We start from the raw sequence: 59,315 nt of genomic DNA, 5'->3' as shown, positions 1-59,315 counted from the left end.
AGGATTATGTGATTAGAAAAGTATACAAATTATTAAATATTAACATAACCATTCACAGAATGTCAAAAAAAATGGTGTTTATTATGAATAGTATATTGATGTAAAAACATTGTTAGATCTATATGAAATATAACCAAGGGTAGAAATTTAAAAAAACATATCGATAAATGCTTTTGAATATCAACCCGAATGTACGAAATGAGTTTGTTGTTAAATTTTAAAAATTGACTTCATACTAAGTTGTTGTCGACTCATAATCCTAAAGTGGTGAGGAGAGTTTTTTTTTTCTAAATGAAAATAAAAAATTTCTATGTTTCTGTGAGAATAGGGAATAAACATGAAAGTTAGGAATTCATCCGCTTTAATCTCAAAAAGGCTGACCTAGAAATCTTCTTGGAAACAGAATTGGTTTTATTCCAATTATATATCGATTGTTAATATACCACTTACACTCGGAAATTTAAATATTTGGTATAAAAGTGTCATATTATTTTAACAAAATTTTAATACCAAAATAATTAAAAAAGATTCCCTGTAAATCCCTTTTCCCCAGCATTCAAAAAACACTTATCTATTCATTGTCATCAGTAACTGAGTTATATTGGATATCCATTACAAAACAAGGCTCATTGATCACTATCATTAATTTACTAGGAACTTTATATTATAAGAATCTACCTCTCCCTTCACCATTAATTTTGAAAAACACTTAAAAATGGATTACCAATTGAGGCCCAATTATCCTTCAATTTAGATGTTTTTAAAGAAAATGCACTATAATACTTGTTCTCTTCCGGAAAGTCAGAAGACTAGACCCCAGTTCCTACAATAGATATATTGAGTAGCTCTTAACAAATAAATACGCATTATGGTTGCAAATACATAATTAACCTTAGCCCATATCTTCCAATCATTTAAAAGCACAAATAAAGAAAGTATATATTAAACTAAACGTGAAGTCTACTTTTGATAGATAACCTACTCCAGCACACAAATCCGCACTCCTAAAATGCCTACCTAAGAAACTATGCACTACCAATTAAATTTGACAACACAACATCGAATCATGAGCGCATAAAGGACCGTTGCAGCAATCTGCAAATACACAAAAAACGGCACATCATAATTCCACAACCTCCTTTCTTATAATTCATACGCGAATCCAATTCAAAGGCAAAGCATTGCGCATAGCTTTCTCAAAACCCTTTCAAAGATATTCCTTATTGACATGTATGAACACATCCATCCTAACCATTGCATATGGAGAAATGGAAATAATTAGCATATACTATGTCCAAGTCGATATATTGGAAAAAATAAATCTCTATTGAATGATAACATTTGAGAGAGGAAAGACAAATAATTCCTGGCTGCACAAATTTAATAATAAAGTTCCATACAAATATGACCACCCATGATCACAAAGAGATTCCGCACTCCTCAACCTCTATGTTCACCACTAAGATGTACACGCAGTTAAATGGGAGAAATATAGTAGGTCTATTCTCATCAAACCCAACAGCTATACTAGACTTATAGGAAAACATTGGAAATGACAAACAATAAATAATAGAATATCTAAGATCTCGGTCCAACGTAAGTCTCCAGTGAATCCGGGAGTTAAAAACGTGAAATACCTTCAAATCATGCTCCTTGTTTTCCAATTAATATCAACAACACTGCTAAGAGTTCGTAGTTAGTTGAGATAGCATAGATAGCGAGTAAGTTTTACCATGATCGAGGTATACCGATTTAGCACAACCAATGAAGCGCCTCTTTGAAAACTTGAGCATTGGCATCTCTTATCAACTAGAAATCACACCACATTCAGCCAACGAATAACGATAGTTTGGACGAAATATTTAGAGAGATTTACTTTAATTTCTGTATGATATAATCTATAATAATCTTGATAAAATTCTTAAGTATATAGAGCATTGCAAACATTAAGTTCCACTGAGTTAGCCAGTGTGTCTGAAATTTATGGAGAATCGTGAAACTAATAACATAGAACCCCTAAATACCCCATACCGCAAATTAACCACATAAAAAAAATACTTTTAACCATTAACTCTATGGAGATGTTAAGATGAAATCCGAGAGTACCATCCGCAATTCATAACTGTGACCTCCGATCACCATCCAACTAATTAATTATAACATTGAAATAGTTATGTCCAAGTATTTCATGCTAAGAATTATATACACTAAAATATCAATCTAGTTATGAACTGATTGAGTTACAGAGTCATCTTATATAAGTATAGGAAAGAGTATTAGACACAAGATTGGAAACAATGAGGAGATAATGCTCGAGTTGGTTCACATTGTCCTCTCTGCCAATAAGACAATCAATCGTCAGTAACATGATATCCAAAAAATATGACTTGACAGATGGACACAATCCACTTTAAAAAACCAACCTTCTCTTCCTACTAAAGCGAATAACTTACATATAGCATTGAAATCTTCACTCTATCTCTAGAACCTGATATTACGATCATTCTTTAGAATAACTTCCTTTTATAGAAACTGTTTGGAACTACAACACCAATCTAGTTGACAATAAATATATAATACAAAAAGTATGTACTCAATACCATGTAAGAAGCCCTAAAAAACGAGTCACCAACTATTAGAAGATCGATCATATAGCGAATATAAATTTAAGATTATATCTATTATTCAATTTTATGAGTCTTCTATAATTTTGTTAGTAAATGATCCAACTATAGCTAAAACCCTACTAGAGCAAAACAAACTTATCAGGCATTGAGCGAACACTGCAATCAGTAAATCAAACCTCCATAGAAGCAACTCAATCACTATACTTGGTAGAAAAAATCAAATAACTTTCCAAAAACTTATACACGTACAAAATCATCAGAAGAACATGAAATGATAAAGAAAACGAACTACACTACATCAGTAAAGTAAGGACATAAAATTTAGTGGAAAAAAGCACAAAGCATGTTAATGAAAAAAAAAAAAAGGATCAATACCTTTATCAATAACAACATCAAAAGAACTAGATTCAATTGGACTCATATACCTAGTGATGCTTTTGCATATGTTGGAGCTCTCCGGTTGTTTTTCGTTTGGCCGGGCAATGATGTGGCTGGGGCTCGCTTGCCCTTCGGCTGGTTCGTGGCAACCTTAATTTGATGATGGCTTGGGTTGGCTGGTGCGTCTCTTCATCAAATTGGATGGTCAGAGCTTGGCTTAAGGGAAGCCGGAAGTCTCGGCCTTTAATTGAGCCCTCTTTCTTTGTATTTTTATTCGCTCTCTTCTCATGTTGTTTCTTTGAATGCTATATCTTGTATTGTTTTTTCTCTTTGTTTGGAATAAAATTTCTATATATATATACACCTAGTAGCACTGGTTTGCTCTGTAAAAAGAAAGAAATAAGATTAATGTATATATGAGTTTATTACTACCTCTGTTTCATTCAAAAGTAATTTCAAGCAAAATGCATGTTAATGACAAAAAACTGCATTATACTAGAATTAAAATTGTTTATGTTAGAGGTTTGCATAAATTGCAACCTAAAACTCATGTTTTTGGTAGCGGAATATGGTCCAAACTTTGTAATCTATTATTTTCAACTCGTAGGAAAAGCAAGCATTTTTAACTTCAAAAATGTAGTGGATTGTTTCGACTAAAACATATTTTTTATATAAAAGCTTAGGCATCTCCTCCATTCTTCTTTTTTATCTATACATGTGCCAGATCTTCATACAAAATTAAGGAAAAAAATCTCATTCCATTACCTCAAATTTTTTATCATGAAACAAAAAAAAAAAAAAAATTAATGTGTCATTAATAGAAAATCCATCTCAATATAAATTCAATAGTTTTTCTTCTATTTTAATAATCATTTTGATGAGGATATTGACGCAGGAGCTAACGTATGACGCAGGAGCTAACGGCTACCTCTGCTCTTTTTAAAATTTTCATTTCCTGTAGCTATATTAGGCTACAGTGCTTAGTCTCTTTCTTTGATGTATAAATAAGTCTTGTTCTCTGGAAATAAGGAGGTGATCATTTGGTATTATCCCAAAACAGATTGTTCTGTTTTCTTGTTTTTCCTCTGTTCTTTTTCCCGCCCACAGGTTGCTTCGAATTCTAATGTGTCGGCCATCTTCAACGTATCTGATCTAACTCCCCACTATGACTTGGAAGGTTGTCTTGCCACCCCGGGTGAATGACGCAGGAGCTAACGTATGACGCAGGAGCTAACGGCTACCTCTGCTCTTTTTAAAATTTTCATTTCATGTAGCTATATTAGGCTACAGTGCTTAGTCTCTTTCTTTGATGTATAAATAAGTCTTGTTCTCTGGAAATAAAGGGGTGATCATTTGGTATTATCCCAAAACAGATTGTTCTGTTTTTTTGTTTTTCCTCTGTTCTTTTTCCCGCCCGCAGGTTGCTTCGAATTCTCAAGCTACCAGGCGAAGGAGAAGCAGAGATCCGGGGACATCCAACTCAGAGTCACCAGCAGTCACCCTTCGAGGAGTCGGAGCCGGTGTCAGATATGCTAAGTATTTTTTTTTTTAATCTTTTCAGTCTTAGATGATTTGGTCACATAAAACGACGGACTCGCTAAAACTGTCTTAACATATATAAAAAAAAAATCACATTCTGTACAAACTATAAATTGCGACTTCTCCACCATGAAAGGCAAATATTTCAAACTATGAGAGCAACATCAAGTACGCACGACCTCCTTTTTTTTATCTGAAAAGTTTAAATGTCAAAGTATACCATCCATTAAATTTTTAATTCAATAATATTTATACTTTATAGTACACAAGACTTTAAAGTTAACTCATAAATTTAGTTAAATACTCTAGAAAAGTACGCTGCTTCTATGACTCTATGTGCTTGAGAGCCTTCAATTTCCCTATCAAATGTGTTCTAATTGTCTGTCTCGCTCAATGTGCGGTCACTGAATTGTCCCGGAGGTAAATCAGAGTACATCACATCACTCGGAATACAACACCACTACACAACAAAAAAGTGAGGTGACACACTCTGATTTGCCTACAGACACCGTCCAATGACCGCACCAAATAATATTCGTGAAATACAGTGCTATGATGCTATGCCTTCTATCTTAAAGGATTCCACAAAACTGTTATATTGTGTTGACAATTTTTTTTTTTACCCGGAGACTTCCCCTCTTTAATCCTTAAGCAGGGGAGCACAGTCTCCCACCTACGAGCTCCTCATTAGGCTGACTGGCGAAATCGAGGTCCGGGCAACCCGTACGAACTGATTGATCAACACAACCAGACTCCACAAAGAACTCACATAATTTTCACTCATAAATTAAAAATAATTATGAAAAATGAAATTAAGAGAAAATGAGAATAAATATAAAGTCAAACTATATTCTATTATTCCAAATAAATAAAGCTTATAAACAACTGGTCTCCAACGGCTTTCAAGTGATGGTAATGTGAATTCTTCGGAGTTACTTGGAAGCAACCGACGAATTAAAACTGGCAAAGTATTGAAGTTATCGCTATCAATGAACGGTAGTTGGCTAAGCATTGAAGCCACTAAACAAACTTCCTTATTAATGAAATATTTGACTATACAAATGCTATATTTCTAACAATATTAAATTTTAACAATGTATATAAGCATTTTTATCAAGGCTTAATTAATCTTAATTATTTGTGGTGCTTTTGAGTATAAATATTTAAAGAAAAAATATATTATAATTTCAAAATAAATTAAGTCAGATATTTGAGTTAAATTGCAAATTTGAATTGTTCCATATGTAATTATTTTTTATAATCAATGAAATTATAAAGTGTAATTAAGATATTTTTTTAATAATATTAATTAAGGTACTTAATTTGATGCTAATAGCTTCTCATTAATAATTAAAGATATAATTACCATATTATTTAATTTATCTAATTAAAATTTCGCACTTAATATGAACCCAAATAGTTGGTATAAGGACAATGAAATTAGCTAAAAGTCGTAGGCTGACGAAGTTATACAATGCTGCTTTCTCATTTCCTAACTCGCTAAATTGTAGCCTATATTTGCGCTAAAATATTAAATGTTTTTGACATTAGAATTGCATTTGACTCAAGAATTAAAATATTATTTTAAGAGTCATAAAACAGCTTTTTAGTAAAAAATTAAGGCTTAGTTTGGGACCATTTTTTATTGCTTCTTAAATCATTTTTTTATACAAAAATTAAAATTTTTATACTAAAAGTAGCTTTAAGAAGTAATAAAAAAGCCGCTTTTTTACTTGTTTGAGAGTCTTGCTGCTTCTTAAAGAGGATTTTTAGTAAAAAATTAAAATATTAATACTAAAAAAATGATTTAAGAAGCACTAAGAAAGTCGTTCCAAACAAAGCCTAAATTTTTTTACTAAAAAATTATTTTGAAAAACAGTATGAAAGTCCTCCCAAATTCAAATATAAAATTACAGTCATTTTTTATCTTTATTATTATTAAAATTAGTGGTATGCATGATTTAATTAATAACATTAAAATTATTGATAATTAATTTGATCCATTAATAAAATATTCTTAAAGGATATGTTTAAAGGCTTCAATTGAGACACCTTTTTATTATTTTCTAATAGTAAATTTTTAGCTCAATTTTTTTTTACTAAAAGTGAAAAAAAAAACATAAAGAAAACTGTCCCAAACAAAACTTATGTCTATGATAAGTGGTTAAGGCTCTATATGAGATGACTTTCTTAGTGCTTCTTAAATCAACTTTTAATTTTTATACTAAAAACTGTTTTAAAAAATAATAAGAAAGTCATCCCAAAAGAAGCCTAAATCTTCATAAAATTTGATAAAACTCAATCAATATGCAAACTTATATTGTGAATCATGATTAATAGTGTGTTTTTTATCTTTAAGACTACTTAAAGTGATAGATACACAAAAATAAGAGGAGAAAAGTTGGTATATTCTTTCGCCCTTCATATAAATATTTGAATTTCTAAATTTTTAAGTTGGTAAAGCTTAACTTTTACTTACTTTTAATAACTTTTAACTTATTTAAATATTAGTAACTCAAATTTTCTTATGAAGAGCATATGATGTGCAAGAATTCTATAAAATGTGGGGTATAAGAAGTGCTATCATTAAAAAAATGGTAATAACACAATGCTCTATCTCCTAAATTATATGAATTTATGTGTGTATTTATCAATATTTTATTTATGTTTTTATGAAGTTTTTTGTGCTTGTATATTATAGTGCAAAATTATATGAAAATTTTAAAAAAATATATAGAAATTGTTGTTTTCTTAAACAAAATTTAAATAAAAAATAATAAGTAAAATTTATCTCAAATTTATGTGATAATATCATCCTCCTACACTCCTAAGTCAACAATGAAATCATCCATTAAAATTTTAAGAAAATATGACAAATTAGATTTATTTTGGGATGACTATAATGTATATATAATCAATTAAAAAATTATTAAATTTAATAATTATACAATAAAATTTAATTAGATTTGAATGAGAATATACACATTTAAGCTTATGATGAAATTATGCTAAATAGTTTAGATAAGAATGAAATAAATAATATGTTCTAGACCTAAGAAATTTATTTCTTTTCTAGAAATTGTAGAAATTAAGGACAATTACAAAGGATGACTTTGTATCCATCCCACTTGTTCAAAAGTGAAATATTGTCAAGTAGCCAACTGCAAGATGCATTGCCTTCTACGTTAGTTTAATGGCCATTTAATTATAGCAAGCCAAGTCAATTTGTAGATTGATCCTTCTAATAGTCAATACTTAAGACTATTGACTATTTTCATGAGACTTGAAAATTTAAACTGTTTGTGTAATATCTTCTAAGGGCATCTCCAGCCGAATTCAAACGCTTGAATGACGTGGCTTGCGAGATTCAGCCAAACGGTAAAACTTTCGCTATTTGGTTGCGGATGAATAGTGGGATGCCAATATTGACGTTGCTCTGTTCATCTTCGTCATTTTTTTGTCTCTACCGAACTTGCCGAAGAAACGTACGAAAGAAGAGAACAATCATTACCTTCGCAAAAGGGGGCAAAATGGAGTTCCATTGGAGATGAATCACGACATTTTTTAGTTTCATGACATTTTGCAATGAAAAATGAGATTTTCGCTTGGATGCCCGAAGTTAATCCTCCAATACTTAGGCTTCGTTTGAGACAACTTTACTATTGCTTTATGTGATTGTGTTAGATAGTCAAACTAATGAGCAATGCACAATGATAGGGAAGAATGCTAACACTCTTATCTTCATAACATCATGTCATCATAACACTTATATGTATTGCATGATTGTATGTGTGCATGATTTACATGTAATTCATGGTGTTCACCGCTTAAATTTGAGAAAGTTATATGTAGCTATATATAATATGAAAATTTATTCTTAAATTCTCTATCAATTATGTAGGGGTGTCAATATTTGACACGACCTGAAAATTTGTCCTGAGTACTCGATCTAAAAATTTCGGGTTCAGGTCAACCCGAACCGGCTCGTGTTCGGGTTAGGGATTTCGCCCCGTTTCTAAAACCGGGTTGAGTTCAGGTTGACATGAAAACCCAAAATCAACTCGGTTTAACACATTTTTAATTAATTTAGGAGGTTTTTAAAAGATTGTTATGAAATAAGCCAATTTTATTTCTAAAAAATAATAATCCATGTTGCCCCAACTGAATTAAGCTTGGTCGTCTATTTTAAATTGATTAAATTAAATCTTATCTTTATTTGATTTGGGTTTAAATAAATTGAATTAAATAAAAAAAAATAGTAAAACATATCTGAAGCGGGTCGGGTTTGGGACCGAAAAATCGAACCGTTTGCAAAAATGGATCGGGTTGAACAGTGCCGGGTCAGTTTTGGGTTGGACCCGAACTCAACCCGTGACCCGATTTTGACAGCCCTACAATTATGCATATTATTAGGGGTGTCAATTTCAGGTCACGGGTCGGGTTTGGGTTGAACCCGAAATTGATCCGGCACTATTCGGGTCAACCCGAACCCGACCCATTTTTACAAACGGGTCATATTTTCGGACCTAAACGAGACCCGCTTTGGGTCCGAATAAATCCGACTCGATCTGAATGACCCGTCTCGGACAAAAACTGCTAGTTTTTTGGTCCAAAAACAGACCCAACTCTACATTTCTGGTAAAAAAACGGGTCAAAACCGGGTTAATCTCAGGTTGCCAGGTAAAAAAATGGGTCATTTTAGGTCAACAGGTCAATTTCGGGTCAACGGGTCAACCCGACCTGATTTTTGAAACGGGTTGAATTGTTGAACCCAAACACGACCCGTTTTGGGTTCGGGTCAACCCAAACCCAAAATTTCGCGCCGGGTTTTCGGGTAGGGTCCAATATTGACACCCCTGGCCTACATATTATAGAGTTTTTGCCTCCTTTGGTCCTATCTTATATAAAATCTTAATGTTCCACAATTGACCTAATATTACAAGAACCTACCCTATCTTTACAATCTCATTAAAAAAACACACTAATTTGCTATTCAAATTTATCAAACAATTAAATGTTAAGTACCAGAGCTCAAAATAGTAGTTTAAAGCCTAAACATCACAAAAAATAAGTAGGCATGAGATATTTCCTACATAGCACTTCGCATTCCTCGTATAGGTTATGGCAAAGTTTCAGCCATCTATTTAATTGAAAGGTCGATAAACAGCAAGAAACAAGAGTGACAAGTCACCAAAAAAACACCTTGATTAGGCACGAATTTCAATGCATAATTAAATTGGAAACTTTTAAAATTAAAATTGGGACCAATCAAACTTCAATCCCATCAAATTTATAGTCAAACTGAATGTCTCGACAATACGAACCCATCGACACCAAAATCGTTCTAATCTGAGTCCAAATGAGCTCAAATCAAGGGCTTAAAATATATTTTGAAGATTCATAGCATTAATTGAATGATTAAATAATTTCCAATCAGACATGCTTACAGTCAAATTGAGTGGTTTGACTAGATGAATCCAATGAGCTCAAGATCACTCAACTATGACATCATTACGACACTTATGCTTTATGAATGCTCTATGATCAAGAAAATCAATATGGACCACCTGATGGAGCTCTCAAAATTTGCTCTAGATCTCCAAATTTACGAAGCATGTCTCTCCCAAAAACTTTTAAATAGAGCATTATTCTTCGCATAAAAAACTCAATGGAGCCATTATGATCAAATTCAAGCTAATTTGAGAATTTTGGAGAAAACTTTTCTAATAATATTTGCTCCAATCAATGCATTGACTTTATGCATGTAACATTGTAATTTAAATTAAGGTGATTTTATTTGATTTGTGGCCCCAAAAATAAGTTCATTATGATGTCCAGGGAGTGATCAATTCGTGTAACTATGATTTTGTGTCACAACAATTTTCAAAGGCTTGTAATATATTTTCATACTTTGTAGGCTTCAATGTCAAAAAAAAAATTTTTTTGGGAGGGGATCATAAAAAATCATCTTGATTAGGCACGAATCTCAAGGCATAAATTGAATTGGAAATTTCCAAAATTAAATTTGGGATCATCAAAACTTTAATCAAAGCAAAGTTATAGTCAAACTGAACATCTTGGAAAGACGAACCCAACAACACTTAAATCGTTCAAATCTGGGTCCAAATGAGCTCAAATCAAATGCTTAAAATATATTGGAAAACATTAGAATATTAATTGGATGATCAAACGGTCTTCAAATCAAACATTCTTATAGTCGAATCGAGTGGTTCGATAAGACGAACCCAACGAGCCTAAGATAACTCAATTCTGACATCATTAAGACACTAAAATGTTTGATGAACACTCAATGATTTATGGAGTTAATATGGACTGTCTGATGGAGCACTCTGAAATTGCTCTAGATATCCCCCATATTTACGGTGCATGCCACTCCAAAAAATTATAAATAGAGAATCATTCTTGACATGAAAAGATGAGAAATGAGATAGAAATAGAAAGATCTCTTTTGCATTCTCCAACCATCGCCGTTGACGATCACTACCAGCTATTACTATCGACAACTACCATCACTACTAAGGATGAGCATAAAAAATCTCTATCATCCTCAGAATATTAACAAGATTTAATTTTAGTATTGGGTATAATAGTCCATATGGGGATATCTACTTTTTATAATCCCTATTGAAAAAATCAATCTCTGTTGTTGGGAATTAAATGTCATATACTATTTCTGTACTCTCCCTCTTCTTCAACTGTAAAGAAAGAGTGATCTTTTTATCACGTACAATCTAGTTTATTTTACAACTGGATTAGGTCGTGTGATTTTTTTCTTATCCGGGTTTTTCACGTAAAATTTCTTCTAGCATTACTACTTTCATTTGTACGTGCTAAATTTTTGCATAACTCTGATATCTAAAATATACACTCTACCGACTCAAATTTTCTAATACACAACAAGTAGCAAGAAGTAGTTTCTCCAATTATTTGTTTGAGGGTTGCTAGAGTTGATTCTAGGGAAATTGACCTCGAATAATGAGGTCAACAGTAGTTTCTCCAATTATTTGTTTGAGGGATAAAAAACCCAATTCTTCTTGCATGAACATGATTGAAATTTTCATTAGTTCATCCAATCAACTAAATAAATGTCTAACTATTTACTTCTAACATGAACTTACTATAAGAAGTCAGACATGCTGAAAAAATAATATCTTCTTATATATCACAAATTAACTGTTACTATTTAGTAGTAAAGAATAATGGATCAAAAAAAGGCATAGTCAAAGCTGCAACTCTCAAATAAATGTTTACTAAGGCTTCATTTATGATGATTTTTTTCTGTTTCTTAAAATAGTTTTTTAGTACAAAAATTTTAATTTTTGTAGTAAAAAATTGTTTTAAGAAGCGGTAAGAAGGTCATCCCAAATGAAGCTTAAATATAGCTAATAATAATAAATGCAATAAAATTCTTCAATATTGATAAAAATGGAGAGTAATTTGTTTTAGTACCATGTGTACTTCACATTATGTTATTTAAAGATGTCAATAATTTGATTCACTGCATCTTCAAATGAATTTATGCAAAGGATAATCATAATTTTTTTTATTAAATTTTGAAGTTGACTAAGGTTTCATTTGGGATAATTTTTTTAATGCTTTATAAATCTATTTTCAGTACACTTTTTTTTTAAAGCAGAGAAAAAATAATGGACTAAAACTATCCCGGTCCAAAAGAAGCCTAACATCAATCAGATTATTTTATTTTATTATATAGTATTTGACATCTCAGTATAATAACATTTAAGCTTCGTTTGAGACGGCTTTCTTACTTCTTCTTAAAACAGCTTTTTAATATAAAAATTTAAATTTTTATATTAAAAAGCTATTTTAAGAAGCAGTAAGAAAACCGTCTCAAACGAAGCCTTAAATCAAATATATAGCATTAAACCAAACAACTCATAGAATAACATACATAAATAACATTGGCTGTGCATTTGCCTTCCTTCAAGCAAAATGTAGGTATGTAGAACAAGCAAGTTGATCTGTTCAAGAACAAGCAAGTTGATACTAAAACAAATAATGACTTCTTGAAATGAATCAAACTCCAATGAATATTTAAAAAGAGCAAATAACAATATCAAGGCTAAGCAAAGCATTGTTTTAGCCTGAATACGAATTAGAGTGCTTTTTTTAGTAAGGGTACGAATAAAATTCTTCTACTTGTAATCCTAATAAAAATTTGGGATTTTTACATACATAACACTCAAAACAATTCAAATTACATATCTAACACCTAAACTATTATATTTACATACATACCACTTAAAACCCTCTTTTACATCATTTCTAACACTCCGGTAATAAGCATTATCTTCCGTCTCCCGTCCGTGTGCGAGCTTCCCTTTCGTTCTTCTCTCTCGTTAATTCGTGTGCGAGGTTTCCTTTCGTCCCTTTCGTCCTTTCATCCTTTCGTCTCCTATTTGTTTGGGCGAGGATCGTCTTCCCCATCCGAAGGAAAAGCCTTCTCCATCAAAGGTAAGCTCGCAACTTTCTTTACCTTCTTTCTTTAGGGTCGTAGTCTCAATCCAAAGCTCTCAACTTTCTTTACCTTCTTTCTTTCCTTCTCTTTCTTTGTATATAAAAGCTTGCTCTGCGAAGCCATGTTAAGTTCTTCCTGCTCAAGGTATTAATCTCATTTTCTTCTTCTTCTTATCTTCGGCTGGCATTTTCACTTGAAGTTCTCATTTCATAGAAATTGCCATTTTTTTAAGATCTTTATGATTTCGTATAAGGCAATTTTCTGTATTGCCTAATTAAATATTCAAAAATCTGTTGGATTGGTTGTAGTCTCATTAGATCAGAGATTGTATGTAACTTGGTGACGCAGGAGCTAATGTCGAAGGTGATTGCCAGGAGATGAGATAGTTCAGTTGTTCGTCTTTCTTATAGGTTTTTCTGTAAATAAATCTGTTTTAGTAAATTTGTGAATTTCCCTATATTTCGAGTCTGCGCCTATATAAAGGCCTGATTGTATTGTTTAGGCAGTTTTTGCCTTTAGAGAAATAAAATCGGTGTGAAATCCGTCTGAGTTCAAGAACTCTGTCTGTTCTGTATCCGGTAGATTATCTCCGGTGGTGGTTGTTCCTTGTCCAGCTCGCCGACGTGTTACGTTTCTGGTATCACTTGGTATAAATTTAAGTCTTAATCAGCTATTTAGTAATCTGGAATGTTTTTGTGATTGTATGTAGATTTGAGATTCACCCTTAGTGGAACACGATTTGCGCGCGAACGACTGGGAGACTCCCGCCGCCGTCGCAGGGAGACGGAAGATGTGATTTTCTAACACTATATTAACGGAGTGTTAGAAATGATGTAAAAGAGGGTTTTAAGTGGCATGTATGTAAATATAATAGTTTAGGTGTTAGATATGTAATTTGAATTATTTTGAGTGTTATGTATGTAAAAATCCCAACAAATAATGACTTCTTGAAATGAATCAAACTCCAATGAATATTTAAAAAGAGCAAATAACAATATCAAGGCTAAGCAAAGCATATTCTCACTCTCTTTCTTAACTTTCAAAAGAAAACCGTTAGTGAAAGGAAGTATTGATGACCATTAGCACTTAATTCCAAAGCCAAAATGCCATTTGAGCTCCCAAAATATTCTCCAAAATGAAATTCTCAATTTCGTTAATGCTCATTGTTAAAACTTTTTTTTTATATACGGGGATCTACCTGCTGCCATTCCAAAGGGACCGCTTGACGGCGTAACTAATCCCTCAGCGGAACCTAGCATGGCCACCCACTGGTATCGAGCCCATACTTGCTTTGCCCTACTGAAGAGGCGAGGCCGTAGTAGAGGGGATTCGAACTCGAAATGAGGGGTTCCCAACCGTCCTCGCCCACCGACCACCCTAAGCCTCGGTGGGTCTCATTGTTTAAACTTTGATTAAATATTTGCACTGCATCCTAATGGCTTCTACAAGGCCATGGATACTGTGATCATAAAACCTGGGGGTTCGGTTTCATCTTTACTGCCCCCTACAAGTGTGATTGCTTTGGTTATTAGAGGTGTCAAACTTTGCCCTGTAATGATAGCGCAGCTCGAAAGGTGAAACCTTTCTCTGTAACCCCCAAGTTTCTAGCGATTGTGTCTCTGTTTTCTTCAATTGATGTGCGCACCAAGCCCTTGATTTCGCTTGCAGTTTGCTGCAGCTCACTTAGTCAGTTTTTTTTCGCAGAAGAAAGCTCGAATTCTGGTGACTGACTCGTTGGTATCTCATCCATTTTTCGGTTTATTATGCAAAGTTGGGTTTTTTTTTTTCTCTGTTTTTTGACCCCTCTGTGCTTCCTTGTTGGTATCTCATTTAGTTTTGACATTGGTGCGTAACAAAAAATTGACTTTATCAAGCATGAATCTTGTTACATATTTGAATTGGAAACTTCCAAATTTAAATATGAGATCATCAAAATTTTGATTTTAACAAACTTATAGTTAAATTGAATGTCTCTCCCTGTTTCTTAGGCGGTGGTGCCGGAGGTGGTTTCTGGTGCGAGTAATGTGGTGAATTCGGATGACTCGCCAGTTTGGGGTGTTGTGAATGCAGAGGGTGGTTCAGTTGGTTTTTCACCTGTTGCGGTAAGGCCGGTTGAAATTGAGAAGGAGGTTACGTCTATGGGTAGAGAGGAAGTTATTTCGAATAACAATGATTTAGTTGTGGTCCCTGTTAGTGAGGTTGATACCCAAGTGATGGCTAACTGTGTTGGTAATTCATCTGGTTTGGATATTAGAAACCAGAGTAATTGGTTGGTTCATTCGTCGGATACTGATTCGGATTCGGAGTTTCTTGAGTCTGACCATGATTTTGCTCCTGTGCGTACTGCAAAAGTTGGCTCTCGCGGAAAATTTTGGGGAAAAGGTCGACGCAGAAGATGATTTTTCCTTTCGTTATGTTGTGTCGTCTTGCTATTGCTGCTTGGGTTTTGTCGGATTTTCTGTTCGATTTGTTGCTACGTGAGGCAGTGAGCAATGATGTGGTCAGGGCTCGTGTCAAGGTCGTTTTTGCTGGTGGCAACCGTAGGTGTGGATTGATCGTTGGGAAGCTATCTTCGACTTACTGGAGGGCCCAAGCGGGACGGCCTGGATGCTGGAAGCCTTGATCAATTCCTGAGCTCTGTTTTAGATTCTAACTCTCTATGGTGTTCAGTTTTTATTTTCTGCTTGCTTTTTATTTTTATGCTGTTGTAACCTTGGTTTTAATTTAGTAATATATATCTATTTTTTGTTTAAAAAAAAATAGTTAAATTGAATGTCTCAATGAGATGAACCTAGTAACGCCAAAATCCGTCCAATTCAAGCCCAAATGGGCACAAATCAAGAGTCAGAAGCATATTTGAAAGTTTCAAAGTACCAATTGGATGATCAAATTATCTTCAAATGTGACATGCTTATGGTCAAATCGAGCGGCTCAACGAGGCGAATCCAATGAGGCTAAGATTACTTAATTATGATATCATTAAGGTACTTAAATGTTGCATGAACGCTATATGATTGAAGGTATTAATAAGAGGTGTTCGATGCAGCACTTCATATTTGCTCCATATCTTTTTTATATTTAGAGGACATGCCACTTTCAAAATATATAAATAGACTACATCTTTCTACATGAAGGGGATTTTGGGGGGGAGAAGTCTTGGAGCCTAGTCTAAAGACCCAAGAAAACTGAGAGGCTTAAAGAATCTCAGAGCTCCACCTCAACACTACTTACGACAAACCTTCATTGCACGGTTGGGGTGGCAATTCGAGTCAACGGGTTGGGTTCAGGTCGAACTTGAGTTGATCTGGATGTAAATGGGTCAACCTAAATCTGACCCGTTTGCAGAAACGGGTCGGATCGATATTTCAACCTAAACCCGACTCGCGCGGATTGCTGGGTTGACACAACCGACCCATATTTAGGAGATTTGGTTGAAGATGCGCGAGATGAGCTCCTGTCACTACTTACAGTTACTATTCAAAGCTGGTGACGAAGCAGCGACAGCAGGCGGAAGGCGGTCGGCGAGTGCGGGCAAAGTCCATGACCGCGAGTGTAGGCAGCGTGCGAAGTCAAGTGCTGGCAGTGGTAGCAACGATGAAAGGCGGTTGGTGACTCGCGAGTGCGGGCAGCAGGCAGAGTCCACGACTGCTGGCAAAAATACGGAATGGACTTCAACTTTTGGGTCATTGTCGGGTTGATTTCGGGTTTCCAGGCAGAGTCCGCAACTGCTGGCAAACAATTGTTGCTCGCACTTCAAACGAAGTTGAATATTTGGCTTTGGCTACGAGGGCCATCAATGTCATTTGGATTTGACGTCTCTTAAAAGATTTATACTTTTCCACATATAAGTCATTGCTTTTGCGCATAATCACATCTTTCATGCTTGCACCAAGCATAGAGGTGGATTACCATTTTATCAAAGATTATATTAAACAGCAAACAATCACAATTCTTCACATAAACTCCCATGATCAGATTTCCAATATATTCATTTTTTTTTTCTATTTACCTCCATATTTTTATTCTTACAAATAATATATCATATGAATACATACAAAATGCCCACACCTGCTCCCATTTTACTTTTAGCAAGAAATCCAGCAGAGTTTGCCGGTCGGAATAAATGTGCAGACTGCAGAGCGTCAAACCTAGGAGTCAAGTCATGGTCAAGTCTTCGACGCGTTAAACTCGATTGACTAGCTTGTTAAAAAAATTAAGCTTTACTTGTGAAAGAAATAAAAAAAAATTAAAACTCAAAGTGTATATTATAATAACTTTTACATCCTTAAATTTATTTTAAATGAGCATAAATATAAATAATTTATATTTATTCATCTCAAAATAAATTAAAATTGTAAAATTCATTTAGATTATTTCTTGATCAGAGGACATCCGATGCAATTTTTTCCCAAAAAAGATCAGCTTTAATTGCTTAACTTCCTTATAATACCTAATATCCAAAAAAAAATTCTAATAAACTTTTTTTATGATAAATATCAAAATATATTACAATTAAAATTAATATAAATTGATACACTCTCATAAAATAATAATAAATAAAAAACAGTATCAACTGTTTATTAAATTTATTAAAATTGTTATGAGAAAAATAAAATAATTGTTCTATGAGAGTGTATCAATTTCAAAAATAAAATTTTCATCACAAAAAAAAATTAAAAATAATAAAAAATTAATATCAAAATAAAATTATAATTATGATATCAAAAACAAAATAGTACTGAAAAAAGGCCAAATAGATTAATAATCATGAGAAATTATTCAGTGCGGACACCGCACTGACTAGAGACCAACGAGAATATGTCATGTCATCTATACCGAGCAAAAAAATGACGTGATCTTTGGACGCCGTTCGGATCCGCACAAAATAATTTCTCCATAACGAAGGCTCTAATGGGTATAAAGGGCAATTGAAATCTTTATTGACTTCGGTCAAGTCAAAAAGTCAATCAGGAGTGAAGATATGTGAAATTGCGGTACAGTTGCATACTAACCCGACCTGTTTTTGCAAACGGATCAGTTTTCTGAACTCGAATTTGACCCCTACGGGTCTGTTTCAACTCGAGCCCGACCCGCTTCGAGTATGTTTTACTCATTTTTTTATTTAATTTGATTTATTTAAATCTAAATCAAATTAAGATAAGACTTATTTCAATCAATTTAAAATAAATCAAGCTTAGTTCAGTTTGGACAACATGATTTATTATTTTTCAGAAATAACATTTACTTATTTCATAACAATCTTTTAAAATCTTTCTAAATTAATTAAAAATGAGTCAAATCATATTGATTTCAGATTTCCAGGTCAAATCGAACATGACCCAGTTTTACAACGGGTTAAATCGGATTGATTTCGGATTTCTAGGTCAAATCGAACCTGACTCAGTTTTACAACGGGTTGGAATCCCTAACCTGAACTCGAACCCGGTTTGAAATTTCAGATCGGATTAGAATCATATTTTCGGATCATCTCAAATAGTGACACACGCTTACAAAGAAGAAGACAAAAAAATGCCCGGTCTAAAGAACTTTGATTAGGTCCGGTGTAAGGACGTAGAGGAACGTCCGATCGGAGGCAAAATCCTCCCAAAAAACTCGGTATTTGCTCGGTATTGCTAGGTATTATTTGATAATAACGAGGAATACCGCTCTGTGAAGACCAATACCGAGTTATGACGAGCTATAACGAGCAATACCGAGTTGTACCGAGTTTTTTCTAGGAAAAACTCGGTACAACTTTTGTATAGCTCGGTATTACTCGGTATTAGGTCTTCACGTGATGGTATTTCTCGTTATTGTTTGATATTGCTCGGTATTTGCTCCATATTTCTCGTTTTTAGCGTCCAGTCGGAAGACGTAATAATTGTTCCGGTCTAAAACAAATATAAACGCATTGGAGAATACAGATTCCCACCCGAAAAACGAAATCATGAGGAAACTAACCAGCCATCGCTACTTCTTCCGCGTCTCTTCGTCAAACAGGCAGAGACGCACACAGTCTCTCTCATACTCCCTTCAAGCAGTTTCCACACACACTAAAAAGGCTAATTATTAATCACACTCCACCTCACTGTACGTCCTCACATGCTTTATTAGTAATCTCACAACAGCACAATTAGGTGACGATGGCAACTTAAACCATAAACCCTAAACCTGTATAAATATCTCCATTACTCGACCTTAAATCTTCCAATGGCTTATAAGCGTTCCAGAGCTGATAATGGGCGAGTGTTCGAGTGCAAGACCTGTTATAAGCAATTTCCTTCGTTCCAGGCGTTGGGAGGTCATAGGACAAGTCACAAGAGGATGAAGATGAGAGAGGGATCGGAGGCGATGAAGACGGAGAGGATTAAGAAGGTTCATGGCTGTACTGTTTGTGGGCTTGAGTTTTCTATGGGGCAGGCGCTGGGAGGGCATATGACGAAGCACAGGCGCCATGAATATGGAGATCAGAAAGATGAGAAGAAGGAGGCGAAGCTGCTTTTTGATCTTAATTTGCCTCCGATGCATACTTTGGATCAGTTCTTCTGCGATGTACCTTATATGTTTCAATTTTTCTAATTTGATAAAATGTAAGAAGATCTCTCACTCTTTTTCTATCTCTTTAGATCGATGAAGAAACATAATATTGTTTGGCAGTTATTACAGAAAAAGAAATGATTGTGTGTAACAGACTAAAAAGATGCATGTGTAGATATATATGGAAGAAATTATGAAATAATTATGCTCACTTATTGTATTTTAATCATTTCTCTCTCTCTCTCTCTAAGTGGCACTTTGATTTATTGAAAAATAAAGGCAAATATTTCAAATATTTTTTGAGTTATTTAGTTCATTGTAAAATATATTTAATAGATTATTTTTTTATGTTTAATTTGAAATAAAATGAATTCAGTATAAAATTTAAGTTGATCAATAGTGGTGGTGGGCAATAGCATGCAGTAATGGCGGTTTGTGTTTATAGCGAGAAACTTGCGATAATTTGCGGTAGTGGCGACAATTTGCAGTAGTAGTGGGTGATAGTGATAAGGCTACGTGTGAATTTTGAAATATAATAAAAATGACTTCATATATCAGTTTTAGATTAATAAAAATATTTCTTAGAATTTATTTTTCATAAATCATTTATTATATATCGAACATATATTTAAAATTTTTTACACCTAAATTTTTTCTAATCAAACAAACGTAACTCACTCTATTTCACCTACCAACGTTACATACTTCATAAAATAATAATAATAAGAATAATGTAAAAAAACTTTACATACTTCATAATATTCTTGTTCGTGAAACCTTACGTTGATAGTCAAAGCTTTCAACCAACAGACTAAGCATTCGGTTGGAGCATACAAAAATTAAAATTCCATTTTAAAAAGCAATAAAAAAGCCGTCCCAAACGAAGCCTTAGAAATTTTTGTACTAAAAAACTCTTTTAGAAAGCAATGAGAAAACTGTCCCAAGCAAATTTTAAGATAAACTGGCTATAGAAGTATTTAATCACTAATGGAAGGTTCAGGCTTCGTTTGGGACGGCTTTTTCATTGCTTTCTAAAACGGAGTTTTAATACAAAAATAAAATTTTTTGTACAAAAATTCCGTCTTAGAAAGCAATAAAAAAGCCATCCCAAACGAAGCCTCAGAAGTACTCGAGAAGCATTTATGAAAGTTAATTGAGGTATCTTAAGTGTGGCGCAACATCCTCTTTTTTTTTTGCCCATTCCACAAGCACTCGCTTCCAACTTTCAATTAAAAGAAATAAGTCTTTACCGTTTTCTAGAAGTAATTTTGTAGGTTTATTTACTCTCATGCCATTAATTTTCTCATGCATATAAAATTTTAAAAACTAAATAATATTTGATCATTCATTATGATCAAATTAATATTAATATTTAACTCGCGATGGAAATACAAAAATGAAGAGATAATGAAGTTTTGCCTTCAAACTTGCGCATAAGCATAAGCCTAGCAAACAGCATATAAATAAGTACGTACTCATCGTCCTCCAAAATATCATTTGATTAAACCTAATTAATTATGGCCTGATTAGTCTTAATGATAGTAGTTTAAAATTTGATTGATTAATCTAAGAATTTTAAAATATGTTTTGATTAAATTTTGGTCATAGTTTTATCACCCAATTTTTCTTCTTGTTTACTAAAAAATACACGAGTGATAATATCTTAATTAAATTTTAATATGATAAATTTTAAAATCATTGAATTTGACTTATCAGAGGTTATTTATCAGAAAGTGGCTCGATGTTGTTAACTTAGATTGAAGTGGTTAAAAAAATCTACAAAAGATATTTGATCTATCTAAGGTTGTTTGTCAGAGCATTGCTTAATGATATTAACCTGTAAGGAAGTGGTTGAAAAGGATCCATAAAAGATGTTTGACTTATTTAAGATTGTTTACTAAAGTATTATTTTATTTCGTTAATCTGTGTGGAAGGAACTAAGATAAATCTACCAAGGATGTTTAACTTATTCAAGATTGTTTGCCAAAGTATTGCATGATGGTGTTAATCTATATGAAAGAAAAAAAAAATCGTCATACCAAGCTCCTCTGCTAGGGTTTCCCTCGCGGCGCCGCGTCGCTCGTCGGTCGCTGCTCGTCGGGCAGGCTGGCATTCTTCTGGCTTTCAGGGAAGTTTTTTCTCCCTTTCTCTTGTATTAGTCCTTGGTATTTTGCTCGTGTTTTTTCTCTGGCAGTTGCCGGATGGCTCCAAAGCTTACAGACCAAGGTTTTTTAGGGGTTTCGAACCCCTCTCGCTCCTTTCTTCAAGTGCTTTCGGGATCCTCTGTTAGTAATGATTTTCCTAAACTTAGGGTTTCTTCGTTTCGTGGTATGCCCTCCCTTTGGATTTCGGATGATGAAATAGAGGCTTTGGCTGTGCCGTTTCAATTTGCTTTAGTTGGTTTTTTTCCTACTAAGCGACCGTCTCTTGATTCTCTATACGGAAATTTTTTTTCAATCTCAAGCTCAACGGTGATGTTTCGGTTACCTTGCTTGATCCGTCTCATGTTTTAATCAAATTGGAGAACGATCTTGATTATTGCCGCATTTTCTGTCATAGATCGTATCTAGTCTTTAACTGCTATATGAAAGTTACTAAATGGTCTCCTACTGTTGATATCGGGGCTGAATCGCCGGAGATCCCAATTTGGGTTTCTTTCCCTTCTTTGCGGCCTCATCTATATTCACCTAAAATCCTTCATGGTTTGGTGTCAATCTTTGGCAAGCCTTTAAAAATTGATACTGCCACTTCTTTGGGCTCTAGACCTTCTTTAGCTCGGGTTTTAGTTGAACTTGATATTACCAAATCTTACCCTGATCGTATATGGGTTGGTTCTGAAAAACTTGGCTATATCCAGCAAGTTGCTATGGATGAATTTCCTAATTTCTGCAGTATTTGTCGTTGTATTGGTCATGCTGTGGGTGATTGCCGTGTTAAAAATGGTGATTTGGTATCTTCTATTAAACCCAAAATTGTTGAACCGTGTGCTACAAATGAGGCTCCTGTAATTATAGATTCGGTGAATGATGCTCATGAGGAGGCCAATGTTGTGTGGAACCGGGACTAGCTAGGGAAGTTATTGAAGTGCTGGAGGTTGGGGGCGTTAATTATGACTTTGTTTCGAAGGTGTTATCTCCTAATGCCTTACCTTTTCTTCCCACTGTTTTGCCGCCTGCTAGTTGTGCGGGGTTGTCGGTTAACTCCTTGCCCCATTGTGAAGATTCTGTGTGTCGGGATGCCCCTATTCTTACGGATTGTTTGGTGTTTACTGAGGCTGTGCAGCCTAGTGATTTGAATGTTTCAATTTCTGGTGATGTGTTGTCTCCTGTTATGGTTGAGGCTGTTTCTCTTCCGCCAGATGTTGGGCTGGTTGCAATCAGATGAGTAATGTGGAGAATAATACTGATGGAGTGCTTGTGGAAAGAGAATTTCCTATGCTATCCAGCAATTTTATTGATGTCCCTGTGAAATTGATAAATTCGTATACTTTGGGCAATCATTTGGGAGAAAGTTCTGGTTTTGATATGAGGAATCATATGGATTGGTTGAATGGGTCATCTGAGTGTGAATCGGAATCCGATTTCTCGGATAGTGGTTTGAATTCTCCGGACAATTGTGGTGGATCGGACCCTGGCAATGACTTTACTTTAATTCGTGATAGGCCTGTTGCGTCTGGTGCCTCTCGTGGGAGATTGCGTGGGAGGGGAAGGAGGAGAAGATAAGCTGTTTATTTGTTGGGTTTTTTATAGTATTATGCGGTTTAAATTTGTGATTGGCGAAGCGAGGGTTATTAGGGCAATGATGTCGCTGGGGCTCGCACCCCATTTGTCTCGCTGATGGCAATTATTGGTGCAGTTTATTAGAGGTGGGTCCTTCAGATGGTACTGTTTCCTTTTGGATGGTCCGTGCGAGGCTTCTGGGGTGCTGGGAGCCTCGACCGCTTTATACTGAGCCCCCTTTTCAGTGTAATTTCTTTTCTTGTTTTTTCTGTTTTGGATTTGATCTTTGGCTGATGTAACCGTTTTTATTCAACTTTTAATATATTTGGTTCTGTTAAAAAAAAATATGAAAGAAGTTAGAAAAATCCATTAAAAATATTTGAACTTTCACAGGTTGTGTGTCAAAGTATTACTTGATAACGTTAACCTTTGTAGAAAGATCGGGCGTAATCTAGCAAAGATGTATGACCTATCTAAAATTTTAATTTAGCATTGTTCAATAATGTCAATAAGTGTGGATGAGGTTAAATTAAATCCTCTTGAGATTGATTATATATTAATTGGGAGGGGGGAGAATGTCTCGTGTATCTCGAATTGAATGTAAAGATTGGTATGCCTTTTGATCGTTCCTATCTTTTTGAGGTCGAGTCTATGACATTGCTCAATAAGTAGAAGTCCAGCTGAGGACTACATAGAGTTTAGAATTCACTTGAAGCCTTTGTGTATTTGTTAATTTGAAGCTTTTATGATAGATGGTTGTCAATAAAATTATCTTGGATGCTTAAAATATTGGAATAACTTGGATGAGCATAATCGTATTCAAGATTGTTGCTAAGGTTTCACCCAGTCCAAATCTACTTCCCTTGAAATTGATGCAATGAGAGCTAATAGTTAATGAGAGATAAAATAGTGTATGATCGCTAATACAATGAGTTTTCCCTTAATATTGAAGTACTTTTTTCAAACCTATTAACATATCATGGTGAAGAGACTATCTTGCTACAATTGTGCCCGGGACATTCATGTGAGTTGTGAACAACCTTTCTAGGTTGTAGCAAAAGTTAGCCCCAACTAGGAATCATTTCCCAAAGACAACATCAAATTATTGCTTGCCAAAACATTTGTGGTGGTAGAGGATATAAAGTTTAGTATCCTAGCTTCGTACGAAAATCCAACATAGACCGCCACCGAACCTTCGCTCAACCTCCTACCACCATCAGACCTATGCCCGTCATCGATCACCACCAGACCTCCACCTAGCTGCCATCGATACACCACTCTAAACACCATTGAGCATCAATTATAATCACTCTAACTAATGTCAAATGCCAAACATGGTCCCTCCGACCTCTATCACCTCCTCGATTACAGTCCCTTGACCTCCGTCACCCATTGATTATGGTCCCTTTAGCCACCCTAGACCTCCGTCGCCCGCTGACTAATATCCCTTCGACCGCCATCACCCACCATCTACGATCCCTCCGACATCCATCGCCTACCAATTATGATCCCTCCGACCACCATCGCCCATTGATAATAATCCCTCTGACCTTCATCTCCCACCAATTACAGTCCCTCCAACCTCCATCTTTTACTAACTATATTCCCAACAACCACCATCACCCTTCGACTACAGTCCCTCCGACTACCATCACCCATAAACTACGGCCCCTCTGATCTCCATCTGTGACATCCTAAAACCTAATTTAGAATATTCTTTCTTTTATCTTTTATTATGCAACAACCAAAGCTATCTAATTTCATGTATCAACAAAAAATAACAAAAAAAATAATAATTTAAAATATCAATACATATCTTTATTCATTAAACAAAAATAAATCATATATATACAATGTTTAGAAATCATACAATCAAAATTTATCCTTTCATGTAAGAGTACAAAAGAATAATTAAAATAAAAATTAACAAAACCTGGGGAATATTGATCAGTCTCACACTCCTAAATCTCATTCCTGGCAAAAAATTATTTAAATTACATATAATAAGCTAAACAGTTCAATAGGGCATTAAAATCCTATAACTGAATTCAAAGTATGGAAAGGAAATAGTATGCATGTTGTTAGTTACTTTATTATAATAATAGTAATATGATTAAGAATCTGTGCAGAAATAGTAAAACTCATATGAAATAGCAAAAGAAATTATAAATTATAAAAATTATGATATAAAAGCCAGCAAAATAGTACAATGAGGAAATAAGTAAACCATCATAAGTGTTGAATCAATAAAGTAGTCGTCGTATCAATATTATCATTCAGTAAAGCAATCGTATAAAGCGATAAAATAAAAGCGTCGATAAAGACTGACAGAATCATATCAATGAAATAAAATTATAGAGTGTACGCATACTATCCAAGTATTCTATATTAGCATCAAATCATTATATTATGCGTTGATCAATATGTCACATGCTTAGTATCAATATGATGAATCTGTGGTATCAAATAATATCACTATTTATATCAATTATAGTAATAATCTAGTGGTATGAATGGTAAAAAAATGCTATAATAATAAATTCATATAGTAATAATAAATCAATACAATATATAATAGAAACAATGATTCAATAACATGTATTTTAATAATCATACTAAATAAGTAAGAAATCATAATTTAATTGATATTTTTTAATATTATATTAGTATCAGTAAATTGAGTCATTACTCTTTTTTTCTATCAACACAGTAATAACTTCTTATAACTCTTAATATTTATATTATTGTATCAGTAGATGATAACACTCAATCATAGTATTCAAAGAAAAGCCCGTCAGCCCACCATCTTGTATAGATCAATTAATCTCCAACTAATGGGTCAATCAGTATTTACTTGTATTTTATATACATATATTATTATCACAGTATTATAACAGTAACAGCGACCAACTATTACTCAATCACATATTCATATTCATTTTCAATGTATTGGGTAAATTAAATATAATTGGGCTTAATTCAAAAAGTGTCAAAATGTTGTAACGATAAACAACAAAAAATCATAATGAGCATAAATTTATATATTTAGAAATTAACCAAATTACTAGGGATTGTATATGACAATATTCTAAAGTTTTCATTGAACTAAAGCACTATTTTTATATATCAAAATAAATTTCTAAATTGATAAAAGTTATTATTTTTTCAAAATTATCTGACAAAAAATCTCAAATAAATTCTCAAAATATTCATATTTTTAATCTCTATAGCATATAAAAGATTATGTGGTGAAAATTTTATCAATAAAAATTACCCTCATTTTTTGACAATTAAAATACAAATTTGATCGAGTAAAAAAAATACAAAATTATTAAAATTAAAAGTACGATAATGATTCCTTATGATGAGACTAGGAAATCTCTTAATAAGAATGAGCGGAGAAAATCACTCCACGATCTCTAAATCATAAGTTCTTTCTCTCTAAATTCTCTTATATGTTCTCTATTTAGCTGAATGAGGGGAAAATGAAAAAGGATTTAATGGATTCATTAGTGGAATATGATATTTAAAAATAAATAATACTATAATATTAATATAATTATAATTTATTCAGTTTTCAATGTAAAACTTATATAAATCCTTCTTGGGCTTCAAATTTTATAAAAAGTATCCAATAAATAACCCAATTTAAAAAAAAAAAAATTGGTGAAATTGATTTGCAAAACATGCTCCTAACGATCTTAAAACCCTCACTTATATCGATAAGTATCAGTTTCTTATGAATTTGTACCAATGTCCAAAATTTATGTAAAAATTAGTGTAATTAAAGAACTATAATATCAATATTATAGTGAAGGCGATTTGTGATTTAGACTTATAATGATTCTTTAAAAAAATTAGTAGGGCAAATTATAGGCTATTACATTATCGCACACCAACTACGATCCTTATGACCTTCGTCGCCTATCAACTACAGTCCATCCAACCTTAATTTGTCGCCCGCATACTATGATCCTTCTGACCAATATCATAGCCTAACTACGGTCCTTCCGATCCATCATCCTTCAACTATGGTCCCTTTGACAACCTTCACCTAATTACGATTTCTCCTACCTCCGTTGTCCAACTATAGTACCTTCGACCACCGTCGTCCCAACTATAGTCCTATCAACCAAATGAATAGGCCAACACTCTCTTAAGAACAACTCTCATATCACTAGATTGTTCCAACAGCCACTATATAATGTGCTCTATATGATGTATATTATTGGTTGTGCATCATTTATAATCAACAATAAATACTAGTATAATCATTTCAACTAGGCTAGACCCCATAATTTTTCTCCCTTTTCAGGTTTTTCACGTAAAAATTATTGTTTCTTATGACTCTCCCATCCCTCTCCCTATCTATATTTGTGATGAATCTACATTTAAAGCTAAGAATTTAAGTTGTTTATCTCTATATCGCTACGAATGTTTCAGCATGCAACAAGTGCAATTATATTAATTGACACAGATTCCACTCAAAACTAACAATCTTAAAAGAAGGACCATCTTATATAACATATGCTTAATATTTATTATTAAATAAAAAAATTATTTATAAAAAAAAAAACTCACATGATAATAGAGATTTTTATGTGTTGAGAAATTTGCAGAAGAGAAGCATTAACTAATTCTCTCATAACCCAGTTGCATGCTCTTTAAAACCCAAAGTAGTAAAAGCTAAAACCACTTGCACAACCATGGTTATTAAAATCGAACCGGTCCAACTTATTGAATCTTGAACCGGCCAATCATATCGGTGGTTCAATTTGAATATGAAACTGGATTTGCAAAGAACCATCGGAGAACTGCTCGAATCGGCGGTCGAACCTGCAAATAGAGAACCGGGTCCGATTTTCCAAAACCGCATGGTTTAAACATAATGAAATCTGAGCCGTTGGATTTTGATCAAGTGTTCCATATCAAAAAAAAAAAAAAAACCTAATAATCATATTCCAATCTTGTTACTCTTGTTTCCGAGAAGTCGTCGTTTCTTTGTTCGCACAAAGGTCATTGCTCCCGTTCCTTCCTCTTCATTAGGTATTCCATTTTCATTCGCGAGCTCCACAAGCAGATACAAGTCTCTTACAGGCGAAGTTCCTTCTAGCACAAGCAATGTTTTTCTTCCTCTCTACTCGGCATCCTCTTGGTATGATTTTTGTAAATCTAATTTTTATGTCTTGTTTTTGTGTGTGTTTTGTTGCGTCCAGTAGTATTCGCGGCGGTAGATAAATATCATATTTAACGTCTTAGCATTGTACGAAAATCTGGCACGCAATCAGATAAGCAGAGAGGGTCTAGCATTTATGAGACACCAGATTGGGTTGATCTTGGTGTCGTTGGGTTCGTATTTCCGAGACGTTCAGTTTGATTATAAGTTTGTTGAAATCGGAATTCAGGTGCTCCCAAAATTAATTTTTGAAGTTTCCAACTAGCTTTTGCCTCGAGATTCGTGCCCGATCAAGCCAATTTGGTGATGACGTATCATGTTTATTTTTCTACATGATTCTCTATTGTAGATCTTGAAATTGTAACTACTATCGTTTGCGGCATTTGTGAATAGTTTGCATTGAGATTTCTATAGTATTGCTTGATGTTTATTTAGATCTCTAATATTAAATCTTTCGTTAGATGTTCATTCAGACTTTCTTTTTAGTTAAATGTGGCTATCTTATGAGAGATTGAAGATTGTGAATGCATTGCTTATTCTTTATTTACACATATTTTTACATGATAATATTATTTGTAGGTTTTATTTTGATATTACTACAAGTTTGTAATATATTTATTTTTATTAATGTGGATATACTAATTTTATTAATTTTTAATAATATTATTATTTATTAGATTATCTGATTAGTAGAATATTTGATCCAATTTTTATAACCTAGTGGACAACATTCAAGTGGGCCCACCTCACATCTCTACCCATCGAACAATTATTAGGTCAGGTGATTCTATGTAGCTCTACCATCGGACCGCCGATAATATGCCGCCATGTGCTCTTACATTTTACCGCGCGACCCACGACGTGACCCGGACTGGAACCTGGGATTGCTATATTCGCGTATTGCTCGGTATTACTCGGTATTGCTTGGCGATAATGCAAAATACCGCTCTGTCAAGACCAATACTCGGTATTGCTTGACAATAACGCGAAATACCGCTCTGTCAAATAAAAGTTCCTACCCATCGGTTCAAAATCTGACCCCCCGGAAGCGACGCTTCGCTCTCCACGTGATCGCCGTGCATCATTCTAATTCTGTGAGTCGCGTTTTGTCTCTATTTATTTTTCTTTTTATTATAAAATTCTAATAGCCCTAAGTCCTGACCTTTTTTGTTGCCGTGCTCTTGTCCCCGGCATCAGTCTTTTGAATCTCCCCCGCTCCGCCACTTTTCACACCCTCTCTGCTTCAAATAAAATCTTGGCAAGCACTTCCCGCTCTCTTTCAAGAATGGAGGTCTCAATGAGGAGCCCAGAGAGATCTATGGTGTGGACGGAGCCGAAGAACAGAGGTATGGTTCCAGTTGTGTACTATCTCTCCCGGAATGGCCAGCTCGAGCACCCTCATTTTATGGAAGTAACACTTTCGTCTGCCCGTGGTCTCCATCTCAGAGGTACACGTATCGATTCGATCGGCTTTTATTCCAGAAATTGCAGAATCTGTGATCTTACTTTCTTCTTTTTTTTATCCACAGATGTGCTTAATCGGCTTGATTTTCTTCGAGGGAAGGGTATGGCGAGCATGTATTCTTGGTCCGCCAAGAGGTAGGTTCACGCTTTATTTTTTGTGTGCATTTTCCTCTTCTTGGTTGTGCTGCTTAGTGTTTTTAGAAGTGATTTCAGAAACTATAAGAACGGATTCGTATGGCACGATCTCTCCGATGACGATCTTATTCACCCAGCGCATGGAAACGAGTACATACTCAAAGGTTCCGAGCTTCTCCACGGTTTCCCATCCTCACAGAAAACGCAGGAAACCTCAGAATCTCAAGAAACCCCTAAATCGGAATCTGGATTCATGCCGATTAGACGAAAGAACACGGCGCGGAGCTCCCGATCTCTCGATCTTAGCGAGTACAAGGTCTACAAGACCGATCTCACAGCGTCCTCCGCCGTGAACGCAGACGCTGCAACTCAGACGGACGACAAGCGCCGACGCCGGCGAGCTCAAGCCAAGGACGACGAGGCCGACCGGTCGTTGGTCATTCGGCCGGAGGAAAATCCTAGAACAGAGCTCGGCTGTGATGAGATCTCACCGCCGCCGTCTTCTTCGAGCCCGGAGACTCTCGAGACTCTGATCAAAGCCGACGGAAGCATCATCAGCTCCGCCTCCGCCGGCGTCAGCGAAAATTGTCATTCCGGTCGGTTCCGGGCGTCGGCATCGGCGGTCGTGATGCACCTCATATCGTGCGGCTCGTTTTCGCTGGTCCCGCCGTGCCGGACAGTACTGCAACGTGGAGCTTCATCGGATGATCAGGAGATTAGGGAAATGAACGGTGTGATGGGGATTTCGGGATTGAGCGTTGAGGAAAAGGAGTACTTCAGCGGCACTTTGGTAGAGATGAAGAAGAAGGGCGATGGCGGCGATGGGGTTTCGGACTTCCCCGCGCTCCAGCGTTCATCATCGTACAACGCCGAGAGGTAACTCGCTAAAACGACTACTTCGTAACCGTTTGATTTACAAAATCATTGCACGTGGCTTACGTGGCTTTTGCCTTTTTGGCACTAGAAAGGGTCTGGTCTTTCTTATGATGGGTCATGTCAGATTTTACAAGATTGGTCTGTCGTATTTATTTGCGATCTCGGAGATTTTTTTTTTGTCAGTGGAAAATCACTTCCGTCCATTTTGGCGGGACCACTTAATCACCAATCTTTTGATTTTGTTGGAGGAGAGGATGAGAAGATCATCTTAACTAGATGATTTAAAAAAAAAAAAAATATAAATTTAGATCAATTAAAATAAATTTATACTATAATAATTTAAATTTAAGACTTTTTAATTGAGTCAAACTATCAATTAACAAATTAAATTGAGTTGCATTAGCTAAAAGATTCACATGTATGTCATAAATTTTTATGTATCTAATATTTAAAATTTTATATTTATTTTAATAATATTAATTTTCTATTATATTTGAGTGGGTTACAAAAGTTGACCCCGTTTGTTAACTTATAGATTGTGAAATTACAATAGTTTTGAGAGTTGATCAAATTATATATGGATACTCGAGAGTTTGTAATGACCATGTTCGTAGGACAAATGTTAGAAATCTGGTGGCAGCAGTCGGGAGGTCTAGCAGAGTTCGTCAATCAAGCAAAGGTTCAACGGTGATTAATGGCTTGGCGAAGGTTCAACGTTGATCAACGATTTGGTGGTGGTTCTCAAATTATATATGGATACTCGAGAGTTTGTAATTACTATGTTCGTAGGACAAATGTTAGAAATCTGGTGACAGCGGTCGGGAGGTCTAGCAGAGTTCGTCAATCAAGCAAAGGTTCGACGGTGATTAATGGCTTGGCGAAGGTTCAACGTTGATTAACGATTTGGCGGTGGTTCATCGGTGATCGACGATCTGGCGGAGATCGATTGGTGATCGGCGGTCGGGCGGAGGTCCAGAGGCAATATGGGAGATCCGATGGTGATCGGCGGTCGGGCGGAGGTCTAGAGGCAATATGACAAAAAATTGCCTATGGTTGTGCTCAAGTAGAGCTCTAGAATCCTTGAAGCCTCAAAGCTCTCTCTAATCTCTAACAAAAGACTCCCCTGATGTAGAGAAAGGGTGTATATTTATAAATTCTGAGAATGATAAGGTATGTAAATATTGAGAATATTTAGAACAAATTCGGAGTGCTCTATCAGACGACTCATATGAATTCTCTCAATCATAGAACATTCATGTAGCATTTAATTGCTCTAATGCTGTCGAAATTAACTGGTCTTCAGCTCGTTGGATTCATCCTGTTGAGCAACTCGATTTGACTATAAACATGTTATATTTTGATATCATTTGGTCATCCAATTAATATCCTAAAGCTTTCCCAATATGCTTTAAACCTTTGAACTGATCCCATTTGGCTTCGGATTGGACCGATTGTGGTGTTGTTGTGTTCGTCTTAGTGAGATGTTCAATTTAACTGTATGTTCGTTGAAATTGGGGTTCATAGGGTCCCAAATTTAACTTTGAAATATGACAATTTGAATATGCATCAAGATTCATATTCCATCAATGTGATTTTTTGTTGAGTTATCAATCATTAATGTTAATTTATTTAAAATAAAATATATATGTTTATGTATATATTTTAATTTTATATAAATTTAAGATGTTAGATTATTAAATATATATTTAATGATAAATGATTCGGTTTAAAAAATTGATGATTTAATATAAAATAGAATTCGACTATTCTCTAAATTAAGTGGTTTATTTTCTTCATTTTTGTATCGTGTTTCCGCATTCATGCAGATTTTTTTATTTATTGCAGGAGTGTGAATGCCTTAGAGGAGGAGGACGGCTCCCGTTTGCAAAAACGGGTCGGGTTCGGGTTGACCCGTTTAGATCCGGGTTGGGTCGGGTTCGACCCGAACCTGACGGGTTGACCCGAATTGACACTCCTACATAAATCTATAAATAGACCTCTCATTTCTCTTGAAAGGGGAACCAAGCAAGAAGAAGAAAAGAAGAAGGAGAAGAGAAGAGGAGGATAGGAGGGAAGAAACTCCTTCTCGACCACCGCCATCGGAATTCTGCCCTAGTGATATCAGAATTCTGCTCGACCTCCAAGTGACGCCGAAATTCCGCCAGACCTCCAAGGGACACCGAAATTCCACTAGACCTCCAAGTGATGCCAGAATTCCGCCCGACCTCCAAGTGACGCCGAAATTCTGCCCGACCTCCAAGTGACGGCGTCGGGGTTTCACCTGAACTCCAAGTGACGCCGGAGTTCTGCCAGAATACCATCTAACGTTGGAGTTCTCCTCGGTCGCCAACTAACATCGGACTTCTATCCGATGACGGACCTCCACTCGTCGCCAAGTTTCTACCTGAAGCTGAACTTTTATCGGTTGTCGAAATTTCGCTGGACATCTATCTGATGTTGGATTTCTTTCCATTTTTGTACTTCTTTCTGACGTCGTCCTCCTAACCTTCGTAATCAGACAACAGTCCTTCTGACATCCGTCGCATGTGGACTACGGTCCTTCTGATTTACGTCGCCCACCGACTACAGCCCTTCTGACCTCCGTCGCCTTCCGACTACGATCCTTCTGAACTACGATCCTTCTGATTTACGTCGCCCACCGACTACAATCCTTCTGACCTCCGTCTCCTGTCGATTACGGTCCTTCTGATTTACGTCACCCACAGATTACAGTCCTTCCAACCTCCGTCGTCTATCGACTACGGTCCTTCTGACTTACTTCGCCCATCAATTACAGTCCTTCCAACCTCTATCGCCTGCCTATTACGATCCTTCCGACTCATGTCGCCCACCGACTACAATCCTTAAGACTTACGTCGCTTATCAACTACGGTCCTTCTGACCAAATGAACATATCAACAGTGATTCTTTGTATTCATATCATTTAATGTACTCTATAAGATGTACATCATGCTAAGGCCTTCCTCAAAGGAAGGACCTCATTTGTAATCAACTACAAATACTAGTGTTCATTCAAACTGAGCTAGGCCTCGTAGTTTCTCCCCTTTTTCAGGGGTTTTCAACGTAAAAATATTAGCGTCTCGAGTGAATGCTACACCCTCTCTCTTATCTGATTGCGTGCCGAATTTTCGTACAAAGTTAAGATGTTAAATTTTATATTTCTCTACCGCCACAAATACTCCCGGACGCAACAATCGTAATATATTTTATATAAATATCCACAAGTTTTTCTTCCATTTTATTTATTTATTTATTTGGGAAATTCCTCAATTTTATCATCTTCTTCGTAGGATTGCCGAATGCTGCGGTCTTTTTTTTTTATATAATTTGAAAATTAATAGCAAGTCAACTAGCCAAGGTCTTGGTGGTTGATGTCTTGATGATGTGTTGCAGTTCAAGCGGTCTTTTTGGGCCTTAATACCAAAGACTAGCTGTTCCCGGTCTACTCATTAACTAGGCTTTTTTTTTTTTTTTTTGAAAAATTAGGGGCAAATATGTCAAAATTTCATTAAAGAATAAAAAATGTCACAAAATTTCAAAGATGTAAGAAAAGCAAGTATTAACTAGGCTTAACTGTTGGTCTACTTTGACCTAAGGACAAGCTATTCCAAAAGCTATCCCGTTTGTCAGCTTTAGATAGTTTGGTGGCCCACCCATTTAAACTGATTTTAGTTTCATTTTTTTTTGAAAATTTGTATTTTAATTGGAGTTTGTTGAAACTAAGAGGAAGATTTTGAGAGCTCATCTTGAGCTCTTCTTGCAAGTGAGAGAGAGAGCGAGAGAGACAAGCAATTTGGAGGAATACAATTAAAGCTTATTCAGATTTTTCTCCAACTCATTACATCTCATACAATGCCTATTTATAGGGCTTTATAAGGGTGTGATAACTTGCATGAGCAACATAACCTAAACCCTAAATCAACTCAAAACATAGTTCAAGGATAAATTATTCTGTGCGGACCACGTCATGTTTTTGCTCTGCATCAGTGTTGGATACCACTGGGTATCGGGCGACGTGGTGCGTTCTGGTTGGCCTCCAAACCATCCAATGTCCGCATAGAATAATTTCCCGAGTTCAAGAGGGTAATCGCTGAACTTTTAAGTACCAATTCAGAATGTATCAGTATAATGAAATTGAAGCAGAAGGAAAGCAGAAAGACAACAAAGCTCATTTATACCTGTCAACTGATAAATGAAATTAGGCAATTGGGAACTTCTACAAATTTGTAAACATTAATAAAGTGGGATGTTCAAGAGTGTTTTGTTCAAATAATGAAGCAGGAAGAAAATAGTGAAGACAGATGAACATTCCTCAGTTGTTATTTTGCTAATGAGAAAGAAGATGAACATATCACCTCAGAGCATGATTTTATTTTTTTGTTTTCTTGTATGTTGGAACTTGGAAGTAGAATTGGACACAATGTGATGAAATCACTACAGCTGAGGCATTGACTGAACCAAATTTTATTTGGTTAGAAGTCTACTTCAGGAAGTGGACGGTGAACTTGTTTCAAAAACAAGAAGAAAGCATACCTTGATAAAATAATGAATCTAAGTAGGAACCTTTCCAAGACGGATTGACTTTTTAAAGCTGATTAAGATTTCATTTGGGACGGCTTTCTTATTGCTTCTTAAAACAACTTTTTAGTATAAAAATTTTAATTTTTATATAAGAAAGCCGTCTCAAACAAAATCTAAAGCTTCGTTTGGGCCGGCTTTTTTATTTTTGTATGAAAACTCTGTTTTAAGAAGCAATAAACGAAGCCTAACCTGCCAAGTGCCAACAAACAAATATTTTTATGATAAAAAATAAATGAAATTTCTCATAAGAAACATGAAAACCATTAATTGCCTTATTATTACATGATGTTTTCTCCAATTTGATCTCTTTGGTAATTAGTAAATAAATTGCAAGTATTCATATAAGAATCCAGAATGGTTTGAATTACTTCCATGTATTTTCAGGATATATGTCATAATAATTTCAAAGAAAAAGTGGACTATAGCAACTTCAAAAGGTCTACAAATGTATCATATTTTTACACGATGAATATTTTTCAAAGTCATAAGAATTTATAGATCAATAAATGGTCAGAAAAAGTGGCAAAAAAAGCATCTCTATGTATACACAAGGAATACAAAGCAAGAGTTCATAGATTCTGCATAGGCCCCCTATGGTAGCTTGCAGTTATAAAATCTATTTTCAAGAAAATGATGGCATATCTTCACTCAATATTGAGTGTAAAAAAAAAGTCTTATTGAGTGATAATGAAGGTGTTTGTAGAGTCTAAAAACCAAGTTGATTTCTAACCACATCCAAATAAATGATGGAATCTAATAGATTTATACTTTTATTAAAAAAATATTTTTTTTTCTTTTTTAATTCAAGCAGCCAAATGAGCTCTGGCACAAGAAAAGTTATTTTGTGCGGACGTCAACTGTCGTCCGGAAACCAATCAGAATGCGCCATGTCATCCCTTCGCTCGGTACTGCGGCCTGGTATTGCTGACGTGGTTGCACCTGATTCGCCTCCGAATGTAGAGCTGCGTCCAGTGTTCACACAGAATAATCTCTCCTTGCACAAGATGAATTCTCATTAGAATCTTATGAAGGAAAACAAAGCTTTTTTCTTTTTCTAATTCCTGTAAGAAGAAAAGAAGCGCAATTGATTAGCAACCCTCTTCTTTCCCTCAATTTACTCAAACAGAGCAAGTTAATACTTTCTAGGGTGATGGATTACTCATTTTTCTCTTTCTAAAAACAGTAATGAAATCAACATGTCCTATCCAAATCTCTGCACGGCATATCATGACAATAATCGATGGTTTTCATCATGAGCATTTCTTTGTTTTGTTTAATAACATTGAGTTGTAATTTTGTTTTATAGTATTGCGGTAATTATTTTTACACTGAAATGAAATTGGGCTCTGCTCCTAATATTATCAAAAAAAAAAAACTCAAGCCAGAAATTTGGTTGACAATGACTCCATTTAAACTTCAAAAAAAATTTGAGGGATCCACTTCAGAATACTTTCATCTTGTTGTTCCTGTAGAGATAAAGAAAACTGCTAATCTAGTTGGATTCAAAGAAGCCATTGATGATCTTTAGCAGTCAGCAACAAGTAAAAAGAGTAACGGCTTATCCATTTATCCACAGACAGAATAAACAGTATAATGTTTTCAGTCTTCTCAATGTGTTTTTCTAGTATCCATTGATGTCAAACAGTAGAGAAATCACTTTCACAGAAAATTAGAACGGATGTGAAGTATATTTTAAGGGCCAAAGTGGGAAACCCACAAATTGGAGCCTTCCATATCACCATACATTGGCTTATGAAATTATTAGGTGTGGAAACCGAACGCCATCCAGAGCCTAATGAAAATGCACCACGTCACCCCTACTCGGTACAGTGGCTCGGTACTGCTTGGTACCGAGGCTCAATACTGAGCTCGATACTGTTCGGTACTGGATGATGTGGCTGCACCTGATTGGCCTCTGGACGGTAAGTTGTGTCCGGTGTCCGCACAGAATAATCTCTCCCTTGGCTAAGGGTTAGATTCCACTTTCCAAGAAATATATGGTTCTACTATCATATAAAACAAGAACTACCTCTTGATCTTAAAGCTGCAATCAGTTTATCTCTGATGACCTTTCAGCTTTTGCAGCTTGAAAGAATGATAGAATAAGTTCATATTTCATTCAATTGACCATAAACTCTCAGCCTTCACTTATTTAAATTTTGCTAAGTGTGGGGTAAAAGTTTCATTAACTATCTTGGATAGGACTTGGTCAAAATTTTGCGAAATTGATGGCTACATTCACATTTGATTTTTTAAGAACGCTTGATTTTCCAAGATGGTGGGACAAAGCTCAAGCTTCATTAAATTTAAGCTTGTACCTATCTTGTCTAAGCACCATATAAAGTATGGTTGCATTGTGTTGAAGGATCTTATAACAAGAAGCAACAAAAGAGGAGAGAATTGTCATCCAAGAAAGAAAAATAGGTCTCTTCAAGTGCTTGCATGGGGAGTACTTTAGCTTCTTCAAGAAGAAAGAAGTGTTGTTATTTCGCATATCTAACAAGAGAAGAAGCTCTTGGTCATAATAGGAAATAGTTCTCATTTGGAATCCTACAATTAAGAAAGGAAAGAGTAACTAGAGCAACAATAGCAACTCCTCCACATATTTGTAGCAGGTGGCTGGATTTTCTCTCAATTAGATAAAGTGATATCTTTATCAAAAACTCTAATTTTGCATAAAGAATAATTCTTCTTATATCTCTTTTGAAGCTTAGTGGATCATTCGATCTTTGGACTACTACGAACTTAAGCTTGCTTAAGTTGAATCACGTAAATTTTAGTGTTATCTTTATAGTGTGTGATCTCTTTTGCAATTATGTTGTGGTTCACTGTACTTGCACTTAATTGAAAACAAAAAATTGTTGTAACAACTAGAAGAAGAAAAAACAATCCATGATGTTGCTTATACTACTAAATAAATGGAAGCATATAATAACGATAGAAGAAGTGATATTACAGATTCTCCATAGAAAAAGCAAAAAATAAGGTTGGGTACTTAAGTCTCTTTTTTGACAAGTGACATAAAAAAAAAACAGTAATTCTGCATCAATCTCACTCTACGCTATTTAACAAAAAGCTAAATAAAAATAAGTGTGAACGTCATAACTTCTCAAATGATAAGCAGTTTACAGTATGAAATTCCACTAGTTAGGACATCACCTATCCACTTCTCGTGCCTATAAATTAGAAAGTAGAAATGCCCCCAAGGCTACTAATCTTCCAAGCAAAACAAGTTGCAAGCTGTTTCTGAGGAGAGGAGAAGGACAAGCTTCTTCCAGATAATCCTATAAAGACAACGCAGAAGAGGTTGATGGTGGTGGTGAGTGAAGAGATACGCAAAGGACCATGGACCGAACAGGAAGACCTGCAACTGGTATGCTTTGTGAGCTTGTTCGGTGAACGTCGTTGGGATTTCATAGCAAAAGTGTCAGGTTTGAGTGGTGGCGGGGGCTACTACGTAGGTTACAGGTGGAGCTAACAGTTTAACAATACAAAGGGCTTTTGTTTATCTTTTGCAGGTCTTAACAGAACAGGAAAGAGCTGCAGGTTGCGCTGGTTTAATTACCTTCAACCTGGCCTCAAGCATGGACGCATGACACCACAGGAAGAACGCCTCATTCTTGAGCTCCACTCTGAATGGGGCAATAGGTTTCATTATATTCTTCACCATAACTCATCTTGCACTTATCAACCTCTCCTATTCTACTGTTCCATTGAGCTGGTTGATCTTTGCCATATCAAACAAGTTTTTTTTTTTTTTCTCTTCGAACAATTCTAAGATAAAATGATGAAGTTTTGGCTGTAGGTGGTCTCGCATCGCTCGAAGACTCCCGGGCCGAACTGATAATGAGATAAAAAACTACTGGAGAACCCATATGAGAAAAAAAGCACAAGAGAGGAAGAAAAACTCTTCTTCCTCAGCTTCAACGATTTCAACTTGCCTCTCTACTCACAGTGCATCACCATTAGATGCAACTACAACGAAAAACGAGGAAGATGGGAGTTCTTTGATTACGGAAAAAGAATCCAGAGAAAAAGAATATGCTGTTAATGTGTATCCTATGGAACAGATATGGAATGATATTGCCTCCTTGGAATCAGGAGGCTCGAGCTTTGCCCAGTGCACGGTTGAGCGTTGCAACTTGTCATGTGATCCTCCTCCAATGACCTCTCCTGTCCAGGAACACTTTGTTGATTATCTATGGATGATGGATGACAATGAATTCAGCAAGATTGCTACTTCGAATGATTTCCGGTTTCTGACTTCTGGCATAATAGAGTCCTAGAATCAACTAAGTGTTGACTCTCCCCTCTGATAATTTTCAAATATGTGAAATTTTATTAGCACTTAGGAAACCAGGCTCTCTCTTTTGTAAAATTAATTGCACTTGTTCCAATGGTCAGATGTCCTACTTGAATTCTACTATGCATTATAAGTTATTAGTTACCTATTCCAGGCATTTTTTGAGTTCACCTAGTCCTAACGCCATATCCATAAGATTTAAATGAATTGTACTACCGTACATGTGTGTGCTTAAGCATATATGATAGTGTGAAATCCTTAAAATTTTTAAGATTTTTTTTTACTGATCTAGAACAGTCAATAATAATTTCAAGAGTTATTATAAGTCTAAATCATAAATCGTCTTTGCCAGAACATTTATAGTGTTGTGTTTTAGCTTCCCTAATTTTTTTATAATTTTTTGGCATTGTTGAAATGTCGGTACAAGTGAGGTTTTTTGGACCTTCAGGTGTCCGTTTTGCAAACCGATTTCACAATAATTTTCTAAATAAAATGAGTTAATTTATGACTATCTTTATGTAATTTATGAAATCTCTAAAAGAATTTCTATGAATTATCTACTGAAAATTAATTATAATGATATTATTATATATTATTTAATAATAATAAATAAATAAATAATCTAAAGCCATTATTGCTTTATTTAAGTGGCCATTTCATTTTCCCAAAGCAGAAAAATGTAACAGAGAAGAAATTTAGGAATTAGGGAAGAGAGAGAAAATCAAAATTTGATTTTGGACGACTTCGAGCTGTTTTTGTCCGTCGACCCAGTTGGGAAACTTGTTCGTCCCGAGTTAAGTCACATTATGTCCATCTCAACTATAAAAAATGCGCAATTTTTAGCGAATTTTTCAATTAAAAATCATATCCGTTAGCGAAAAACACGGATAACTTTACACAGGTAAAACTTTTACTGTTTAACTTTTTATATGTTATATAGATTACAATTACGCATATTTTGAATATTTTCTGAAAATTTTACAACATGGGTTTTGAAATTTATGGGATTGTTATTGAATAGAAATTATTTGGATGTTGAAAAATAATGGTAGTACAATAAAAGTCTTAAAACATCATTTTACACAATCTATAATAATTTGATATTTTTTAAAAAATATGCATTTTTGCCTAATAATGTTCTTTGTTATCTACCTTATACAACACTATACAATTTTGATACATACTCAATTTTTTTTAATTGCTATAATGTGATGAAATAAATGCATATGTGATTAATTTTATTTGTTGAGACTTATAAGAGGCTAGAATCCTCTGAGATTTTGTCTATGTCAAGGAATTCCTGGATGTTATAAGGAGTCAGAATTCTTTGAGATTCTATCTGAGACAGAGATATGTGATATATTCTGGTGTTATAAATACAAATAAAAATGGAGTCATAAGGGGTCAAAATCCTTTGAGATTCTATCTAGGTTCGAGAAATATGACATGAACTGTTCTATGATATAAATTTTAATTTATTTATTTATTCAGTATTGTTATTTAAATCAAGGAATTGTTATACATTTATTATATCTCTCAGTATAGTGATTTATTTAAACTGCATTTAACTGTTTTAAAGATTCAGCAAAATATTTGATACACGAATAATTAAACATTTATATTAGTTTGTATGATTTGCTGAGCTATTGTAGCTCACTGTGATTTTGCTTCTGATTTTAAGAATCTTCGAAGGGGAAGGAGATTGTAGACTAGCAATTCAGGATTAGATCCGATGTCATAGGTATTTTGCTATTTTGATTTTTGTAAAGTCAATACTAGTTAAATTTTCAGTTATATAGCTCTTGTCTATAGTCATGTATTGTAGTATATATATTTATTTTGAAGAAATAAAAAAAAACTGGTGGACGAGTTTATTTTCAGTATTTGGATGTTTTAGTAGCTCTGTAGTCTATAATTTATTTCAATGAATATTAGCAGAAAATCTGAAATAATTCGAAAACTAAATCTTGGGATTTGCTTGTCACTGCTCAACACGATAGGAATTGTGACAGATAGCTTAAACAGAAAGCTACAGTATATTAGTATGTATGGAATCTGATTATGTAGATCAATTAGATTGTAATGTTGCATTGAACCTCAAGTCTATTTCTCTCGTTGGTTGGGGGGAGGGGGTGCGAGGGGTCCGCCCCCTGCTTGGGTTCGCGTGCAAATGCCATGGTAATGTCCATATTGGGGCCCCGGCACTGTGCACCCGAGCCCCCTGGTGGTGCATAGCTCGTTGGACATTTTCCTGTGAAATCAATGGAGAGAAGAGTGTCGCAACACTATAAATTTGGCACCGCAGTGCAGTGATCAGACAAACCAAATGATAGAGAGTGAGCATTGTAGCGCCCCAAACAAGTGCCTGAATGCTTCGAGGGTAACTAAATAGTTTTTATTTCTCGTATTTCTCAAGGGTGGCATCCCTCGGTGGTATATACATGTTTTTCTCGTTTGTTTATTATGAGAACGGTGTAAGAGAGAAGAGAAGCAAGGAGAGATCGACAGAGAAGAGAGATATGTACAAATTTCTTTTATTTTTTATAGTAGATTTCTTCCTGTGGTGTGGTTCTATGATCTTTTCCCGGTTTTGAATTTTTCGACGTAAAATTCTGGTGTCCTTTGCTTTTAGTTGCATTCTATTTTTTCTTGTTTGTTTCATTACGTGATTTACTGTCACATCCCCAACAAAGGCAACTTTGTTTCAGGAGAATTTCATTTTATGCTGTTAATGAATAAGTCTGCATCAGGATTATAAACTAGGTATTCTTGTTATTTCATTTTTTTATTTATTTAATTGATGGATAGAAGTAGAATCTTGAATGGTGACATTATCTGATAGCTCTATGATCTACGTTAGTGGATATATGTTTTAATGTTAAGGCACGTAAATGCCTCTGATTTGATCCCACATACTATTCGTGAAAAATATGTGTTCATACATATAGGCTGTCTCACTCATAAATCTAAAACAAGTTTAACTACTAGTCTATAAGGTTTAAATTTTGACCTCTTTGGTAAAAACTCCATAAAAATGTAAAATCAGGGCTGAGGATTGGTTCAATCGAGTGGTTAAGTCAGTTTGTGACTGCCAAGAGTTTTCGCACCTTTACCATGAAAATACTATTTCTTTGAGTGTTTTTGGAGATTTTAGTTTAGTGTGGAGAAGAAATACTAAATATCAGTTTTTGAGCTTCTTGATATTATTTTGGTTATTCATTATATTCACTCTTGTAAAAGCTTATACATAAAAATTAATCATTTTTCTTGCTAACAACATCATGAATTATCATTGTCACCATCTCATTTAATAATCATTATGATGGTTACAAAACTTGCAGCATGGTTGTATAATATGATCCAGATAATCAGCACTACAAGACTATTTTTATAATCTGATCATGGTAATCAACTTCATATATCATCACCAAGCATTCTTATCATCACAATCCAACTTTCCTAAGCACAAGTGGACAGTTGGCCTTTCATTCCCAGGTATTTAAATAGGAGGATAAAGTGGTCAGCTTCAATTTAATAGAGGACAAGGATTGTTAATAGTAATAATCAAAAGGGAGATTAGTGGACATGATAGGAAAGTTAGAAAATTGCAGTGATAAGGAAGTGGTCTGCTCCTAGTGCCTTCCAGCCCTCCCACCTTTGCTGGTAAGTAGTCGTGCTTCTCTATACCTCTCAACATCAGTATCACTTATCTAGGGGATGAAGGGGAGAGCAGTCCCAAACTTATAGAAAGAGGACCTGATAAGTAATTGAAATGATAGAAGATCGTAAGATGTGCACACAGCTACTTCCTCGTGTATGATATAGATCTCTGTTGGCATATTCATTCATCTCAAAACTAATCTAAAGGCTATAAAACCGATCCATACAGAAAACACTGGAATTTTGTTTCCCTAGTACCATATGTAATATGATTTTAGGAGATCTATGTAGCTTCATACTTTTAACTTTTTCATGCAGATGGAGGCTAGACTGTCGGTAGTTTCTAAGCTTGAAGTCTTCAAAGAGTATAGTGAGCGATGCAAAAGATACAATTTTTATACTTTATGAAAAGGAGATATATACAAAATAGTTAAACCAACAGATAAGAAAGCAAAAAAATTTAATCAAGTTGCATTAGAAGCAAAAAAAGGGTCTTATTTTAAGATAAAGACCACCAATAAAAGAAGGAAAAAAAATCTACTTCAAGAACTTATTAATTAAGATTTTGAGAAATTATTTTGAAAGAGCATAATAAATAGTATAATGAGATGTATTATAAATTGATCTAAAAAGTTAAATAGAACATGCTCTTAAAAAGATGCATAAAGATAAGGCTTTATGTGATACAGAGCATTTCTACAACAAGCTTTATAAAAGTCATGAATCTTAGATTATACGTAACTAAGGATTTTCGTGATGTACTCATTTTATTTTTTCATGCCTTTTCTTTCATTAGAAACTTGCGTTGTTGGGTTTTTTGCATTTTGCTTTATTTTTGTTAGAACCGGTTGGACCGGTTCAATCAAACCAATCCCCTAACCTAATAGAACGAAACGGAGAGTGCTGGCGAGTGGGTCGAGCAAGCATGTGGGCGAGCGACCGAAAGAGCGTGAGGGAGAGCGGCCAAGAAAGCACGAGGGCGAGCGGGCACGCGAACCAAGCAAATCAATGTGATCGCCAATTAAGATGCACAACTCCTCACGAGGGATCTCTATTTGTATGTCTTTCGTTGTCGTTCATAAGCACTAACATATTTCTTGTAGTTGCCTGAAAACGGGCCATTCTGTGTGTATTGAGTTTCTTACAACTGTGTGAGCTCAGAAAAATCGCACCCCGGCGTCCCCCACTTTTTTTCGGGGGAGTTTTAATGAATTAAGTTTCGAGGTAAATTTTCAAAAGGCAGATTGGATCGGAATAAGACACTAATCAGAGATTTCGTCCTCATTTTACGAGGACTTTATGACTTGAGTTCTGGTTTCCTGTAGGTGCAAGCCCCTATAGTTAATTATCCATCCCGATAATGAGAGAAAACTTTCAATTAAGGCTAGTCATCAAATAAATACATCGTACCCGTATATATGCAATATCTGGCATATAGTAGCAACAGGGGTTTAGGTATTTGAGAATTTGATATTTAAAATTAGAAATAGGTCATATTGCACTTAAAGCGGATAGCGAGTGGAATGATAATGAAACCGATCAAGATCCTATGGTTTTGTCGTCCCGGGTCATCATGGTCCCTATTCTACTTAGTTGGAGGAGATAGTTGACCCAATCTGATGGAATGATCCTTGTCGGCAACCATGGGTTGCACGTCCAAGGGTACCTTATAGACCTAAAATAGATATTTGTCTAGGGGGACAAATTTGAATTCACCTTAGCTAACAAAGGGTCTTATGTCCTATCAATTATATCTTATTGATTCATACCTCAAGCATTTAGTGCCATTGGGAAGCTTACGAGCTCTGGCCATGACTGTAATTTGGTGATGTCATTTGGTGGCAAACCACCATGTTCAGAGGGCCCCGGTCATAGCTGTTTACTTACAGTGCCATTTGACAGCAAAATCATCAATTAGAGGATACATGTCACATTTTTGCTAGCAAAAGACTGTTTGAGAATGAATACTAGTGATATTCTTGGCCATACATTGGCTCTTTGTGAGCTGAAATGACATTTAAATTTGTCCACCTCAGCAAATTATTACAGAAGGTGGATGTATTTTGCTTTAAGTGTTTTGATGGTTGATTTCGACTTTAAATATTTCAAGTTTTCGCTATTTTTGGAGTTTTAAATTTTTGGGCATTTGAGAAGCATATAAAATATTTGGAATCAACACATTTGAGAACTACGTTCAACACGGCCATCATCAGGGTATTTATGGGTAGTTTTCACTTTGTTGATTGAACCTTGTTGACTCTGTCAATTTGTCGACAGAGAATCGAATTCGTTGTTGGCTTTATGCATTTGTTAGTAAATTTTTTTGATTATAGGCCTTGAAAGCCTAATATAAACATATTAAAATAAATATCTCGGTCAACATCATGATCATATATTTGATTGATAATTCGAGCCGTATCGAATCCTATCTACTCGCATAGAATGATCGAGCTAGAACTTAGATTTATCATTCGACCCGCACAACATCCTCGAAAGTCATGTGTGTACCCATAACATGCTTGTCGGGGCCCATGCGGGTACTTAGGGGACATTTTTGTAATTGTCCATTGAACCTTATCAACTATGTCTAATAGTTGATAGAAGATCAGGTTCTTTGTCGACTTTGTGTCTTTGTCAATGAATTTTCTTTTATATTAGATCTTGAATGTCTAATATGAATGCATTAAAATAAATATCTCAGTTGACACCATTATCGTATATTTATTTTATAGTTTGAGTTGTGTCAACTCCTATCTATCCGTATGGAAGGATCAGGCTTGAACTTGGGTTCATTTCTTAACTCGTGTAACATCCTCAGACATCACTGTGTGTATGCATCACACTCGTCGGAGCTCATGCGGGTATATGATTGAACATGCATTTTCTTATATTATTCTTACATACTTGCATATACATTTACACTTTTATTTGCATATTAATGTGCTTGAACGTGCACTTATGTATTTATGTATATACATGTAATATATGTGTGAGGGGTATTTTGAAATATTTAGCGCTGATCTGCTAAGTAGCAACTGCCATTTGAACGTGCGCGATGCTCTATTTGGAAACTTGCAGACGCCTTCTATCCGCTTGCATGAGTGTTGTGGATGTCTTCTATCTACTTATGCGAGTGTTACAGATCTGGTGGCATGGCATAGCAGCTTGTGGACACCTTCTGTCCGCTTGTACGAATATTGCGGATTCGGTGAAATTATGTAGTAGCTTGTGGATGCCTTCTATCCTCTTATATGAATATTGCAGATCCGGTGGCGTGGCGTTGCAGCTATGGTCATTTGCCTATTTCATACAGATAGATTATCGTACACTACTTATTACTTTCTGCAAGTAGATTGTTGTGCGTTAACGAACCTCAAGTAGTTATTCATAAATAATTGCATTCACTATGGTTCTCCTGTGCTCGCTCACAAATAGCTTGTTGCAGGGGCAGAACTGACTTCAATTTTGAGGGGGGGGGGGGATACAGCACAAAAATGGGGGAATACAGCACAAAAATATATTATATATCTATATATCATGAAAAAAAAATTAAGCAAGAAAAATAAAGAAAAAAAAGGTGTAATTAAACTGTCATGAAAAACATGAAAAGAATATTAGAATAAAATGTGAAGAAATATATAAATATTTTAGGGCAAGTTAGGACAAAAGAGATTTTTAGGGGGGGGCAAAATAAATTTTTTTAGGAGGGACAAAAAAAATTTTTTTTTATGGGGGGCAATTGCCCCCCCCTCAACCAAATGGTTCCGCCAGTGGCTTGTTGAGTGTATAACAGGTCTTCTACAACGACCTGTATGAGATTGCATTCGTCGTAGTACTGTTACATATCTACCATCACATCTTGCAAGGGTCTGTGCATTTGCCTTCATTGAATAGTTGTTTTGGTTGTAAGGGTGTTAAGGTATCTTTGCTACAGCAACTTGTAGATATTGTGCATTGTGTTGTAGATATGCTGCCTTTGCTTGCAGACAATATGTTGTACGTGTGATGGGACTCCTGTGGCAGCTCACAGTAGCTTGTATTTGTTGTAGCCCTCCTGCATTTACTATGATCTTCAGCCCTTGCTTGCAAATGACATGTCGCATATTCACAATCACAGAGGATCCTTGTCTTTGCAACATATCTTATGTCATTATTTGCATACAAAATTAGTATGTTCATTCATCATATTAAAGTTGACTGCTAGCTGAGCTACATTTATTGCATGTATCTTTATGCATGTTGATTAACGAGTAATCACTTTCACTGTACATCGATCATCGTTAACTGATCGCCCAAAGTCACAATCCTCCTACCAGATCTATTGCTACTAAAATTACACTCCGTGCATTCAGTTTTAGTCTTTTAGATCTACTTAGACAAAATCCTTTAGACTCTAAGATTGACCTTCATAATTCAAATTTTCCTTCAACTCCCTCTCTAATCTTATCAACAAAAAGAATATCACCAGTAGAAAGCATACACCAAGGTATCCTCTTACAAATGTCTAGTAAGAACATCCATGACTAAAGAAAAAAGATATGTGCTTAAGCTGACCCTTGATGTAATCCAAATTAAATAGAAAAATACTACGATGAAACCACCTTGCGTCTAAAAAAAAAACAACTCTTGTATATGTATTCTTAATAATTTGAATATAAGCATTATTAACTCTTTTCTTTCCTAGAACTCTCCAAAGCACATCTCTTGGAACTTTGACATATGCTTTCTCTAAATCAATAAATATCATATATAGGTCTTCCTTATTCTCTCTATACTTCACCATCAAACCTCTCAATAAATGTAAAGATTCCAAAGTAGAACGACTTGGCATGAATCCAATTTGATTTTGAGAAACATTAGTATTACGATGAAACCTATACTCGATAGCTCTCTCTCTCTCTCTCATAGTTTTGAGTTATGACATATTAACTTAATCCCTCTATAATTTGCACACTCTTATGCATCACCTTTATTCTTAAAAATAGAAATCAATTGATAGGAAGTGGATGAAATTTCAACAAAATCAGAGAACGACACAAAAAATTTAAGAAGAACATACGAAGTCAGGAACTCTTTTTCGTTGAAAGAACTAAGAAGAAAAACACAATATACAGTTGGATCTTCAATTGGAGAGGAAGATCCGGCTCTCTCAAATCCCTAGCCGTCGGCTGCCCACTCAACCTAAGAAAAACTAGTTCCAGCAAAATCAAGCATAATATGAAATCACCTCATAGTTAACCTTAAATAGGCTCCCCTAATTTCTTCCCAAATCAGTCATCTTTTCCTAAATAATTCCCTCTCATATTTGAATTCAAATTAGATCTTTTTCCCTAATTAATTCCCTCCCAATTGTAATTAAAACTTTTCTAAACAATTCCCCCTTGATTCCTCCTTGCATAATGAATATTAACTCCCATGAGCATTCCGTAAATAATACCCTCTTAGATTTGAAATTCAAATTAGATTTCTTTCCCTAATTAATTCCCTCCCACTTGTAATCAAAATTTTCCTAAACAATTCCCCCTCTCTTCTTGCCTGTCGCCCACCCTAGTAGAGCCCATCGTCTAAACAGCCGGTCCATCATTAACTCACTCTTTCTCTACTCATCTGGCATCTTTTTAGTCTTCAAAATAATATTAAAAAATTTCATAAGCCAAGAAACCCCTTCATGTCCTAAGCATTTCCACAACTCTATTAAAATATCATCAGGTCCAACCGCTATTTGTGTGATAACATCCATTCAATGCACTCATTCTAGTTATCCAAAACTGTAAGAGTGCCTTCCATTTCTAGTTGAAGCAAAAGAAGAGAACATGAAAGCTTGTCAATGAAGGTTCTGATGACAATTTCAGTCAGCCTCATTATCCTGTCTACGAGGAAGATTTGATACCTAAACTAAGCATTCATTTAACTTCAGCCTTACTAAACTTTGGTTGGAGAGTATAGCTGATTTCCATGTACAAACAACACATTTGCACAATATGCAAAAAGTTCCAAAGGACGGTCATGCACCTTCAGAAAAATGCGCATACAGCCATACATGTTATTATATTGATAAACAAAAGAAATATAACTGCTATGAACATGACGGTCCTAATACATACTATTTTGTTTTCTTTTAAAAAAGGTGGTGGTGATCGTATTTCCTGCTTATGTCAATAAATATGCATGCTTATTTCACCTAAAAACCTTAAAACCCAAATTGTTCACAAATAGGCAGCAGTAGTTTCATAATACTATCAACAAACAAAACTCATTGGTGTCCATTACTTTCTCAATTTCATATTCAAATTTTCTTTGTTAAAGAGAAATGGATGGTTAAATGTCATGCAGGAGATCTACATCAACCAAACCTGCAAGAATTAATGACATAAAATAAGCAGTCAAATCATCAGCGTGTTGTAAGCATGCACCAATAAGAGGATTCATTGAATTTCCGCTTCAAGAGTCAAAGTTTGGTAGTCACTAACTAGAGACTAGAGCATAAGATAGAGGCTAAGCTTATCCATTATTTCACAAGTATTGTTATGCACCAAGCAGTACTATAAAGGTAACGAGGATATTATATAATTCATCCAAGGATTTGCTTATTGCTGAAGAACATGCCAAAAAATTCCATCATGCTTAGCTATTTATAATGTTAGGCAACATCTAAACTTTTAAGAAATGATATCCTACATTACATCAGCCACATTAAAAGTACTTACATGGACCTGCATATTGTCTCTAAACCCATTAGTCTCAGAAAGAAGAGAAATTATTAGGTGCGGAGTCCGGACATCCACTTAAAATTTGCACGTGGAGTATACTTTGATTGCACTTTTTTTGTGCATTTTACCTGCGCTTTAGTTGCACTATAGTCACGCTTTGACTGCTCTTTTGTTGCACTTCTTTACTGTGCTTTACTTGTGTTTTTGATGCTCTTGACTTAAAGTTCCGCGAACACATTAAATATATAAAGTAAAAAAATATATCCAATTGAATATCCACGTGTCAACATTTTATTAGCTACGTCCGGACTCCGCACCTAATAATTTCTCCAGAAAGAATGATGCTAATTTTATCCTTCCATTAATAAAAGAAGCGAATGGATCCCATGTATATGAGTACCAGTAACGGCTAGTGTCCAATAAGTATGTGATTCTTGTCTCTGATATGTGCAGATAGTTTTCATGTAATAGCCTTGCACTGCTTACATTCAAAACATAAGGATCGATCTCCTGAGGTGTATCCACAACAAGCAATCAAGGACACAAGCTTGCTCGAATATATATTGCAGGGTGTTTCAGTAATCTTTAAAATATTGTTAGCACTGCTAGGCAGTCCATTATGTCATATGAGTGTTAATAAGACATCTAAATATTTAATAGCATACCACTATAATTAGCAAGGGCGGAGAGAAGGGGGTGTGGAGTGGGCACAGGCCCCCCAAAAAATCTTTAGCCTTTTTTTATATTTTTAATATGTTTTTTTTATGAAGCTTATATAATTAATTATCTTTATACTTCGATACTTTTATATAACAAAAAAAGTACATTAGAATATTATAATCAAAATTTTAAAATGATAAATTAAAAGTTATAGAATTTATTTTAATATAAATACTTGAATGAGTTTTTTCTGCTATAATATAAAAAAATCGATTGCGAAATGAAATTTATGGTCTGTGAATAAGTGATATTTAGCACATCTATTGAGAAAAAATATTGAATTGAATTGATAATAAAGTCACACAAAAAACTATTAAAAACAACTTATATTGGTTTCAAACCTAGATGAAAATTTTAAGGGAATGTTTAAAAAAGTTAATTTGTGCCCCCACTAGAAAAATTTATGGCTCTGTCACTAGCTATGAGCATACAACTTACTGGTACATCAACAATCATTAATATAATTGTTATATCATTGTAATCTATAAATTCTCAATCAGCTCTCATTAACATAATTTAATCTTAGATGAGTGAACTAACCTAGAACCAGAATTGAGCAGAGGCTCGGCATTTCTTGTTGTGTAATGTGGGCTCCGAAAATTCGGCCCCGGCCTCCGCTCGCTTTTCTTTTATCCGGCGAGGGAGTTTTAACTGAATTAGTTCCGAGGTAAATTTTGGAAGGCAGATGGGTTTGTAGATAAGACACTACCCAGAGATTTCGCCCTCATTTGCGAGGACTTTATGATCTGAGTTCTGGTTTCCTATAGGCGCAAGCCCCTATAGTTAATTACCCCTCCCGATCACGAGAGAGAACTTTCGATCACAACGGAAACAAGAATCACACAACACATACAATAAACATGGTGATTTACGTGGTTCAATGAAGATGCTTACGTCCACGCGGAGGGATGATTATTTTACTATATTAGAGAACAATAGAGATTACAATGAGCTCTCTTTCTCATACTCTCAACAGCATCCCTGAGGGCTCTATTTATAGATTCGAGACATAGTAAATTAACAAACAGCTTCCTAATCTAACTCCTAATCAAATCCGCAACATAAAGAAATAATAAATGCTCAATTTAATTGAATATCATAGCTTTCTAAAGTAAGTCTGATTTGATTAAATCTAATTTGATTTGTAATTAATACCAAATGAACATTTCCCAGAATTGATTGATTCAACTCAGTTAATTATTGAGATTTGGCATTGTTCTGACCCAAAAGCTCAAGCTGACTAATTCCAAATCGGCCAACCACAAGCTGAGCATGATCTTTAAGAATTCTAATTGATCCAACCCAACCCGGACTGTTGGGAATTAAAGCAAACTGAAGGTTTTCTCTTTAACCAGTCAATAGAATACTAACTTCAAGTTAACAAATTAAATAGGATGTCATCTTTGTAAGAGTTGATTGGTTTAGATGTTATATGAATGCTAACACATATCTGTGTAATATACAAGTACATTCATATACTTAGGATAGTGTGCAGATAAAAATCCCGATAAAATAATGGCTCCTTTTAGCTAAATTTTCAAAATGATCTCTTCTCCTAGTTCATCCACAGAAAGAAGCTCCAATAAATTGTTATTATTAAAAGAAGCACATAGAAATAATCCAATATAAAGCTAACAAGATTTATCTGATAACTTCGTAATTAGAATCTATACTATCGAATTGCCTCAAGATCTATCTGATAACTTTGCAATCAAATTGATGCTAATCTCAAGGTTTCGATTAGGATCTAACCATCCAAATTGGATTATCTCCAACAGTAATCTCAAATCTCAAAGCTTTCATCTATCCATCAATTACAACCAAGAGTATGATGGTCTGATGCCAATCTTAAAGGTGAAGTGTCTAATCCACAATCCCATGATCAACTGAAAGACCTAAACACTCCCAAACAAAGGGCATTTAAGTCCCACATGAATCTCAAAACAAAACTTATCTCCTATCATTTGTCTCATTAAAAGTATTAAACTAAATTCAATTTAAACAATTATAAATACCAAGAAGGATAATTGAAAAGAGTATGAAAATCATAAGTGGCTATTTCCTCTGAGATCTTTCACAATATCACATCCATCAAATGCAATCAAATTAGTAAGAGAGCCTTCTCTCCCATCTATATATTGTCTTCTTCACTCAATAATTTCAAGCATCTTGGTATGCCCCATAAGTGAGTCAGTGACTTCACAAGACCCTATTGGACTAGAAAACAATATATCTTGGTTCTCCATAACTTAAAACTCCTCAAACCTCCACTATGAAACTAATTGTTAGGAAAACATTGTGCTTAACTTTGAGCTATGAAACCGTCAACCGAAGAACAAGTATGATGAATCATAAAGTAATTGCAAAAATATTAAGCATCATAAAAAAAGAATACTATCATTTAAGTGGTTTAATTTATACAAGCATATGCCCACAAGAGGGAAGAGATAATTTAACACACTAATAAAGAAGCCACAATTGTGGGTACAATAAAAGGATATTAACTAGCCATTCCCAAAATTCGAGTACACATTCTCTTAATAAATAAATTAATTTTAAAAAGAAGAAGAAGAATCCTAAGTCTTTCAAGACAAGTGTGAAATAACCTAGGAGAGATAAAAAATAAATTAGGTTAATCAAATATAAGAAAGTTACCTACTTCAATAGATCTTACACAAATTTATTGGTTTATGAAGATGATACTTCGAACTTCTATAAATGAACTTCTTGTAATTTCCTGATATTTCTTTCTACTTCATTCCCCTATTCTCTCACCCATCTTCTATCTATTCTTAATTCCTTCTGAACTTTTTTGCAAAAAAACTTAAGATTTTCTTATGCTTATACTATAAATTAAGCTTCAATATATCAACTTATAAAGACACCAACCAATACATAGCTATATAACTTACGAAACATCACATAACAAAATTTCAAACTCCCACATAAAAACTTTGATACCTACCGCACAGTGTGATTCCTATATGGATATGAAGTCAATATCTAATAAATCACTCGATTCATTATCAATCATTCACACAAGAAGCCCAAGAAATATCTCAACATATGATTCATGCTTGACTAGTAAATACCTAACATCAAACTAAGACCAAACACAGTTTGATGAGGAGCGATCTTGTTGTTGCCTGCTAGAGACCCACAAGAACATCAAGCGAAAGAGTCATTCAAGGAGTAGGGGGCACGATTTGATCTACATCAACAATCATTATGTAGACCAAAGAATTATTCATTGATAGTGGTGATTTTTCCACACAAAGGATTACATTGATTATGTATGTAGCTCATGTACAAATCTTGAATTTTGCTAAAATGATTTTTTTCAATATTATGCTTCAAAATCTTACATCCTAATAGTTATAACCTTGTGAGCGAGCGGGCGATCTTGACAAAGTGGGTGATCTTGATGGAGAAGCGATTCTTGGCAATTTTCGAGGATCTTTGGCATCCAGTGGTTCTCCGTCGGCCTGATATGGCCAACGGAGCACCTTGGTGCGGCTTTGGCATCTTAAATTTTCGATTAGCTAAAGGTGTTTTGTGCAGAGATGCAATTTTGATGAAGATTTGTCCGGTAGAGGTTCTCCTTTGGACCAATGATTTTTGTGTATCTACTGATTTGAAATCATTTTCTTGCTGATTTTTGCATGTCGATGGAACTCCGTTGGTTTGGTTTGGCTTCCGATTGTGTGGGATGTGGTTATCCTACTAGGCTACTAATATTAGATTGTTGATTGAATTTTGTGAGACTTCAAATCTGAAGGTGCTTTTGGAGGAGTTTGTTTTGGTTCTTCGTTATCTACAACATTTCTTGGAACGAATTTTGTGCTAGGGCAAAATTCGTTATTATGTGTGATAATTGGAGTTCGGGTTTGCTGTGGTTTATGGATTTTCTTGATTCCATAATTAGTTTGAACGTGTTCTTGATGTGTCCTCGTTTTATGTTTATGAGACGGTTGATGTATGGATGTTTGGATTGTAAAGGTGGTTCTTTCTATATTAAAGAACCGGTTTCATTTGGATTCTTGAAGATTCTTGGAGTCAATACAGTCCTGTTGATTAATTTGATGTCGTCGGTTGTGGACAAACACAGTTTTGGTATGATTGCTGCTGGTTATGCAGCTATTTAAAAGGAGTTATTTGGTAATGCCAAAGTTACTTCTTTGATCTATGAGGATCAAGTCTTGTTTGAGGTCGTTTCTTGGCCTATTGATGTTGGAGCGGTTGTTATTGCTTCGGCAACTTTGTTTGGATCATCTAAAGTGTTTGTTGTTGGACGCATTGTTGAAGTATTTAGGTGGGACCATATCCCAACTAAGCTAATGGATGCTATTAATTTGATCTTTGAAGATCTTGGCATGATTGTTGAAGACTGGAAGGGAATGGAGACTTTAAAGTTCTTGTCTGCCAGTGGATCGACTAAGTTGATAAGTTTGTTGGTTGATGTCTGTAATGACGAGGTGGTTGTTTGGTCTCTTGATTTTCAGTTGTTCTTTGAAGAACAAGTCTTATTGGTTAAAGACTTGAAGGGTTTGAAGTTTTTTTATTTTTCTCTTATCAATGTGATGAGAGTGGTGATGATTATCAGTTCGGTTGGCTTTGGCAATGATGAGACCGATTATTGGCCTCTTGAGGTGGTTGTCGGTGTTATTGCTTCATCGAATTTGCTTTGTTCATCCATGATGGTTGTTATTAGATGTGTTGAGGTTTCAGCGGATTCATCTCTTGATTGGAGCTCGTTGGCCTCTAAAGATGTTGAAGATGGTTACTGTGGTGTTTTGACAACTGATTTAGTTGCTCATTTTCTTTTTGTAGTTTGTTTTTTTTTTTCTTGTAGGGTTTTCTGTCCTTTGTGAAGTTATTGTAATGAAATGTGGGATTTTTACTAGGTTTCATTTTTCATCTCTTGGGAACTCTGGGATACTAATCAACCTTTTAGGTTATTTAATATTTGGTGTCCCCATCACTCCAATGGATTTAAAATAGAATTTAGTAGATCGCATATTCATTATGATAGTTTTAAAGGACTTATCTTTGCGTTCTAGTTTGTAATAGTTATTTCTTTTTTAATGCAATTTGCATTTCTTCAAAAAAATAATATTTATAAACTTACAAAGTATAAAAGGTAATCATAGCTATATGATGTATTACTTATCTTGGATTAATTCAAGTTAATCTCAATTTTCTTTAAAAAATGTCAATCCTTCATTTAGTCGTCCCTGTATAGCTTATGTACATGACTTAAGTTGATTCTAGAATATGTTGGACTACGAAGCAACCCATGGATGCAGACAATGATCCTTCTGTCAAGTTGGGTCGACTAACTCCTCTGTCTAAGTAGATCAAGGATCATAATAACCTGGGATCTTGATCGGGTCTATTATCATTCCCAATGAACTTATAGTTGATCTATATACAACACCTTCATAATTTTGTTCAAGTGGAGAAGACAATCATGCTTGTTTGTTAAGAAAATCCCAATAAGGATTAAAATTATCCCCTAAAAATGAAAAAAAAAATAAAGATTTCGATGAGTTCATGCTCAAGAGTGGTTTTAACAAAATCAAATTTTATAGTTTTATGTATTAAAAGAGTGTATAGATGCTATGTTAGTATATCTTATAATGTATTTGGAATCATTGATAGCATGTAAGAACAACAAAAAATCTATAAGGTAAAAGTATTACTATGAATGGAGTTTGGAATGAATTAATGATAATGATCTAAAAATAATAATTTGGTGAATTTATAATTTAAAATGGTAAATTTTGAAATACAGAAACAAGGTGCTAATATATGCCAGATACTACGTATCTATTTGACGACTAGTCTTAATCAAAAGTTCTCTCTCTTTATAGGGAGGGGTAATTAACTATAGGGACTTGCGCCTATAGGAAACATGAACTCTAATCATAAAGTCCTCGCAAAATGAGGGCAAAATCTCTGGGTAATGTCTTATCTAAAACCCAATTTACCGTCTGAAAATTTACCTCATAACTTACTCGTTAAAACTTATTGATAACCCAAAAAAGAAAGGTGCCGCAAAAAGGTTGATGCTCGAATTTTCAGAGCCCACAGTAAGCTTGTGTTCATAAAGAAGGTTGAGAGACAGAGAAAAAACATGCAGTAGATTGTGAAGAAATAGCTTATAGGTGGAGTTCAGGAGAGGCAGAATGCCTTGCCCACTGTGATGGATAGATAAGAAAAAACCATTGGCGATTTAAATATTGTCTATACCATGGTAAGGAAAGGATTGTAGAAGATTGGTTTCACCTGTTGACAGATGCATTGATGCACCGGAGTCAAGCACCAATTTTGTAGGTGAGTTTTGTTGTTGATGTGAGAGGAGGGCACAATTTGTCGGTTTGGGAGAGATTCCAAGACCACGAGAAGGGCGAGGCTAGCTGGAGTAGAAGTTTCAACCTTTAGTTAAGCTACTCTTGTTTGAGCACAATGCCAGATTTTCCTTCGGATTAGTTGAGTCCTTTAGGAATTCATGCTGTAGATTGATCTCCACACTACAAAGCAGTGAGTAAAGCACGTCTAGGTTAATGGGATTAAGAAAGGTCCGAATTAATGTCTTAAAGGAGTTGTATGTAGATGGTGTATAGGATTATATCCTCGACATCTACGTGAGAGTTTGTTGCTGCTATGTTGTCCACTAGAGCCTTGATTTGAGCAATGTATTGATTCATGTTATTGTATCACATTTGTATGTGATGCATATCATTTTTAAGTTGTATCACCCAACATCTATTGGTCAGTAGAAGCCTTTTCTCAAGGGTAGTCCAAATTTTATGGGTTATGGTGCGATTGAGAATGTATGGTAGAATGGAGGGAGATACTATGGAGAATAAAGATGAACCAGATTTTGATGGATGAGGTGCCATAGACGATAATCAGTGGTCGTAGAGTTGGTACTGGCGAATGACGAGGTAGGCTTAGGAGGGTAAATGAGGCGTCCGGTCAAATACGATTCAAATCCATTTGCCAAAAAGTGTTTGTATACTTGGAGTCGCCAGATGGAATAGTTATCGTTGTTGAGCTAGATATTAACAATGAGTTTAATATTGGAATAGTTATCGTTGTTGAGCTGGATATTAACAATGAGTTTAATATTGGACATAAGGAATTTAAGTGGCAAGTGTATGGTATATTCTGCCATGGAAGCAGAGAGAGATGAAGCAGATTGAGTGCTTGAGGAGTCTTGATCTGCCATTGAGCTGGGAAGAAGAAGCTGTGAAGCTTATTGCCTTGTTTCCATGAAGAATATCAGATAAAGAGCAGCGAAATAAGATAGAAGAAGCGCAGATTGATAGTAACTTTGTATAGTCTTATCTATCAGTTACAGTGCTTGTAAGAGTATATATATAGAGCTAAAGGACAAGTTGGTTAAGAAGAATTGTGCTGCCGTTGTAGCAGAGCAAGACCACAGAGCACATGTGGACTAGTGACCGGGTACTGTGGTAGTGAAGAGTAGTAGTCCTCTAGGATTCTAGTATTTCAGCCGGCTTTGTATGAGTGCTAATAGTTTAAACTCGAGGCCGGTAGTAGCAGAGCCAGTTCGAAGAGCATAAAAGCAATCCAATTGCATAAACATAATATGACTGAGCCGCATGATCAAGAGAAATCGCATGGCTGTGCTCTGACGTTATGAAAAGAAATATGAGTAACTAGAGCAAGCATAAGATTCCACCAATATATAAGAGACCAGGTCAGAAAGACCTGCAGTAGCCTCTTCTAGCAATCTCAAGTTGGCCTCAAGTTCCTTCATCGCCTAGCGAAATAAATACTCTTGCAATCCAGAAGACAACAGTCGTTCAGGAATTTCTACAAACACTTAGCGTGCAGCCCCACACACTCGATCAAAGCATCCGTACAACGGTCGCCTCTGTTTTCCCACGGTTCCGAAATCTGAGCCGTGAACACAATGAGCCCCCACGCTTTTAAACTGATGTGTGGTTAAGCACAAAGGCATGGCTGCCTTCTGAATTAAATTTTGTTAAGGCCACGTCAAAAAGAAATATATATTTCTTTATGGAATTTTATGATGGAAAAAAACTTTACTTTTTTTTTTAATTGTGTGCTGGGCTTTTTTTGGGCCCAATATATTCTCATAAATAAATTTTAGATGGATTAATTATTCTGTGTTGATGTCTAACATCATCCGGAGACCAATTAAAATGTGACACGTCATCTTGTACTCGGTATCGCGGCTCGATACTACTCGGTATCGCTGACGTGACACATTCTGGTTGATCTCTGGATAACGTGCTAGATCCGAACTCCGCACAGAATAATTTCTCTTTCCGATGGCTTAAGATACATAATGCCTCCAAAAGAAAAATAAATAT

General features: G+C 35.1%; 2 protein-coding genes and 1 long non-coding RNA gene across 7 annotated transcripts; 2 read left to right on the top strand and 1 right to left on the bottom strand.

Annotated features, from left to right (window-relative positions):
• Window positions 1–29,626: 29,626 nt before the first annotated feature.
• LOC110091826 (protein UPSTREAM OF FLC) lies at window positions 29,627–31,932 on the top strand. 4 transcript variants are annotated; one of them, XM_028693164.1, is made up of 5 exons: window positions 29,627–29,924; window positions 30,006–30,075; window positions 30,154–30,951; window positions 31,566–31,630; window positions 31,806–31,861. In XM_028693164.1, the coding sequence occupies exons 1-5, from the start codon at window positions 29,762–29,764 to the stop codon at window positions 31,844–31,846; spliced, it is 1,137 nt and encodes a 378-aa protein (XP_028548997.1). In that variant the 5' UTR covers window positions 29,627–29,761; the 3' UTR covers window positions 31,847–31,861. The 4 variants fall into 4 exon arrangements, with proteins under 4 accessions (XP_028548997.1, XP_028548995.1, XP_028548996.1 ...); XM_028693162.1 differs by lacking the exon at window positions 31,566–31,630 and having other exon boundaries at window positions 31,741–31,932; XM_028693163.1 differs by lacking the exon at window positions 31,806–31,861 and having other exon boundaries at window positions 31,566–31,692.
• Window positions 31,933–36,025: 4,093 nt separating this feature from the next.
• Window positions 36,026–58,991, bottom strand: LOC114579199. The gene is made up of 2 exons (XR_003700119.1): window positions 58,687–58,991; window positions 36,026–36,614 (listed from the first exon to the last, which is right to left on the bottom strand). It is a non-coding gene; the product is annotated as an uncharacterized LOC114579199 (long non-coding RNA).
• On the top strand, window positions 38,357–40,013 carry LOC110091828 (myb-related protein MYBAS2). 2 transcript variants are annotated; one of them, XM_020816075.2, is made up of 3 exons: window positions 38,357–38,984; window positions 39,072–39,201; window positions 39,359–40,013. In XM_020816075.2, exons 1-3 carry the CDS (start codon window positions 38,864–38,866, stop codon window positions 39,837–39,839), a joined length of 732 nt encoding a protein of 243 aa, XP_020671734.1. In that variant the 5' UTR covers window positions 38,357–38,863; the 3' UTR covers window positions 39,840–40,013. The 2 variants fall into 2 exon arrangements, with proteins under 2 accessions (XP_020671734.1, XP_020671735.1); XM_020816076.2 differs by having other exon boundaries at window positions 38,359–38,926.
• Window positions 58,992–59,315: the final 324 nt, after the last annotated feature.

This window comes from Dendrobium catenatum, unplaced genomic scaffold, assembly GCF_001605985.2.
Source record: "Dendrobium catenatum unplaced genomic scaffold, ASM160598v2 fragScaff_scaffold_231, whole genome shotgun sequence".
Lineage (NCBI taxonomy): Eukaryota > Viridiplantae > Streptophyta > Magnoliopsida > Asparagales > Orchidaceae > Dendrobium > Dendrobium catenatum.
This window is presented reverse-complemented; position numbering and strand designations above follow the sequence as displayed.

What these genes read in the sequence shown, in the direction of transcription:
- LOC110091828 (XM_020816075.2), top strand. Translation starts at nt 38,864, where the DNA reads ATGGTGGTGGTGAGTGAAGAGATACGCAAAGGACCATGGACCGAACAG. An exon ending in TTTCATAGCAAAAGTGTCAG is followed by an intron (nt 38,985 to 39,071) that starts GTTTGAGTGGTG and finishes TATCTTTTGCAG; the next exon opens with GTCTTAACAGAACAGGAAAG. An exon ending in CACTCTGAATGGGGCAATAG is followed by an intron (nt 39,202 to 39,358) that starts GTTTCATTATAT and finishes TTTTGGCTGTAG; the next exon opens with GTGGTCTCGCATCGCTCGAA.
- LOC110091826 (XM_028693162.1), top strand. Translation starts at nt 29,762, where the DNA reads ATGGAGGTCTCAATGAGGAGCCCAGAGAGATCTATGGTGTGGACGGAG. An exon ending in CCGTGGTCTCCATCTCAGAG is followed by an intron (nt 29,925 to 30,005) that starts GTACACGTATCG and finishes TTTTATCCACAG; the next exon opens with ATGTGCTTAATCGGCTTGAT. An exon ending in TATTCTTGGTCCGCCAAGAG is followed by an intron (nt 30,076 to 30,153) that starts GTAGGTTCACGC and finishes AAGTGATTTCAG; the next exon opens with AAACTATAAGAACGGATTCG.